The sequence below is a fragment of the Pleurodeles waltl genome, chromosome 1_1 (genome assembly GCF_031143425.1).
Source record: "Pleurodeles waltl isolate 20211129_DDA chromosome 1_1, aPleWal1.hap1.20221129, whole genome shotgun sequence".
Classification (NCBI taxonomy): domain Eukaryota; kingdom Metazoa; phylum Chordata; class Amphibia; order Caudata; family Salamandridae; genus Pleurodeles; species Pleurodeles waltl.
This window is the reverse complement of record NC_090436.1, coordinates 758,386,699-758,458,787: the sequence shown is the minus strand read 5'-3', so window position 1 is coordinate 758,458,787 and position 72,089 is coordinate 758,386,699.

Below are 72,089 nucleotides of genomic sequence, written 5' to 3'. Positions count from 1 at the left end.
AGGCAACAGCCAGGGGAAAGAGACAGCAGTGGCACTGTAACTGAAGGCAATGTATAGCACTTAGCAGCAGTGTCAGGGGAGCTTTAAAAGATGATATTTGCTTTAATGGAAGCCTATGTGATTTTCTAGGCATAGCCCAGGTAGATGTACACCTCAGTAATTTCAGTAAAAGGCATGCCGCAGAGTATGCAGTCTCTGAAGTCTTTTGATTGATCCCTGAGTGACTCCAAATTACAGAACATTGCAGCAATCTAATTTTGATATACTCAAGGCCTGGATAATTGCTTTTGTTTTTGTCGACTCTGGCAACAGGCAAAAGATTTTACTCAGCATCTTGAGCAATCAAAAACATTTTCCTGCCACTGCAGTGACTTGACCATCAAATGACATCTGATCATCATGCCAAATACCAAGGATCTTAACTTTAGGTTTAGGGGCAGGAGCTTGACCCGACTCCTGAGGCCACCATGAAGTGAACCAAATATTTGCTTGATTGCCCAAGGTCAGAACCTCAGTCTTCCCAGTGTTGAGCATGAGACAGTGCAAGTCCATCCACCTAGCAACCTCTGCAAAACATAAGCACAGGCAGAGGCCATTTGGGCCAAATTCTGTGACAGAATGATGGTAAGCTGTGTTTCATCAGCATGTGGAATGATGTTGAATCCATAGTGATTGATGATATCTGCCAGTGGTCACATGCACACATTAAACCGAGTTGGGCTCAAAGAAAAGCCCTGCAACACTCCTTTATTCAATGGGAACACTTCTGAATGATGGGGTTTTTGTAACACTTGAAAGATACGTCCCTGCAAAAATGAAGCAATCCAGCTCAACACTTCGTGGCCCACACCACAGTTCCAGAGATTCTCAATCAGGATGCTATGGGACACAGTATTGAATGAGGCACTAAGAGCCAATACAGCAGCCCCGCAGAATTGCTGTGTCCAAAATCTGACGGACAGCCTCTGTTGCCAGTAAGAATGCTGATTCAGTACTGTATTGGGGCCAAAAGCCAGATTGAGTCCTGTGCAGCAGATTATACCTCTCTAAGAAACTCGAGAGCTCTTTGTTAACAAATTTCCCAATTATCTTGGAGAATCTCATCAATAGTGAAAAGGGACAGTAATTTTCAGGTTTGGTGGGGTCCAACAATGTTTTTTTTCAACAATAGAACTACCACGTATGCTTCCAGTGCCAAGGATCATGACCTGACGGTTATATGACGGAACACCGAATCTTAAACTACTACTAACCTTAACAACGAGGTCGGAACACCGACCTCGTCTTTACTACTAATGATTTTACCACGAATGCCTTAACAACGATATTTCGTTGTAAAAGCATTCCTGATAAAATCATTAGCAATAGACACCATTCACCCTACATCCCTCACCCCACCCCCCCAACCCCACCCCAAAACCTAAAACGCCCTGACCCCCCACCCACTCCTCAAAACCAAAAACGCCCACCCCCCCAACCCCACCCTAAAACCTAAAACCCCCTGACCCCCCACCCACTCCCCAAAACCAAAAACGCCCCACCCCCAACCCCACCCCAAAACCTAAAACCCCCTGACCCCCCCACCCACTCCCCAAAACCAAAAACGCCCCACCCCCAACCCCACCCTAAAACCTAAAACCCCCTGACCCCCCACCCACTCCCCAAAACCAAAAACGCCCCACCCCCCCAACCCCACCCTAAAACCTAAAACCCCCTGACCCCCACCCCCTCCCCAAAACCTAAAACCCCCCACTTACCTGATTCGTCATCTTGTCATCTGCGTCGTCCTCCTCAGCCGACTCCCTTGTTTGTACCTTAACCATGCATGTTCGTTGTTCAGGACATGCGTGGTTAAGGCACAAAATAACGAAGTCGTGGTTAAAGAAAGCGTTGTTCCGCTTTCGTTAACCAGGACTTCGTTATAAACAATTCGGCATAAAGGTTGTTTACCTAACCTGACACTAGGGAGAAATTCATCAGTTCACCCAAGACTGGGTTTACCACTTCCCTGCCTATTTTCACAATGGACAGGGATGCTGGGTCCAGCGTTGTTCCTGACTTTACTGAAGAGGCTAACACAGTGATCTCCTAAGACTCAATGGGTCTGAAATTCCTCAGGCCCAGAATATTCTCTGAATTATCAAACCAGGCCCTCATACATTCAGTGTCTCTGGCTTTTGCTGGGAAAGTGCCATATGGCTTTACATCCCCCTCCTGAAGGCATGATCAAGGCTGAAACTGACGCTAATGATGAAAGTGACTTAAAATATCTCACAAGTGGAATTTTGGTCATCCTGCATTTTATCTGTGTGAAAATCATGCCTAGCTTTCTGAATACTACTACGGTAATATTTTTGGGCTGCCAAGTAGTTTTTTTTTACATATGTGATCATATGTCCCACACCAGCAACGTTCAAGGTGCTTTCACTGATTTTTAGCACCAGCAGCTCTTCATTAAACCATTCTATTGAAGGGTCTTGTCACTGGTTGGTTTGAATCTCTAATGAGGCAATATGAACTAATGCTCCCAAGATTCACTTGTTTACTTGTGCATCTGGCAACTCAGTACAGCAGGCCATGATAGGCTAGTTGGTCATTAAAGCATCACATAATTTAGATGGTGTAATTTTAGCCTACCGCCACATGTGCGTCACATGTGCAGGTGCATGATTGTTAAACCCCTTCTCACACAAGACCGTGAAGGGAATTGAATAAATGATCGGGCTACATAAGTAGAATAGGTTGCTCGGCCACTAAGCCAGCTAAGTTTGATAAAATAGGGTCCAGCAAATGCCACAATCTATCAGTAGAGGAAGTAACATGCTGGAAAAACTAAACTCCCTCTAAATCAGCAGCTACACACATAGCTACCACACAGCACGCATCCTCAAAATGCAAATTCATATCCCCAACCACCGTGAAATTAGAAAATCGCAGTACCCATGGGGACAGGATGTCAGCTAATGCTGACACAAATTTGGACACAGGCCCAGGAGGATGATAAATCAAACTTCCTGATATTGATTTGCCTTGCCAGACAGAGAGTTTCAGGTAGGTTGACAGTCTTTTTATAACATTTGGGCCTTTGAGAAATGGTTTGAAACCACTGAATTCTACATTGAGTAGGTGGATTAAAGACAATTCTGTTGACTTATGAGACCCAGGGCAAGGAAGTAGGGAGTCAGATTCAGGGGAGATCAATTACGGCTATATCCGCTTTCTGGACTTCATTTAGTGTGTGTCAATTAAGGAAATTTGCAAATGCAGCCACATGGTTGTCTCCTCATACTGTCGCGTAGGCTCTCATTATCCTAATGAGACTACTGGATTTTCGGGTGGTCAAGATCGTTTGCAGTGTGGGGGACTAAGTCTAACCCACGGCGGAGGACCCTTGTCACCCCAAATCCGGGTTGAGTTCCGGCTAACTAGCAGTGCCTCATCTCTCCCAAAGGGAAGAGATAATTGGGCAGCCGAGCGCATGACATCTTAGTGCTTCCCAGGGAAGTCGTGGTCACTCAGATCCCAACCAGTTCTCTCATACACAGTATGGTCTCATATATAAATAACAAAGGCAGTTTGAGTTTTAAAGATTGGTTTAATAAAACTACTGCATTTTAGATAACAAGGCGTGAGCCGCTATAACCAGAACTATACAACACAGTAGGATTGAAATAGTAACAAGGAGAGTGAAACGTAAGAATAACACTATCATAATACAGCTAGATTACGTTCTCTCTCCTAAGTTCTATTTTGAGCACAGCATGTTAAGCTCTAAGCCTACCTTTTAGGTTTACCCGGGAGGACATCGACCCTCATACCTGAGCAAAGGCCTGTGATCAGGATCAGCATCTGCAACAGGGCAGTCAGCGTCTAGTTGTGGGTTCCTGGTCGGAATCTACCTCTTACGTGTATCAGGACTAGGAAGTGTTTTTATAACTAACACGCCGATGTACTAAGAAACATCCCTACGTAAGAATGTGTACTTTCTACGAACCCTAAAGGCTAAACTTCTACGACGTCTATCGGCAATGTACCAGACTGTATCCTTGACTGAAGCACAGAGCGAGCAGGAATGTATTGTTTGAGAACTTCAGTGCTGAAGTAAGCTAAACAGTGTGATAGAAGAAAATAAAACAAGACAGTGAAACTGGATATTGTAAAATAACAGTGCTAGTCTGAATAAAATGCATCTAGGACAAAGTGCACAGAGGCCTAATACTTTAAGCAAACGCGCAAAGGCTACATTAAAATATGGCTACACTACAATACTTTAATGGAACACTATCAGTTGGAAGTAAGGGGAGGAGTTTCTATGTCTTGCTACTTCTATACTGAAATCAAGTACAGCAGGATGTATATTTGATGGCACAATTTGTGGTGTTTTGGATGAAAACATGAATGATGCAATTATAATCCATGGGTGTATGTTTTTGTTGGGATAATAAATTAAGGCAATTCTACCTTTGGTATACGCTCATTGTGTAAATACTGGGGAGAGACAGACAGACAAGAGGGTAATGCCTTGGTTATTTAATGGTAATCTTTACTGCTCAAAGTCCAGGTGTTCCTCGCCTTCGTATTGTTTCCTTTGCCTCCCAGCCCTGTAGTGAATGGCTTTATTTTGTATTAGAGGTTTTCAGAAACAGGATGTAAGTGGGCATGTCTTCCTTTATATACATGAGGGGAAAGGTGAATTTGGCAATGTTGGAGAAATGGGAAACTAGTAGGCTAACTTTTGGCTTCAGAGTTTTTAGTTATGAAGACTAATGCTCATTGTGTAAATTCTGTGGTGAGGAAGACCTGGACTCGGAGTAATGAAGATTACCCATAAGTAATGTGAGAGATTTTAATAAAAATGAAATCCTTTGAAATAATAACCTATATGAGTGAATTGTAGGCCTAACTAAATGCAGCATTTTAAATTTGCATTGTCCTTTCTAAACTCTGCATGAACCGCACTTGCTTGACTTGCTAATGTTAACCAATTTCAAACTGCTTTTGCTCAGCAGAAATGTTTCTTTTGTGACTTTTTCATGACTTCTCATGATACAAACTTCTTATGCTAACAAAGAAAGTTATATTTTCGTATTCATTATTATCCAATTGACCTGCATTAGAATCTCAAAAATTGCTAAACTAATCTTAAAACTTGCCTCTATAGGAAAAGGCTTCTAGTGTGAAGCTTTGTGAAGTCTCAGACTATTCTCTCTCTCTTGTTTCAGAGACTTACACATTTTCTCCTTATGAGTTCTTTAGTGGCCAGACAGACTCTCAGACGCTGGTTCCTTTTTGCGATTTTATACTTGATACTCTCTGATTCAGATAAATCTCTGTTACTGAGCCTTGACTGCTCTTTACAAGAAAACTCTTTAGGATGTGTTTGATTTAAATGCTTTTACTGATTTATAAATATAGAATAGGGATCAGATTGATGATAAAAGTATTTTGCCCTACTCTGTAACTTATGCTTGATTTGTATAATAAAGAAAACCCTCTGAGAACTAATGATTAATAAAACATTCAAAATGTAACTACACTTCTCATTATTAACTTCTGAGAATAAAATGTGACTAATGTGAAGTATATTGAAGTTACAAAGGTTCTAAATTGTGTTTTCCTAAAGGCAGCTGAGATGTTATAAATTTATAATATTCTGTGTTGCCCCTGTACCCGGGGCAATACTTTAACAAAATGCCTCAATAAATGTGCAAACGTTCTTGTGGCACATTACCACACTCCAGAATCCTACTTTGAGGTGTTTGGTGCAAGAATTACCTTAACTTACCACCATGGTCATGAAATACTGCTAGTCAAAATAGTTTAGTGATCTGGCACTAGTCAGCCCAAAATTATGGCAGAGACCTGTCCAAGTTACCACTTCAAGTACTCACTTTATGTGAGTTTGTTCTTTTGCAAACAACCTCGAAACAATAGCACATTTGTGAGAAAAGTTATCATCTCAGTTATCAGTTACTTTTTTTTTCTCTGTAGCTGCTGGGAAGTTGTGTATTGCTCTTTCTTGTAAGATGCTGACTCTGTAGGTAAAGGGCATAACCGGCTTTCAATGAGGCAACCCGCTGCTACTTGTGGGAGACGTGCTGCATTTCGTCTGTCAGCAGCAAAGATAATTGGCTCCTAGTACTACAATACGTTTAAAATATGTATCGCTTGCTGTACCAATTTCTTTTTAACAAGAAGTAATTTTACTAATTATAGCGCCGTGCTAAAATTTCTAACACCTCGGCCGCATTCCTCAGAAAGGTTTGTCCTATTAATTGTATACATTTAATTTGACAGTGCTGCTATTCATGTTACTGCCACATTTCATATCAATTCTCGCACTTCGGAGTTGTATCACATGACGTATTCTAATTCCAAGTCCAGTATTACTGAGCAGGAAATGAACAGGCTAGAAAGAAGGGTAATGTATGGAAAGGTGGTGGAATTAGATCTTGGAATTTGACTTAATTTGTAGACAACTTTACCATGAATTATTCACTTCAGTTAGAAATAATAATCTCACCCTTCCGCAGCAATTAGGTACTTTAATTCCAAGTCACCAAGTGAACAAATGCATGCCGTCAGAAATATCAGAGCCACAATTAGTGAGCTTTCGAAGTATCTCCATTTGGAAGATGTTCTTATAATTTTAGCCCTTGGTAAGCACATTTAGCTTGCCTGAAAAATCCGTAACACCGAATTCTCTCCATCGAGCAGAACAGTTTAGGAACGAATGATACTTTTCTCACAAGAATTATACATTTGCCAAATACTCCTGCAATGTGTTGATAACAAGTTTGCTTTCTTCTTCCTCAACTGACTGGACTAATTTTAAGGATTGTATGAATTACTTTCTACCTGATAGGTTCTGACCTGGATTTTTCCACGAAGTTTTCAAGTTTTTCTTTATATGCATTCATCCAAACGTCTGCAGCACAAACCGTGTCTGTAAAAAATAAATAAATAATAGCAGAAAACATTTTAGAAAACATCTATGTTGTTTTAAACGTTTTCTTTACACTTCGCCAATCTAATTTTGAATGTACAATTTCCCTGAATAAAGAACGAGGCTCTTGTTAGAAGGGGCTCCTATTATTCTGATATGTGCTTAAACTGCAGTTATTGCACTCATCGAAATGAAGAGTTCTGCATATTTTATCACATCTAAAGAATATGTTTTGCATGAAATCCTCTTCCCTGATAAATTGTCGCAGTTCAAACATGCTCTAATACGTTGGGGAAAAGTGACCAGAGAACACCAGGACATGTGGATTTTGGTGCAATAAGGATTATTGTGTAGGCAAATTTAATATGCAATCATTATTACACCCAATGAATTCCAAACCTATCCTTGTCGGATTTTATCATGTGTGATAAGTATTGCATCGGAAACCCGGCCACTAGTAATAAGGGTCTACCTATGGGTTGTCGCAAAAGCATGCCTTGTGGCATATCTTAATCGCTAATACCAGAAGCAGGCTGGACGCGCTCACAAACATGCCCAATACATAATCAGATTGACAGGAATACTGCAGCTGAGATGAGCACTGTCTCACATACTAGCAAGAGACTCAGGTCCGTGGTGATCTCCTCTCTGCCCTTGCTTTGCTCCTTAACTTCTCAACCAAATGGATTACGCCTAAAGGGAGTCCATCTGAGCTGGTGAATCAAGTATGACGCAAGCTTTAACTATTTTTATAGAAAAAGAAAGCATCTGTAGTAAACCCACTTTTTTAAAGCTCATCAAATTGTTCAGCCTAACAGCTTCAGGAATTAACATCGACGCAGATATACAAATATTTTTTAAGTACACCACAATCTTTCTTGCTTTAGTTAAAGGTAATAATTGTGTCAATCTTTCAAGAGAAGCCAAATGTAAAGATCCCTTAAGGAAAACCAACTGTTTGCTGCTCTCTAGACACCAATGCCATTAGGAATGCAAGTTCAACTAAACCTCTGACTTTTAAGTGTAAGCAACTGTTAACGCGTCCCTTTATGTCAATTTTATACACATTAGGACTCGTTTTAGGCCGATGAATCTTTTGACCCAGTGGTGAGACACCATAGAACGAGATAACCGATCAATATGTCAAGCAATATGTCAATGACATTATCAACATATATCACCACAATATACTTCACCTTGGATAATGACATTTATTAAACTATCGGCGCAACCATGACCTTTCAGCCATGAATAACCACACCTTTATTGAAGTTTTGTGAATTTTATTCCCTATTGATTACAATCTAATAATAAAAGTGTCAATCTCAAAAACCAAGAAGTATATGAGCAAAGTCACAACACGACAGCTATAATAAGACTTCAATAATGCAAAGATTACAAACATAAGAGTGCCATTATAAGATTTTGCATAGGTCAGAGTGCATAGAATATCATATACATTTCAGTTCAGCATAGCACAGTGTCAGTCACGTCTATTTGCGTCAGTCAAAGTGATCACCTAGCCTAACCACTAATTAGCATCAGCATGTTGGGCTTCATGCTAAATAATTTTGAACACAAATTTGGAAAACATCTGACTAAGGTCTCTATTAAAAAATACAGCAGTTGGTACCTAGAAAGGAAAAGCAAACAGACAAATTACGATAGTATTGTCATAATTACCCTCCTCGGTATTAGTCAGCATACAGGATCAGTCTTTGTCTTCAGACATCAGTTAGATCGCCAGCAGTCTATTTCATCTAAAGGACAGGGGACACTTTCCTCATAAGGAGGAGAAGTGTAAAGGGGCAGTCTATGGATGAAGATGATTTTGTCTAAGTCTCAAATCACCAGAGTGACAGAGTTTCTGGATGCAATCAATATCATTCCCTACCTAATTCTCTCGACTGTTCTGTGTCATGAGTTTTTATCACTTTTTCACAATACATTCCCCCAAAATTCTATTGAATAATAGCTATACCCCACTATCTTTAACCTATCAAATTATACATTAGGTAATCCAAATTGTCATCCCACGATAATTTATAACGTTTTGATTGGTCTTCGTAATTGACGTCTTCGTAGGTGGCACATCTGGGGTTACTTCATCCATTGGCACATTCTTCAGGTCAAAAGTTCTCTTTTCCATGGCAAAACATCCTTCAATGTTTCTATATTTGTTGCAAAACGTATAAAACTTATACTAAGGCAGCTAGCATGCGGATGGGAAAAGGCATAACTTGCAACATAAAACAAAGGAAAAGAACACATGCTGGGTCATGGCCTTTTACGAGTCAGCACACTGGAAAACAGAAAAATATGCTTTAATATGAGAGCTACACAGCTAAAATCCCAACTCACGTTAATTTAAGGAATATGGGTTCTAATGCGATCTTCATAGTGTTAACAATTTTCAATTAATCAAAATGCAAGCAATTATTTCTTACAGTTGGCATTAGTTTATGCGCACATTAGTACCTTCACACTTATAATCATGTTAAGAATATATTTAAACAAATAATATTTTATGATCGTTTTGTATGCAGCATTGTTAGGTATAAGCATTTCACATCTAATATATGTAATATTTAGACTACGCTCTCTCACAACCATCTCTTCGGAAACACAGCATCAGCCATCATTTGTTCGAGTACAATTTGAGAGATATTACAACATAAAACAATGAAGATCAATCTCAAAAGCCCCTTTTGAGCACTAAATGCAATTACATCCTTAGATGCCTAGGTACAACTGAAACTGTCAATACACAATTCTAAATTCCTAGACACAGTCCCCTGTGCAGAGTGTGAGAAAGTGTGTTATTGGTTGGGTGGATGGTAGTACATCACAAGGAATAATGTCACTATTCTTGATAGGTCCAGTAAAGGTTTCATTAATTTAACCCTGAGCGTAACCCCTAGTAGCTATGGCACAGAGCAGACAGGCTTAACACTAAACGGTTTCAAGCAGTAGAAGTGCCAAAACAGTTAAAAAGTTGAAATCACAGCACAATAAAAAACCCACTCCAATCTATAAAGATAGGTAATAATGGAATGGACCAACTGACAACAAAACTACAAAAACTAAATAAGGGGAACTGTAGAGAATTGAATTTTTAAAGTTTTAAATAAAAATAGTGACAAAATGCATTAGGCACCAAAGGCCTAATTTACTACTTTTTGGCGCAGGGCAGCACCGCAAGGCTTCTTGCTGTGCTGCCCTGCGCTAAAAAGAAAGGACAGGAATGAGCTGTATTAATGACTCTGTTAGAAATGGGGTTTCTGGTTGGCTAGGGTATGCACCTCAGCCAGGCAGAACTTACCCACTCTAGTCAGGGCAAGGGAGTTACACGTCCAAGATAACCCCTGCTCACCCCCTTGGTAGTTTGGCACGAGCAGTCAGGCTTAACCCGGAGGCAATGTGTAAAGCGTTTGAACAACACACACACACATGTGACACAATATCCCCACCACGAAGGAAACACAACACCAGATTATATGAAAATATACTGTATTGTACACAACGTAATTATTAGACCAACATCACATAACAGTACTATCCTGCTAATTTAGCAGTTGCCAGAACGTTACACATTAGTTACTCTGCAAACTAGCAGTAGTCACACATAACACACAGGTTACTCAGTATTCTGCAACATAAGCAGTAGTCAGGAAACACTTTATCACATTAGAACACTTGTCATAAGAATATCATAAAACGCCCATAGTAGGAACATTAGAAAACCTATGGCAAGTTAGGAAAACATATTAGCAGGTCATGCCCATAACAGGAACATGTGCACATATATGTAAAAGCATCATAGAACAGGCAGGCAATATAACACAATTAACAAAGTCTGTAGCAAGAACTTCAATTATGGTTATACTGGTCCTTTTACAAGTACCTGGCTTGATGAAGAGGCACTTCCAGTGCCTAAAACGAATAATGGGGCCCCCGGTGCTCCTCTGCGCAAAATGGGGGCCTCCCTGATCTCCTGGGGTCAGGGGAGGGCAGCACGCACCTCCTCTATGCCAAAAACGGGCCCCTCTGGGGACCGTAAACAATGGGGGCCCCCCTAGGCCTCCACCGGCCCTCTCGAGGGGGGCCCAGGTCAGGGAAACCTTTGAAGGGGCGAGGGGGGTGCCACGCACCCCCTCCTGGTTGAAAGACGGGCCCCTCCGGGGACCCACAAACTCCTGGGGTCTCCCCGGGCCTCTACTGCTCCTTACACGGGGGAGACTCCCAAATGAAATGCCACTGTCCCGCGAGGGGCCAACAATGGAGCCGGTGGCCAGGGCGAGCCTCCGGTGAGGCTGCCGCCCGGCCCGTAGTGCCAGAAGAGTCCTCCGGGACTCCCGCAAGCGAGGGAGAGGCGTCCTCCTCTCCCTCAAAGTCCCGATGACGTCGTGGCCCAAGGTGGGGCCTGCTGGTGCCCCGGGGGCGCTCCTCGGAGCGATCCCTACCCCGGGGGCACCGCTAGAAGCGCGCTGGCTCCTGATGTAAAAAAGAAGGTTGTCTTCGTGCCCTGGGGGCACCGGTAAACGCGTAACACTCGCGCTTTACCGAATTAACTTCCCCGGGCTGCGGCGGTGATCTTTGGGGCACCTTGACAGCAGCGCGCTTAGGAAAGCGCGAGGGCTCATTTACAAGCCCGGGCTGCGGCGGTGATTTCAGTGCTCCAAATAAAGCGCTCTTCACAGCGCTAAGGCCAAATCTGAGGCCCGGGCTGCGGCGGTGATCCTCTGCAGCAGTTATAAGCAAGAGCGTTTTTCCTAAGCGCTAAGGCAATGCTGTAGAAGATCAGTGCAGGGGTCAGGGGCCACAGCACCCTGCCCCTGGGAACAATAATCAAGGAAAAGGTACAGGGCTGGTGGGCACAGCTACAGGCCAGCACAAGGGGTGCAGTTGGTGGCAGTTCCTCCTAGTGACCAGGCAGGTCACAGGTCAGCACAGCAGCAGCAGTCCAAGGCGGTTTCCTGGTGAGTCCATTCATCAGCGTTCTGTGTCCAGTTTCAAGTTCCAAGAATGTTCAAATTGTGGGGAAAATTCCCCTGTACTTATAGTCTGTTTTTACAGTGTTTTACAATGATAGGGAGAGGAGGTTCCAGCCAGTTACAACTGGTTCTGGGAGTGCCCCCTCTCTCCTTTCAGCACAGGCTCCAAACATCAGTGGGGGGTTAACGACCCTATTGTGTGAGGCCAGGGCACAGCCTTTACAAATGTAGGTGTGCCCCGCCTCTCCCTTCTCTCAGCCCAGGAAGACTATTCAGTATGCAGATGCACCTCGGTGACACCTCCACCCTCCCTGTGTACAGGCTGTCTGAAAAGTATGCACAAAGCCCCAACTGTCACTCTGCCCAGACGTGGATTGGAGTCAAGCTGCAAAACACCAGAGTCATAAGCACAGATAAATGCGCACTTTCTAGAAGTGCCATTTCTGTGATAGTAATAAAAAATACACCCACACCAGTAAGCAGTATTTATTATCACCATCACAACCATACCAAACACACCTACGCTACCCCTCATAAATCACCAGCACAAAATTGCACAGTTCTGTGCACCCCAAACCCTCAGGCATACATAACAGACATGTCTATGTCCCCCAACAGGCACCACCACCCATGCAACCCTAATGGAGGGGACAAGGAGTGCCACAGCACTCCAGGGAGACAGAGGCACATCACAGGACACTGGTGAAGGATCCCTAGACACTGATGAGCAGGCAGGTCCCTCACACAGCCACGGATGCTCACCGTACAGCAGCCCCCACCCAGGAAACCACTGTCACCCCTAACACCCAGTCAAGACCAGCAGGCCAGGGGAGGCATACCCACACCAGTGGACCCAGGGCACAGACAGGTGGAAAACAGAAACAGAGGCCACATTCTCCCACTCCCAACATGCAGGAAGGTGAAGGCCCCAGTACAAGTGGCACGTCAAGACCTGCACAGGGGACACAGGCACAGGGGGCTATGGCAAGGTCAAGTGCCCCAGTGGGTTGGGGGTAGGGCACCGGATGAATGCAGCAGCCCAGGACATCATTGCAGAGACATTGGGGTCCTAACAACATACCCAAGACAGGTTGGCACAGATTGTGTCCACCCTGGAACAAAGTCAGAGGATGCAGCTGGAACAACACCAACAGGCCATGGAGCAGTGGAAAGAACACAATGCCACAATGGCCACCATTGCTGGAGCACTGCTGCAGTTGGCCAACAAACAGTCTGACACTCACACTGGACAAGAGGCCCCCACGCCAGCCATGGACAACCAGCAACAGATGACCCAAGCAGCAGAAACAGCACAGGAAACATCCTCCCATGAATCACAAGGGCCAACAATGTTACCCCAAGAAGCTCTACCGCAGGTGCCCAAATGTAGTCTCAGGCCAAGATATGGCACTGGAAACCCAGCTAAGAACAAGCCCCACTCCAACAATTGACACTGTTACTACTGCAAAGCAATCATCCCACCCATTCACCAACTACACTCAGCTGAGACCAAAATGGAGTACTATACTACAAATAGGACCCACCTATGACATTCAACAGGGCTGCCCCCAAGTCGGTTTTGAGGACACCCAACCCTTACAACTTCCATCACTGTGTATAGCACTATTCACTGTATTCGACCAATAAAACACAATTCTCACCTGTAACACTGTCCCCTGTCTTCAATGTTGAACAAATTGGAGGATGGATGCAACTGGCAGACAACAACTTTAATGTCAATTTGTGCTTGGTGGTGGTAATAAGGGGCATATTTATACTCCGTTTGCGCTGGAATTGCGTTGGTTTTTTTTACGCAATTTAGACGCAAAACTAACTCCATATTTATACTTTGGCGTTAGACGCGTCTAGCGCCAAAGTCCATGGAGTTTGCGTCATTTTTTAGCGTGGACACCTACTTTGCGTTAATTATATGCAAGGTAGGCGTTCCCGTCTAAAAAATCGACTCTGAGGCATGTGCGTCGGATTTATACTCCCGGGCAAAATTCACGCCCGGGAGTGGGCGGGTCAAAAAAAATGACGTACGGCCGCTTTTGCGCCGTTTTTTTTGCGCCTGCAAAAGGCAGGCGTTAAGGGACCTGTGGGCTCTGAAGGAGCCCAGAGGTGCCCTCCCATGCCCCCAGGGACACCCCCTGTCACCCTTGCCCATCGCAGGAGGACACCCAAGGCTGGAGGGACCGATCCCAGGGACATTAAGGTAAGTTCAGGTAAGTATTTTTTTTTTTTTTTGTGGCATAGGGGGGCCTGATTTGTGCCCCCCTACATGCCACTATGCCCAATGACCATGCCCAGGGGACAGAAGTCCCCTGGGCATGGCCATTGGGCAAGGGGGCATGACTCCTGTCTTTGCTAAGACAGGAGTCATTTCTATGGGGTTGGGAGTGAAAAGAAATGGCGCAAATCGGGTTGAGGCGAAAAAATTGCCTCAACCTGACTTGCCCCATTTCTTGACGCCCAAGCCCCATATCCCCCTACGCCGGCGCTGCCTGGTGTACGTCGTTTTTTTAACGCACACCAGACGGCGCCGGCGGCTAACGCCGGCTAACGTCATTCAATAAATACGGCGCCTGCATGGCGCTTCAGAATGGCGTTAGCCGGCGCTAATTTTTTTGACGCAAAACTGCGTTGGCGCAGTTTTGCGTCAAAAAGTATAAATATGGGCCTAAGTGTTTCAAATTAGGTAAGGAGGGAATGCATATATTGTCTGTCAGTACCATGCTAAAGAGGTCCATGTCTCACCTGTCATGACCAATCCCCCCTATATGACATGGCCACTGACAGTATCAGTCACTAACCACAATTACAGGCTTAAGTCCCAGCAGGTTATTGGAAGTAGAGTTGTATCAGTTGGTTCCTGGAATTGACATCTTCCCCTTCCTCATCCTCACCATCACTCTCCTCACCTCTCTGAGGTAACTGATCAGGACCTAGAGCACCCTCCACCTCCAAAAGGGGGATAGAATGTCTCACAACCACGTTGTGCAGCATGCAGCAGGCCACCACTATTCTACACACCTTATCAGGCCCATAGGCCAAGGACCCCCCAGAGATATGTAGACACCGGAATCTAGCCTTCAGGAGACCTATAGTATGCTCTATCACCCTCCTAGTCTGTCCATGGGCCTCATTGTATTTCCTCTCTGCACCCGTCCTGGTATTTCTCACTGGTGTCAGGAGCCAAGGCAAGTTTGGATAGCCAGAATCACCTAGAAAAAGGGTCAATACAGAGTCGTCATTGTAATGTCCCTTAGTCAGATAGGCAGGTTCTCTGCAATGTGTCAGTTAGTGACAGGCAAACTTACTTATGATCCACCCTCTGTCCTCTTGTAGTTGTTCCATCTTCTGTGGCACACTACAGTTACTCAAAACAAATGAATCATGGACTGACCCCGGAAACATGGCATTCACATGGGAAATGTACTGGTCTGCAGTACATACCAATTGGATGTTCATGGAGTGAAAGTTTTTCCTGTTTCTGTACACTTGTTCACTGACTCTTCGGGGGATGATAGCTATGTGGGTGCCATCAATGGCACCTGTGACATGGGGAATGTTTGCAAAGGCATAGAAGTCAGACTTGATGGCAGGGAGGTCAGCACTTTGGGGGAATCGCACATAGGATTGCGGATGTTGTACAAATGCATTCAGAACTCTTGTCAGTACCAGGCTGAACATTGGCGGTGAGAAACCAGCACCCATGCCCACTGTCACTTGAAATGAGCCTGTGGCCAGGAAATGGAGTGCGGAGAGCACCTGCACCTCAGTTGGAATAGCATGCTGATTACGATTTCCGGGAGTCAGTGCAGGATCCAGTAATGCACATAGGTCCTGAAGAGTTGCACAGGTGAGTCTGTAAGTGATAATGATCTGACGCTCCACCATGGTCCCCATATCCACAAGCGGTCTGTACACCGATGGTGCCCTTCCTCGCCACAAGGGTCGGTACCTATGAGGGGTAAAAAAAAGGAGTGATGTGCACACATAAATTGGCTTATTTGATAAATACATGCAGTGCATTGTTCATAGTAGTGGCTGCACAATAACTGCAACCTGACAGATGTACATCACTAAGAGGGAACAGAGTAAATCATGTGTGCTAATATACGCAATGGATAGAGGCCTAGGTGCTTCATATGGCTAGTAGGCCTTGCATTGTGAGTATTATGAATTTTAAGATGCGTAGGTGATGGCAAAATGTATGCCCACTGTAGTTCTGCCCCTTGTTCTGCTTTCTTGCTCTTATCTCATAACCGAGCTTACAGAACCTCTCTGGAATGCACTTTTGAGTTTAAAGAAGAAATTTATTGTTATTATTTCTTCACCGCAAGGTTCTTGAGAGACGAAATTTGTAGATTGGAAGCACACGTTCAAAAGTAGTCGCAGCAATGAAAGCAAAATATATCAAAGTACTTCTCAGTTGCAATGTACATAGCAAATATATGTGATTATATTATAGCATAACTTCAAAGCAAAGCATAAAAGTCTAAATTCATCACTGTATGGGCAAGGCTGTAGGGCCTATATTCAGCTTCATCTTTCTGGGGTCTGCAACTTGATGACTCCAGTCAACTGCGAGAAAGAGATTTTCTACCCAAACGGGAGACAGGCAACTGACGTCTACGTTCCTGTCTGAAGTCAAGCAGATTCAATCCACCCCTGCTGTGGCCCAGAGTCATCCTTAAAAGCAAACTCAGTGTGAGAACCGAAGAACCCTGCAGAGTGGCCAAGTCTCCCGGGCTCACTCGCTCTCAGACTGGATTGCGAGGTAAACACAAAATCTACGTGCTCTTATCAGCTAAGGTCTGGTGTGAAGAAAACAGCTTGGTCCATCTTGTGGAAAAACACAGCTTGGAAAAACACAGCTTATCTGCAATGTCTAACCCCACGTTAAAGCCAATAGGCAGCTAACCTAAATACCAAATGTAATGTCTAATGTCATGTCAAAGCCAATAGGCAGCTAAACTGAATACAGAATGTAATGTCTAATGCCATGTCAAAGCCAATAGGCAGCTAAACTGAATACAGAATGTAATGGCTAATGCCATGTCAAAGCCAATAGGCAGCTAAACTGAATACAGAATGTAATGGCTAACACCATGTCAAAGCCAATAGGCAGCTAAACTGAATACAGAATGTAATGGCTAACTCCATGTTAAAGCCAATAGGCAGCTAAACTGAATACAACATGTAATGTGCTACTGGTGAACATTGAACAACTAATATGCGCAATGGTGAAACACGAAGTCATTGGTCAAACACAATTAATAGCATCACATTCCACCCTATGACTAATGAATTTGTGTTTCATACCTCTTATTTCAAACAAAAACAAAAACATCTAATATCAACAACAAAAATTTATAAGCAAATCAGATTTGAATGATAGAAGCAATCACTGTAAAGCAATGGAAGTGGATTAACATATTGATCTCATAACCTTTCACATCAGACACATCTGCACAGAAAAGACTGAAACTTATATATTCTGAATGAGATAATAGTGTCTCTAAAATAGCAATTTGAAGTAGCATGAGTTCTACTTATGTAAAGGTGCACGGTCCACCTGAAAGGTTTTCTGGAATGTAAGGGAAAGTCAGAGTTCCACACGAAAAAACACAGACAGTTAACTGTTAAGGTTGCTTAGTTCCAGTAGAAGAACGTAATCAAACAAGTTGAACTTGAACTGAAGGCGCCAATTGCGCAAGATGGATCCATGGGGTTTGTACTTTACTCAATCAGGTTCAGGTTGGGGGTTCGGTCCCTTCCCCGACCCCACACGCACACACCCGAAGGGAGACCACACAGCACACTCATGGTCAGTGGCGAAATGTGGTAGGATCTGCAAAAGAAAAAAGTATGACTTTTCTTGCAAATAACATTTGTCATCTGAAATGTGCACTTCCTCTTCCTTTCCCTGTTTTATAATCAGCAGGATGTTTTTGGGGCCCTTTGTTATAATTTCTGCAGGTTCTGGAGGGTCATTTGGGGCTTCAACCCACACCTCAGCACTGAGGTTTTTATCTGCTGCACCACAGCTTCCCTTTCCTTGCACAGTCAGAAGGGCTGGGGCAGACTCCTTCTTTAACGAACCTCCATTCACTGCACTTTTGACAAGTTGGGCCATTCTGTCTCCAATTTGTATGAATGAATCCGATTATTTTCTAGTTATCAGCATAATTTTGATTTCTCCTTGGTAATCTGCAGCAATCATTCCCCCTAAAACCTGATCAATTTGCCATATCTGTCCTGGTAACTTTCCTCTCTCTAATTGATCTTTGACTGTTTGTGGGACAGATTACTCTTGTGCGTGCCGCACAGTTTTTATCAAATCTAGGGGAATGTACATCTCTCTAATCTCTGCCCACCTGTAAGTGGCTTTTTCTCCCAGCTGTCCACATTTCTGGTGCACCCACTTAGCCATCCCCACTAAGTCAGAGTTCTGGGTGGACACTTCAGACTCTGAATTTTTCTCTTTAACATCTGCAAGGAAATTGAACCAGTTATGTACAAGCCATGTGGAAAACCAAACGGCTAAACCATTGGCAGGGAACCAAGAATCAGTGTAAAAATAACACATCTCAAGCAGCTCTTGCTTTAAAGTCTGACACACATTGTACAATGCTGTTCCTTCTCCTGTGCTAGAAAACAACTCTTCAGTCAATGAATCATTGGTCAAACAAACATGCTTTTTATCCCCAGGGGTCACAAATTCAAATGGTGCACTCAATTTCACTGGTGACTCTTTTACCTGTGGTACTCCCTGCACCCTCTCCACATCCTGAAAAGGGGCTTGTGACACCTGATCATGTAGGGCTGCAGTGACTCTAGCCCTGTCTTGCATGTACCAGATCCAGTGTATGATACTAGCTTCCTGTACCTGTCCTAAACTGTGAGAGTTAGGTGAATTCATCACCCACTGCATGCTTGATATTTCAGGTTTCATACTTCAAAGTTCCAAGGGCATTATTTTTTTCCTCTGTTCCTGATTTACATGTAAATCAGTGTTTCCCTCTTGCGCTGCGCAGAAACCTAAAGTCTGAATTATTTCATTTGAAGCACGCAGCTGCTTATATTTTTTCCTAGTTACTTTATACCCAAGTGTTAAGATCCCACTCAGATAAGGGCTATACCGTTTCCAAAAATCAAACAAGCTCATGAAACTCGGTGTCCCTTGCTTAGTGCAAATAGTAAGAAACTCTAAAATCTTTTGTTTTACTTGTGCCAGTAACTGCACATTTTGCGACGGTACTTCTGCCATGTCCGAATAAATTTTTCTTTGCAGAAGAGGTCTGTAAATAACATTCTGAGCTCTGTTCTCAGTGTTATCTGTTAAGGAATGCAGGGTGTTTTGCTCTGTGCTGTGCTCACACGGAGGCTCAGACTGGCTCACAGCTGTCTTAACCCCCTCATTACTGGAATGGGAAAAGCCATATTCTTCTAAAACAGCAGTTTTATAGATTTCAGCATTATCTTGCAATAATGTGTTCTGGCTAATTTGCTCACGTAAATTCTTATTTTCATGTTCTAACTGCCTACATCTCTCCTGCATTTTTCTGTAAGCAGATAAAAGTATCCAAACCCTTCTGTCAAGAACAAAAGGAACATCATTTCTTTCAAAAGGCACATTTTCTAAATATGCTTTATCACAGCACTCACCGGAAGACTCACACAGTCCTGATAAACAAGAAAACATGTTTCTCACAGCACCATAAGGCAGTTTAACTTCACATGCATTTTCAAACATGGTCTGCTGTGCTTCTGTAATTCTCTAAACAACAAAAAACAATTACACTTTTAAATAGTGCAATTCGAAACTCCAATTTCCGACTCTGAAAACTGACGACTAAGCCAAAATGTTCTACTTTCTTGCTCTTATCTAATAACCGAGCTTACAGAACCTCTTTGGAATGCACTTCTGAGTTTAAAGAAGACATTTATTGTTATTATTTCTTCACCGCAAGGTTCTTGAGAGAAGAAATTAGTAGATTAGAAGCACACGTTCAAAAGTAGTCGCAGCAATGAAAGCAAAATATATCAAAGTACTTCTCAGTTGCAATGTACATAGCAAATATATGTGATTATATTGTAGCATAACTTCAAAGCAAAGCATAAAAGTCAAAATTCATCACCGTATGGGCAAGGCTGTAGGGCCTATATTCAGCTTCATCTTTCTGGGGTCTGCAAGTTGATGACTCCGGTCAATTGCGAGAAAGAGATTTTCTACCCAAACGGGAGACAGGCAACTGACGTCTACGTTCCTGTCTGAAGTCAAGCAGATTCAATCTACCCCTGCTGTAGCCCAGAGTCATCCTTAAAAGCAAACTCAGTGTGAGAACTGAAGAACCCTGGAGAGTGGCCAAGTCTCCCGGGCTCACTCGCTCTCAGACTGGATTTCGAGGTAAACACAAAATCTACGTGCTCTTATCAGTTAAGGTCTGGTGTGAAGAAAACAGCTTGGTCCATCTTGTGGAAAAACACAGCTTGGAAAAACACAGCTCATCTGCAATGTCTCAACTGCAATGTCTAACCCCACGTTAAAGCCAATAGGCATCTAACCTAAATACCAAATGTAATGTCTAATGTCATGTCAAAGCCAATAGGCAGCTAAACTGAATAAAGAATGTAATGTCTAATGCCATGTCAAAGCCAATAGGCAGCTAAACTGAATACAGAATGTAATGGCTAATGCCATGTCAAAGCCAATAGGCAGCTAAACTGAATACAGAATGTAATGGCTAACGCCATGTCAAAGCCAATAGACAGCTAAACTGAATATAGAATGTAATGGCTAACACCATGTCAAAGCCAATAGGCACTAAACTGAATACAGAATGTAATGGCTAACTCTGTGTTAAAGACAATAGGCAGCTAAACTGAATACAACATGTAATGTGCTACTGGTGAACACTGAGCAACTAATATGCGCAATGGTGAAACACAAAGTCATTGGTCAAACACAATTAATAGCATCACACCCCTTCATTGTGGAAGTGACCTAATACTGCTAGCGGTTGACGTCACAGCATACGGCGGTGTTGACCGCTGTTTGCACCCTCATTGGCTAACATGGATGCCAATGGGGAATCCTGACGTATCATGATCGCCACAGGCGGTGACGGTGCAAACCGCCGTGGAACGTACGCGTGTTCATCATTGTTTGATCACTTGACTCCCTGATCTCGTGCGGACAGGTACTCCACTCTGTGTACTGCTATCACCTGCCTCTGGCTATGGATGTTCCACGTGGTGCAGGGGAAAGGGCCCCGGCCTTCAACCAGGAAGAACTGGAGAAGCTAGTGGAAGAGGTCCTGCCCCTGTACGACAGACTCTACGGCCGGCCAGAGGTACAGGTGAGTCCGGGTTTGGGGGGCACTGTGTGAGTAATGGATGGAGTGAATTGCACATATGTGTGCTCCCGTGAGCCAGGATGGGCCATGGTGCATGGAATGCTGCGTGCCACTGTCCTGCATGTCTGAGAGTACTGTCAGTCCTATGTTTCACAATCTGCCAGCTATTCCCATCGTGCAGGTGCCTGACCTCTGTGTTCCATTTCTGTGTCACCCAACTAGGTCAGCGCCCACCAGAAGAGGGCACATTGGCATGCCATCACCAAGGAGGTACGGACTCTGGGGGCCTACAACCGGCGGAGCATGCACTGTCGAAAGAGGTGGGAGGACCTGCGGCGCTGGGCGCGAAAGATCAGTGAGGCCCAGCTGGGGAAGTCCTCCCAACGTGGAAGGGGTGCCTATAGGGCACTGTCCCCCCTCATGCAAAGGATCCTGGCGATGGTGTACCCAAACCAGGATGGGCGCTTGAAGGCTGCACAGCAGTCACAAGGGGGTGAGTACTCACAGACCATACTTCAGCCTGGAAGGATGAGTGTGTGTGCGATAGGGCTCATGGTGCTTAGAGCAGGGGTTTTGACTGGTGTCCATCTACTGTATGTTCCCCAAAGGGTGTAGGGGCATCCCTGTCAGGTTTCACCTACCTCAGCTCCAATAGTCTTTCTGGGGATGGGAGTAGGTCAGTATTCCGCTCAGTAGTCAAAGGCTTGGCCATGGGCATAATGTACGTGCTGCCTGTTGGGTGTGTTTGCTGGGTGGGTGTATGTCTGGCCATTGTATATCAGCATTCAGCTATTTACAAGTGTCTCTCCTGTTTTGTCTCCCCATCCCTGTTCTCTTGTAATTGGTTGGTACAGCATCAACATCAGGCGAGGGAGCTGAGGCACCGGCAAGTGGGGAAGCAGCGGCCAACGGGTCCTCTGAGGCAGAGACAACGGATGCCCAGGGGACCAGTGGGTGGGAGGGCGAGGTGTCTTCCACGGGGGAGACTACTACCACAGGAGGTAGTGACTCTGAGAACTCCTCCGATGGAAATCCTCTGGCGGTGGCGCACCCTAGTGGACACACCACTACCGTAAGATCTTCCGCCCCCACCCATACCATCAGCACCCTCCCTTCTGCTCCCCACTGAGTTGCCCGTGCCCGGCCACCCAGAAAGGTGGGCGTCTCCTTCGCCCCAGGCACCTCATCCCCTGCCCCAGTCAGCCCTGCTGCCCTCACAGAGGAGGCTATTGACCTCCTGAGAACCATCTCCGTAGGGCAGACAACCATCGTCAATGCCATCCAGGGTCTGGCATCAGAGGTGCAGCAGACCAATGCATATCTAGATGGCATTCACGGTGCTGTGTCTGCCCTACAGAGATTTTTCTTTTCAGGCTCTTGCCTCCTCTTGGACAGCAGCCAGTTTCCCTGGCCATTCGATCCCCACTCCAACCCCCTCTACCCCTACAAGAAGCACACTTCCAAACACAAGCACCACACCTCCAACCACAAGCATTCACACAGCCAACAGACACCAGCACACACAGCAACATCCACTTCCCAGTGTGCCCGCCTCTTCTGCCTCCCTGTCTGTCCCCTCCACATGCACACCCTCATGCACTGCACCTTCAGTCACTGTTACTGCTCCTCTTCCTGCACTCACCACGATAGCAGACAGTTTAACATGTACCCCATAAACCATACCTGCACTCACCACCTCTACTGTAGTTGACACATACAGCACACTCACCAGACTTGAAGACACCCACCCAATATACATCCACACTAGCTGTCTGTCTTCTCCCACTGTGTCCACCCCCTCACCACCCAAGACACACAAATGCACTAAGACACCCACCCATCAGACATCCACCACACCACAGCATACTGAGCAGTCACCTGCACCCACTACACGCACACATACACCCCATACATCAACCCCCTCTGCCTCCACTCCCATGCCCTCATCCACGCCCACCCCAATTGCTCCCAAGAAACTTTTCCTCTCCTGTGCTGACCTGTTCCAACCCACTGGCCCACCCCGTCTTGTCCCTAAACGTGCTCACCTCCTTGCCCTTTCCGCTCCTTCCACATCACAGCCCACCCGGGTCCAACCTTCCCATTCCTGTGCCCCTTCCCCGGTGAAGAAGAATGCCTGGTCTGAGCCTAGACCATCCAGTTCCACCGAGCCAAACAGCCCCCACCCACTTCAAAGGAGAAGCCCACCCCCTCCAACCTCCTCACACAAGTCAAAGTCCCACCCCCGTCAGAAATCACCCCCCACCTCCCTTCCATGAGGTGCCTGGATCCCCATATGGTGACCCGTTCAGTGGAGTACCCAGAACTTGTGGGAGTCAGGTGTGGCCAATAGTGGCCAAGGACAATTTACATTATTTGGACTGGCCATTGACCCTGTTGGCACTGTTTTGCTCAGTGAGCTACAAATTAAAGTTTCTGTGTGGCCTGTGTTTGGGCTGCACGCAGTTCCACCCTGGTGTTTGTTTTAATTTTTAATGGGTGTGGGGCTATTGTATGTACTATGTTCAAGTTGCTTTTGCCTTCGGTCGGGTACGTACCTCTTGGTGTGGGGTGTCTGACTTGTGCTGCTGGGAAGGGTTGGGGGGCATTGCAGAGTGGGTGGAGTGGGTGGGCATGTAACTGGGCCCTTTCCTCCCTTGTGTCGTAGGTTGCGGTACTTACCATTGTTGTCTTCGTCGGCCTTGGTCGTGTAGGTATATGGCAAGGAGCAGGGATGGCATGATCAGCAGCTCTCTGTCCATGGCTGCCGCTGCACGTTTTGTGGAACTCCAGTGAGTGTTTCCTTCTATTTGTTTCATTTCCGCCTGGCTTTGTGTGGTGGTGGTTCCCGCCCCGGAACTTGCGGCGGGATGGTGGTTCATAATTTGATGGGTGGGTTGGCCCTTTCTGATGGCCTGTGGGCGGAATCTGCCGTCTTCAGCAGGACTCCTTTCCTTGCGGTGGGTGGTGCGCGGGATGCGTGTGTTTTGTTTGGTTAATTATTTGGTGGTCCGGACCGCTCCTCTGTTGGCGGTTTCTACCGCCACCACCGGCGGAGCGAAATGGACCGACATGTTTAAAGTGAGGGCCTTAGTCATGTTTTTATAGTTTGGGTTCCTCCAGCTGGGCAAGGATCCAATATGTTGCTGAACAGGGCTCAACGGGGCCAACTACTCTTTCCACAACATCTTACCAAAACAGATTTGCTTCTGCAGAAAATCTCAGAGTGGAGGGACCTAAACCTTTGTGCCAAACTGCAAAGCACCTTCCTAAACTGGCTTGGCAGGTTTGTCCCAATCCTCTAGGTGTCTTTGGAGCCAAAATGTTTCCAAGTCCCAACTCTTTTATGATGGTAGGAGGAGCACAATTAGACACAGCCAATGGTCTCTGGCCCTCAGGTCAGCAGGTTGGAGGTGAAGATTCCCTCCAGCAGAAGCCACCAGCAGGGTACAGTGCAGGTCCATGTGGAACTGGTCAACTGGGCTCTTACAAAAAGGGTTTACTGCAGCTTGTTGCGTCCCTGTAGCTGAAGAGGAGGTCAGCCAACTAAACTTTGGAGGCCACTTCTTTAACTAGGTACAGGTGGGAGCAGGTTCAGCCTTTCAGGTCTTCTCACATGTCTCAAACAGCAGATGCAGTCCTTTGTCTGTTCCTCCACAGGTCAGTGGTGATCTGTAAGAGGGTGCCCAGGAGTGCCACATTTATGTGTGGTACTAGTTTGTGGTTGGAGATGAGTCTTGGCACCTACCTAACCAATAGGAAAAACAATTTCAGGAGTAACCTTACCTAAATTTGCAGCAATTAATGTGTCCTGCTGGAAACAATCCCACGGTGCCCCTCTCTACCCAAATCCAAAATGGTGAAACTCCTCTCCCCTTGTGCAGAGTTCCTGTGCCCACCCCAAAGGTGTACCATGGAAATGAGCAACCCTTCTTTTGTGTTCACTTGAAAGTCACTTCAAACCAGTTTTTAGGGCAGATCCCCTCCCTCTGAGATTGGTGCCAGCCCAACTGCAAGGACAAAAAAGGGTCCTCTCCAGGTGTGAGATGATGTTTGCCTGTGGCAGGGTAGGTCTCCTTGTAATTAAGTTCCCATATGGTGATCCTGCCAAAGGAACAGGAACGATCCTCCCACATGCAAGGCTTTGTCACCAGATGAAGCTGATGCAAATGGCCTTTCAGAAGGTTTAAGCAGGGACAAGGTAACTTTGAAAATGTACCTTTTCCATTATAGTTATTATACAATTGATCCATAAAATTTAATTTAAAATGCCTATTGCAAAGTCTGTGAATTATATCTCTAGTTGCTTCCTAGATTAAATTAGCACTATTAACTGTAATAATGTAATTCTGTGCTTTCCTATATATAGAGACACCAGCCTTGCTACAATAAAGATAGCTTTTAGGGCTTTCACACAGGAAGGATGCATGTAACATTAAATGTACTGCCTTCTTCTTCCTTTTAAATACTATGCACCCTGCCTTAGGGCTAATAATACCTACATAGGGATGACATATCCAATTTGAAGGGAAGGTTTACACCTATCAAAAGGGTTTATTTTAGCAAGTCAAATTGTAGTTTTAAAACTGACACAGCCAGTCTACAATGTTTGGCCTGCGGTGATATTTGCACTGACACTGTAGTGTGTGAATAATATGGGTGCAGTACTCCTCTAGTGACATTCACCTGACAGGCCCTAGATATACTTTAACCATATGCTAGGGACTTTTATATAAGCTAAATATGCCAATTAAGTGCATTACCAATTTTGGATTTTTTTTTTAGCAGTCAGAACACAAGCACTGGATGCCTACTTCGTTAGCAGAGTACAGGGCAGAGTCAAAACAGCAGCATCAGTTCAAAAAGGTGAGGGCTGATCAGGCAAAAAGAAGAATTTTCCTACATTGAGGAAGAGCCTCCATTCCCTGGGCACAGCCCCATATCCATAAATTTACACACATATATACATTTGTTATACTTATGTAGAGTTGCATATACTTTCATTCTATGGGCACAGCCCCAATTCCACAAACTTAGCCACAGATATAGATTTGTTATGCTTAATTTGAGTCTCATATGCCATATGGTGCGTTCGAATATTCAAGGTGGGTCCAAAATATACAGGTCATTTCACCGTGCACAGGATTAGATTAAAATCGTGAAGGCAATCTACCAATGTGCCCCAGCATTTCAGTGGACTGGCTTAGACACAAATGCAAAGGACACTGTCAAACATATTCTATAATTATGAATTACTGAATTGGATCAGTTTATACTTTACAGTATGCATGTAAACATCTCTAAAATGATGAGACATATTTACAATAGGCTGGAGCAGTGGATCCAATTTCGAATCTCAGCATCGGCTCAACATCCTGTGATTTTGTGCAAATCACTTAGGCCCTCATTACAACCCTGGCAGTTGGTGTAACAGCGGCAGTAATACCACCAACAGGCCAGCGGTAAAAAAAATGGGATCACGACCACGGTGGAAACCACCAACAGAGACAGCCACTTTAACACTCTGACCGCCAGGGAGGTAGCAACAAACACTGCGGCGGTCCCCGCCAACAGCCAGGCGGAAGTCAATGTACCACCCACAGTATTATGACAGGCCAGTCCACCAGTTTTTCCGGGGTGGTACCAATGACATCAAAAGCACGGCAGAAACACTACACAGAAGGGTAAACACCTTCCGACAATCCACACCATTGAGCCCGAACTGCAGTTCCTCCCCATGTTGGTGTACCTACTAATACACCAGGAAGAAGAAAGAAGGCGGCAGCGACGATGACGGTGAGTACTGCACCTAGCACGCAGGGGAAGGGTGGAGGTAAAAGATAGTTACACACACACACGCGGGACGCAACACCCTCCACCCCCCACCCTCACCCACAACACCATAAACATTAACTGTAGGAAAGTTCCATCTTGCCTGGCAGGCTACCCCCATTTTTTACTTGTGTGTCAGTTTGTTTTTGCCTGCCTCACTGGGATCCTGCTAGCCAGGACCCCAACACTCATAGTTGTGGCCTGAATGTGTTCCCTGTGTGGTGCCTAACTGTGTCACTGAGGCTCTGCTAATCAGAACCTCAGTGCTTATGCTCTCTCTGCCTTTAAAATTGTCACTGCAGGCTAGTGACCATTTTCACCAATTCTAATTGACACACTGGAACACCCTTATAATTCCCTAGTATATGGTACCTAGGTACCCAGGGCATTGGGGTTCCAGGAGATCCCTATGGGCTGCAGCATTTCTTTTGCCACCCATAGGGAGCGCAAACAATTCTTACACATTACTGCAACCTGAGTGAAATAATGTCCACGTTATTTCACAGCCATTTTACACTTCACTTAAGTAACTTATAAGTCACCTATATGTCTAAACCTCACTTGGTGAAGGTTAGGTGCAAAGTTACTAAGTGTGAGGGCACCCTGGCACTAGCCAACGTGCCCCAACATAGTTCAGGGCAATTTCCCTGGACTTTGTGAGTGCGGGGACAGCATTACATGCGTGCACTACATATAGGTCAATACCTATATGTAGCTTCACAATGGTAACTCCGAATATGGCCATGTATCATGTCTAAGATCATGGAATTGTCCCCCTATGCCAAATATGGTATTGGGGTGCCAATCCCATGCATCCCTGGGTCTCCAGCATGGACCCCGGGTACTGCCAAACCAGCTCTCTGGGGTTTTTTCTGCAGCTACCGCTGCTGCCAACCCACAAACAGGCTTCTGCCCTCCTGGGGTCTGGGCAGCTCAGTCCCAGGAAGAGAGAAGAAAGGATTTACTCTGAGAGAGGGTGTTACCTTTGGAAATAGGTGTTAAGGGCTGAAAGGAGTGGCCTCTCCTGGTCTCTGGAACTGCTTTGAAGGACACAGATGGTGCCCTCCTTGCATAAACCAGTCTACACCGGTTCAGGGATCCCCCAGCCCCTGCTCTGGCACAAAACTGGACAAAGGAAAAGGGAGTGACCACTCCCCTGACCGTCACCACCCCAGGGGTGGTGGCCAGATCTCCTCCAGTGTGTCCCAGACTTCTGCCATCTTGAATCCAGAGGTGTGAGGGCACAATGGAGACCTCTGAGTGGCCAGTACCAGCAGGTGACGTCAGAGACCCCTCCTGATAGGTGCTTACCTGACTAGGTGGCCAATCCTCCTCTGAGGGCTATTTAGGGTCTCTCCTATGGGCTTCTCTTCAGAAAACGGATGCAAGAGCTCACCAGAGGTCCTCTGCATCTCTCTCTTCGACTTCTGCTAAGGGTCGACTGTTGACTGCTCCAGGACACCTGCAAAAATGCAACAAAGTAGCAAGAAGACTGCCAGCGAAATTGTAGCGCCTAATCCTGCTGGCTTTCTCGACTGTTTCCTGGTGGTGCATGATCTGGGGGCTGTGTGCCTTCACTCTGCACTGGAAGCCAAGAAGAAATCTCCTGTGGGTTGACGGAATCTTCCCCCTGCTAACGCAGGCACCCAACTTCTGCTTCACTGGTCGTCTGGGTCCCCTCTCATTGTGACAAGTGTGGTCCCTGGAACACAGGAGCTGGGTCCAAGTGACCGCGACCGTCCAGTGGTCCGTCTGTCCAAATATGGTGGAGGTAAGTGCTTGCCTCCCCATGCCAGACAGTAATCCTGTGTACTGCGTGAACTGCAGCTGCTAGGGCTTCTGTGCACTTTTGCAAGGAATCCTTAGTGCACAGCACAGCCCAGATCCTCAGCACTCTGTCTTGCAATGCTCAACTCGCTGAGTTGACCACCGGCTTCGTGGGACCCTCTGTTGTAGTGTTGAGATGACCACCATGTTCAGTTTTCTTGAACCTGTGTTCAGGTACTTCTGCAGGTGCTGCCTTCTTCTGCATGGGCTCCCTGTATTGCTGAGCACTCCCTCTGTCTCCTCTTCAAGGGGCGACCTCCTGGTCCTTCCTGGGCCCGGGCAGCACCCATTTTCTTCAACTGTAACCTTTGCAGCTGGCAAGGCTTGTTTGCGGTCTTTCTGCGTGGAAACAACTCTGCATCCTCTAGCACACGTGGGACATCTTCTGTGGAAAGGAGAAGTTCTTGGCATCTTCCGTTGTTGCAGAATCTTCAGCTTCTTCCACCTGGAGGCAGCCATTTTGCACTTTCATCCAGGGTTTAGTGGGCTCCTGCCCCCCCTGGACACTTGCGTGACTCTTGGACTTGGTCCCCTTCCTTTGCAGGTCCTCAGGTCCAGGAATCCATCTTCAGTGCTTTTCAGTCAGTTGTGGTCTTTGCAGAATCTCCTATCACAACTTTAGTGTGTTTCTGAGGAAGTAGGATAACTCTACTTTTCAGGGTCTTGGGGTGGGGTATCTTGGACACCCTTAGTGTTTTCTTACACTCCCAGAAACCCTCTACACACTACACTAGGCCTGGGGTCCCTAAGTGGTTCGCATTCCACTTTCTTAGTATATGGTTTGTGTTGCCCATAGGCCTATTGCATCCTATTGTATTCTACAGTGTTTGCACTAATTATCTAACTGTTAACTTACCTGATTTTGGTTTGTGTGTATATTTTGTGCATTTTACTTACGTACTAAGGGAGTATATCCTCTGTTATATTTTTGGCACATTGTCACTAAAATAAAGTACCTTTATTTTTAGTAACTCTGAGTATTGTGATTCTTATGATATAGTGCTATTTGATATAAGTGGTATAGTAGGAGCTTTGCATGTCTCCTATTTCAGCCTACGCTGCTCTGCTATAGCTACCTCTATCAGCCTAAGCTGCTAGAACACTACAAACCTACTAATAAGGGATAACTAGACCTGGCACAAGGTTTAAGTACCATCAGGTACCCACTATAAGCCGGGCCCGCCTCCTACACTAACACATCCAACAACATGACAGATACACCCCGTCGCCCCCTGGAAGAACGCAAGGACAAAAGGAAATGAGTTAAACCAGTGATATTTTGGAACATTCAGATATAGCAATCGAATAAAAATAAATCAGTATATTCAAATATTTACATTATGTACAGAAGACCGTACACTGTCCCTTGTAAATGTCCGTGGGCCAGTGGGCCCAAAAAGCATAGGCAAAGCCCACACATGACACCTGCCTCAAAATGGAGAGAACACTGCAGGGGCATCAGGTCGAAAAAACCCAGGCACCTCAGGGGAAAGGGGAGGGGGGCACCTCAGCCAGAAGATGGTAATATGCCACTGCTCCTCAAGAGGGCTCCATGCCCACTGCTTGGTCCTGGGGAGTGCAAAGCCACATTCTCTATAGTGGGTGGTTTGCCCACTGCTTGGTCCTGGGGAGTGCAAAGCCACAGTCTCTCAAGTGGGTGGTTTTCCCACTGCTTGGTCCTGGGGAGTGCAAAGCCACATTCTCTCAAGTGGGTACCTTCTTCCACTGTTGCTGGAGGGGGCTTTGAGCCTAGTGTGCTTCATCCTGGCAAGGATAGGGTGAGTGGATGCCATTCTCCACTGGTTCTGGAGGGGGCTTTGTGCCCAGTGTGCTTCATCCTGCCAAGGATAGGGTGAGTGGATGCATCTCTCCACTGGTTATGGAGGGGGCTTTGTGCCCAGTGTGCTTCATCCTGCCAAGGATAGGGTGAGTGGATGCATCTCTCCACTGGTTCTGGAGGGGGCCTTGTGCCCAGTGATGCTGCACCTGGGGTGTGGCAGTTCCCATACCCTCACCTGGGTGTCTGAGCTACGAGATGTGCAGGGAACAGATAGCATGATACTCCATGGAGGCAGAGCCACACTCCATCCTGCGGCGACTTAGGCTGCAAACTGCTGGTAGTACCAGTGCTGGTGGTGGTGCCTCATGTGGTGTGTGCAGGGTCCAGGACGTCACCTGCAGCCTCGGACAGCTGCCCACTGGGGGTGCGGCTGTTGTCTGATGTAGTGGCAATGGCTGGGCACGTGGAGGTGCAGACGGCGGTGCAGGTGGTGGTGGCTGCAGTGGTGGCTGTGGCGGTGGCTGCAGCAGAGATGCTGACGGTGCTACCCGTAGTGCAGGTGTCTGTAATAGTGAAAGGAGACACCAGACCGTCTCCGGCAGCCTCGGACGGCTGATCACTGTGCAGGATGTTGGCGACTGACGTTGTGGCAGCGTCAGTGCAGAGGGTTAGGCAGATGGCGGTACAGGTGGAGGTGGAGGTGCAGGTGGCGGTCGGTGCTGGGGTGCTGACCATGGAACAGGTTGCTGGCCCCTCTTGGGAAATGGAGGTCACCAGCACATTACCAGGAGGCTTCATGCCCTGAGGTGACTTGCCCTTGCTTTTGTGTCCCTTCCCCACCTTGGTAGTCGCTGCTGGGACCTTGGCACTGTCCTCTTTGTGTTTGGATGAGGCCTTGCTGGGTGGGTGGTGCAACTTTTCCCTGCTGCATGCCAGCCCCTTCTTCACCTTGGCAGGTGGTGGAATTGGGTGGTCCTTACCATTTGTAGGTGGCACACTGTCAGCCCTGACGGGTGCCCCCTTTGATCCTCCTGGACTTGCAGGGACCACAGCGGACACCGATTTGGTGGCTGAGGTGCTACGGTGGGATCTAGACATCCTGGCCCTAGGGTAAGGATGGGGGGGAGGTGTAGGGAAGAGGTCAATGTTAGGTAGGAATAGTTTTTTGGACACACTGGGACGGGAAGATGGAGGGGGTGTGGGAGTGGAGGAAGAGGTAGTGGTTGTAGGAGGTGTACGTCTGCTGTGTTTGGGTGAAGGTGCATGGACTGGAGGCTGTTGTGAGGTGGATGGCTGTTGAATGGGTGTGTGCCTGTGTTTGTGTACTTTGGGAGTAGGGGTCACAGACACACTGGGAGAGGACACAGGGGACGTGTGAATGGTTGTGGGGGTGGTGATTGCTTGTGAGTGGTGTGTTGTGATGGGCGTGCTGGTGATGGAGGCAGTGGCTGATGATGTAGTGCATGCAGGTGTGAGTGGAGACGATACTGGGAGGGAGGTGGAGGAAGAGGAGGAGGGGGACACAGTGAAGGAAGTGGATGTTGGTATGTGTGCATGGGTAAGGTGCTTGTGTGAGTGCCTGTGTGATGATGTGTGGTGCTTATGTTTCCCTGAGCCACTTTTGTGTGTTGGTGTGTGTGCATGATGGTCTGAATGTGTGCTTGGGATAGGGTGAGGTAGAGGGGATTGAGTCTGGGTAGTGGAAGTTGGAGGGGGGAGGCTAGACACACACAGGGACAATGGCTGCCATCAATGCTGAGGCCAGAGCCTGAAATGCTCTCTGTTGGGCCGCCAAGCCAGAATGAATGCCCTCCAGGTATGCATTTGTTTGTTGCAAATGCCTCTCGACACCCTGGATGGTGTTTAGAATGGTTGACTGCCCAACAGTGAGGGATCTCAGGAGGTCAATAGCCTCCTCACTGAGGGCAGCAGGGCTGACTCGGGCCCGGCCTGAGGTTCCTGGGGCAAAGGAGATGCCCACCCTCCTGGGTGAGCAGGCACGGGAAACACACTGAGGGGCTGATGGGAAGGCGGTGCTGGTAGGGGGGGGTGTCGGCTGTACCAGTTGTTTGGGTGGGCACAGAGGTGTCCACCACTGCCAGGGCGCTTCCATGGGAGGAGGAGTCGCTGTCTGTAGTGTCCCCTCTTGTCCCCGTCGTGAAGCTCCCCTTGCCCTCCATCCCACTGGTGGCTTCACCCTCCGTGGATTCACCCTCATGGGCCACGTGGAATGCAGCTCCCTCCGTCGCCGGTGCCTCTGCACTTCCACCAGATGATGCTAATGCACACAAGGACAGGGTGACAAAACAAGAAGGGGGATAGACAGAGGACACACATGGTCAATGCCAGCAACACCACTACCATTGGCGTATGCAATACACACTGAGCTGCCCGATGCACTAGGCCATGCCCAACCACTCACTAAGGTAGTCACCAGCCCCGGGGGTACAATGCCTAACGCCAGCCCCTGCACACCTGACACTCACAGGAACCTGCACACTAGTGGTTGTCCATTTGTACCATTGGGGTAGGGGTGCTTCAGAGTCTGCAAACAAGGGACCCACCCTGGCATGATCGCCCTAGCCTAGGGGCACCCACAGCCAACATCCCCCAGCCATCTAGTTCCTAAAGCGTGCAAAGTCAGCTTTCTAAAACTGTACTCACCCCTTTGTGGCTGCTGTGATGCCCTCAAGCATCCATTCCACTCCGGATAGGCCACAGCCAGGGTGCGGAACATCAGGGGGGTCATGGTGCGACAGGCACCCCTTCCACGTTGGGAGGCCAGCCCCAGCTGGGCCTCAGCCGTATTGTTGCTCCAGCAGCGCAGGTCCTCCCATATTTTTCGGCAGTGGGTGCTCTGCCTGTGATAGACCCCCAGGGTCCGCAACTCCTTGGCTATGGCACGCCACATCCCCTTCTTCTGGTGGGCGCTGACCTAGAGGGTAAAGTCAGCTGAAGATGTAATTACTCACCTGTCCAGACCATCATACTCATTGCCCACCAGTTCCCACTCATGCCCTGACGCACATACAGTGACCACCTCTCAAGCAGCAGTCAGGGCAGGACGCCTTAGCACCCATCCATCCACACCACTCCAAACAGGCAATTGCCGATGCATCATGCTCACAGTATACTCACATGTTTGTCTGGAGGACCGTAGAGTAGCGTGTACTGGGGGAGGACCCCATCCACCAGTTTCTCCAACTCCTCTGCAGTGAAGACAAGGGCCCTTTCCCCTACACATGAGCCATTGTCGCTTCTAGACTCAGGTCACAGTAGCACTTGCAGTGTAGCTCTTCTCCTGTTGATAGACAGGTATCAAATGAGTGAATGGGTAGAAAATGGCAGTGACGTCCGTGGCGGTGCGTACTATCACTGCCGGCGTACATCGCCATTGGCTCCTGGAACCCATAGGTCCCAATGATAACCAATGCAGAGTTGCGTGGCGGTCTTTGACCGCCTATCACGACACTGCACAACGCCAGCGCAGTTACCTCATTTCCCCTTGTCCCTCCTCACAGGTCAGGCACCCGCCATTTCAGGGGGGCACATGGCATGGCACCTAACTGCATCACAACACATATTGCCACATATACTGACTCTCGATTTCACACAATGCTTCTGTAACATTAATTCAGACACAGTTGTGCTATCTATGTGGTAAATGACCTTCTGATCACCGTTCTCCTCCATAGGGTACAAACGCAGAGGCAGCATATGAGATGGCGGCATCCTCTGGTGTACAGACCCCTGGTGGACCTGGCGACAATGGAGGACAGACACATTATAATCACATACAGACTTTATCATGCCACAATCCGAGAACTGTGTACCCAATTGGAGCCAGACCTGATGTCAGCTACCCGCCAGCCCACAGGAATCCCCCCTCTAGTGCAGGTCCTGTCAGTGCTCCATCTCCTGTCAAACTACAGTGGCCATGGCATCAGGTATGTCTCAGCCAATGTTCTCAAGGGTGTTGCCTACCCTGCTGAAACATATGCGCAGTTACATCGTGTTCCCCCAGGTGGAGGATTTGGCCACAGTGAAAGCTGACTTTTATGCCCTGGGACATATCCCCAACATCATTGGTGCCATTGATGGTACACATGTGGCATTTGTCCCCCCCTCGCAGAAATTAACAGGTGTACAGGAAAAGAAAAAGCTATCATTCAATGAATGTGCAAATTGTGTGTTTGGTGGACCAGTACATCTCCCATGTGAATGCCAAATATCCTGGCTCTGTGCATGATGGCTATATCTTGCGAAATAGCAGAATCCTTTATGTGATGGGCCAACTCCAGAGGCACCGGTTATGGCTAATAGGTGAGCCCAAGATCCCCACACACTATTAGTAGGTGACTGGGTATGGGGTTGTCCTTAAGGGTTAATATGTGTATCACAATTGTCCTTCGATATTTGCAGGTGACTCTGATTACCCCAACCTGTCATGGCTACTGACCCCAGTGAGGAATCCTAGGACAAGGGCAGAGGAATGTTACAATGAGGCACATGGGCGAACTAGGAGGATTATTGAGAGGACATTTGGCCTCCTGAAACCCAGATTCTGGTGCCTCCATTTGACAGGTGGCTCCCTGTACTACTCACCCAAGAAGGTGTGCCAGATCATCGTGGCATGCTGTATGTTGCACAACCTGACATTGAGACTCCAGGTGCCTTTTCTGCTGGAGGATGAGCTTGGTGATGGTCTTGTGGCAGCAGTGGAGCCTGTGGACAGTGAGGAAGAAGAGGCAGAGGAAGAAGATGTTAACAACAGATCTGTGTACCCCATTCTGGCTATGTGTACTGCTGCTAACAACTGTCATACATTGGTATGAGTAAATGAACATATACCTTGGAATGGTTTGCTAATGTTGTAGTAATACATTTCAAATCATCAGACTGACTCCAGATTGGTATTTGTTTCAAGGGTGTTTATTTAAGGTGCTAATAAGTATAGGGGTATGTGCAAGGGGCTGGGGTGATGGTGGAGGAAGGTCCATGGTAGAGTCCGGTCTCATGGCATCACAGGTGCATTGTTCAAGGGGGCATAGGAAGGGGAGCAATGGCAGTTCAAGGTGGACAGGGTAACAGAGTGGGACAGAAACGTGACAATCAGCAGAGTCTAATTTCCTAGCAATGTTCTCTGTCTTCCACCAGGATCGCAGGGACCGATTGTGGGGTGGTTCTCCTTCTGCAGGGGGTGGAGTGCCGGTGACCTGTTGGTCCTGTGGCGGGCCTCCTGTCCACTAGCGCCAGTGGAGGTGGAAGGCTGTTCATCGGTTTGGGTAGTGTCAGGGGCCCTTTGTTTTGCCACTGCCTCCCTCATGGTCTTGTACATATCATCCAGCACCCCTGCTATGGTGACCAGGATGGTGTAGATTTTTGTGAGGTCATCCCTGATCCCCATGTACTGTCCCTCCTGGAGCCGCTGGGTCTCCTGAAACGTGGCCAGTACCGTGCCCATGGTCTCCTGGGAATGGTGGTATGCTCCCATGATGTTTGAGAGTGCCTCGTGGAGGGTCGGTTCCCTGGGCCTGTCCTCCCCCTGTCACACAGCAGTCCTCCCAGCTTCCCTGTTGTCCTGTGCCTCTGTCCCCTGAACCATTTGCCCACTGACCCCAGGTCCCTGATCATCCTGGTTTAGTAGGGTTGCCTGGCGTCCCAGTAGTGGTGGACACACTGCCGATTGACATGTCCTGGGGACAGTAGCATTGGCCAGCTGGCTGGGTGCTGTGCTGGTGTTTCCTGAGGGGGGAGGCTTTGTGCTGGTATGGGACTGTGGCAGGGTAACTGACTGTCCAGAGGTCCCAGATGGGCCAGGCTGGTCATCCTGATTCAGGCGTGCAGAGCTGCTGTCATCACTGTGGGCCTCTTCTGTGCGGGGACTGGATGTAGCTGGCACCTCCTGTCCGGTGATGTTGGGTAGGGGTCCTGTTGGGATGCAAATGCATTGTTATTGTATCCGTGTGTGCCATCTTGTGCAATGGGTGTGTTTCCCTTATAGTATTGTGCTTTCCCTGTTGCCTTAGCCTTGTGTGCTTGCTGATTGTGAGGGCTGGGTGGGTCTCTCTACTGGGCATGCTGTGGTGATGGGGGTCAATGCAGGTCTGTGATGGGGGTCCATGCATTGGTATTGTATGCAGGGCTTGGTAATGGGATGTGTGGGTTGTGATGGTGGGGTGGATGTGAGGTGATGGAGTGATGGGAGTGAGGGTACGGGTGGGGGTATGTGATAGCATTCAGGTAGGGTGGGGGGGATATAGTAGTAAAGATTTGCATTACCAGAGTGCAGTTTTCCTGCTACTCCTGCCAGGCCCTCAGGATGCATGATCGCCACAACTTGCTCCTCCCATGTTGTTAGTTGTGGGGGAGGAGGTGGGGGTCTACCGCCAGTCCTCTGTACTGCTATCTGGTGTCTTGATACCACGGAACGCACCTTCCCCCGTAGGTCGTTCCACCTCTTCCTGAAGTCATCCCTGGATCTTGGATGCTGTCCCACGGTGTTGACCCTGTCCACGACTCTCCGCCATAGCTCCATCTTTCTTGCAATGGACGTCTGCTGCACCTGTGGTCCGAATAGCTGTGGTTCCTCCACCATGACCATTAGCTCCTCCTCAGAAAACCTGGGGTGTCTTTGAGGTGCCATGATGTGGTGTGAGTGATATGTGTGTGGTGATGTGTCGGGTGATGTGTTGGGATGTATAATGTGATGTGCTTGGATGGTGTATGAGTGATGGTGTTCTGTGCCTCTGAGTGATTGTGTACTCTTTGCTTGTCTCTCTGTGCTTGGTCTCTTTTTTTTGGTTGTAAGGGGTTGTGGGTATTGTGGGTGGGTGTTTTATAGTGGTGTGGGTGTGGTGTGTGTATGTGTGTCAGGTGTGTGTAGTTTGAATTGTCCAATGTGGTGGAGTTTTGTTAGTGTGTGTGTATTTTGAGCGAGGCGGTGGGTACCGCCAATGGTTTTCCGCAGTTGAAAGACCGCTGCGTTGATTCGTGGGTCGTGATACTGTGGGCGTATTCCTGTTGGCGTGACGGTCTGGGTTTTGCTATCGGCAGTTTATCACTGACCTATGGTCTGGTGGACTTGTGTGGGTGTCTGTATTGTGGCAGCATTCTCTGTGTGGGTCATAATACCCGCAGCGGATTACCGGCGCGGTCACGGCATGTTGGCGGCCGTCAGCCTGGCAGTAGGTGCTATTTACCACCAGGGTTGTAATTAGGGCCTTAATCTCCCTGCACCCATGGACAGTGCCTTGATACCCTGTCTGAAGATTAGCTGTGCTATACAAATCTGATTATTTATTTATTTACATGAAACTGAAAAAAAGCCTACTTGTCCAATGGAAAATGCTTCGCATTACTACTTACTTATACCACTGGTATATTTTATCTGTGCTTAGTGACTATAGGGGGACGTGCCATTGATCTAAGCGTGTATCTAGCTAAAGTCAATTCAAAACAATATAGACATAGCCCTCTTGACATAGATTAGTAACATTTCCTTTGACATTATGGGGGTCATTACAACCCTGGCGGACGGTGTTAAAGCGGCGGTAAGACCCCCAACAGGCTGGCGGTCTTTTTTTTTAGTATTATGACCATGGCTTCGCGTTCCGCCCGCCAGGGCGGAGACGACCACTGGGCTGGAGACCTGGGTCTCCAGTCCGGCAGCCGTCACAATACCGCCGCCGGTATTTTGACCCGGCTTACCGCCGTGGATTTCCAGCGGTAGGAACCGCCATGAAATCCATGACGGTAAGCACTATCAGTGCCAGGGAATTCCTTCCCTGGCACTGATAGGCGTCTCCTCCACCTCCCACCCCCACACCGACTCCCTCCCCTACACTCCCCACCACCCCTGCCACCCCCCAAAGGTGGCAGGACCCACCTCCCCATCCCGACCCCCGACATTACCTTCCACATACCATCCCTACACACACGCAGGCACCACCAACACACATACACGCACACACACCGACATACATGCCCACCCACATTCAAACATACACGCACACATCCATACAGACATACCTACAGACATACACGCACTCATTCCCATAACACACAACACCCCCGCAAGCATACACGCACTCACACACCCCCTCTACATGAACAGACGCACACCCCCATGCGCCCACACAACACACAACACCCCCCACCCCCCTCCCCTAACGGACGATCGGCTTACCTGTTCCGTCGATCCTCCGGGAGGGGACGGGAGCCATGGGGGTAGCTCCGCCGACACCACACCGCCAACAGAACACCGCCGCGCCGAATCACAGGACGTGATTCGCTGGGCGGTGTTCTGTTGGCGTGGCGGTGGAGGTGCAGCAACCTCCACTTCTTCGCCTCCTGCCAGTATGGCTGTTGGCGGCTCTCCGTCAGAAAAACGACAGAGGGTAACCAACAGTCATAATACGCCGAGTGGCAAACCGCCACTACTGTTGGTCATCTGCACAGCGGTCCCTCGTGGTCTTGTTAAAAGACCGCCGAGGTTGTAATGACCCCCCTATGCCTGTAAGGTGCCATAGCCATAGAGTTACATAATGCTCAGAATCTAGCTTTCAGGGTTATCCTATATATATATAAACGAGCCTTATCTATTATTACACATATAGTTCACCTCTAGGGAAGTGACTGAGGCAGCTAGGAAATACAGTTTCACCCTGCTCAGAGCTTTGGGTGCCAAACTGAACATCATCAGCAGGGGCTTAACAATCAGTTACTGTTTTCAGCCTTAGACCTTTCCTCATTGGAGGATTATGACTTCCAAAACCTAGACTATGCTAGAAATTAAAAACTTTAACAGGAATGATCGGCTTATTGTAACTGTCTTCATCTCTGTTGTAGTTGGCCTGAGTTCACACCTATGTCACAGTCAACTATCAAATGATATTTTTCAACGGTACTTTACATTTTCTCTGTGTGTGGGTTTAATTAGTTCTATGTTACATTCAACTGTCAAATTATGTTTTTCAATGATGCTTTACTTTTTATGTGTATGTTTGCTTTAATACTTTAAAAACTCATATCATCAGTTCCCGTTATTTTGATTGCTTTGGTGTTTTGTTACTTATGAAATAGTTACGTAGAGTCCTTAATTGTTTTGGGAACGTTATTGTGTTTGTTAGAACTGGCAGCCTTAGGGTGCTTGCCTCCCTCCACTTTTTGATACAGCTTTTTCTGATTCTAGTTTTAGGATTCTGTACACTTTACCTCTAACTTAACTGCTAACCAGTGCTAAAGTGCATATTATCTCTCCCTTAAAACATGGTGAAACCCATTTGACATATTTAATTTATTTGGATGTCCCTAGTAAAGTGAAATGCATGTGCCCAGGGCCTGTCAATTAAATGCTACTAGTGGGCCTTCAGCACTGATTATGCCAACCACATAAGTAGCCCCTTAACCATGTCTTAGGCCTGCCAATTCAAGATCTGTGTGCGCAATTTCACTGCCACTTTGACTTGGCATTTAAAAGTACTTGCCAACCCTCAAATTCCCCTTTTTCTACATAGAAGTCATCCCTAAGGTAGGCCATGGGTAACTCATAAGGCAGGGTGTTGTGTAGATAAAAGGCAGGATATATAAATATGTGTTTTATATCTCCTGGTAGTGGATTCATTTTCCACTGCTGTGAGGCCTGCTCATTTCATTGGCTAACATTAGGGCTGCCCTCATATACTGTTTGAGTGGTAGATTATGTTTAGAATGGAGCAGACAGGTCATATTTACTATGGCCAGAATGGTAATACAAAATCCTGCTGACTGGTGAGATTGAATTTTAAATTACTATTTTAGAAATACCACTTTTAGAAAGTGAACATTTCTCTGCCCTTAGGATGCTCAGTCCCACCTGCACACATCTGCATACTGAAAGGGTCTTCCTGAGCTAGAAGGATGGAGGGCCTGACACTTACATTTCAAAGGACAGTGGCCTGTCCTCATAAAATGGACTGCCAAACCCCCTACTGGGACCCTGGCAAACTGGGTTGTACTGAAAGGGGACCTTGTGCACTTCAATACCACTCTCTGTGGTCTCCCCCATTTAAAAGGCACTTTTGGGTATATAAACTGGGTCCCAGACCCTACCAACTTATACACTTCCTGGGACAGACACCCTACACCAGATCCTGCAACCTGCCAACAGAAGCTGCCTGGCTGCTCAAAGGACTCACCTGGACTGCTTTGCTATAAAATAATGCTGACTTGCTGTTGCCCTGCTGCCTTGCGGGCCTCTGGCTCTGCTGAGAAGTGCTCTCGAAGGGCTTGGATTGAGCTTGCCTCCTGTTCCTGAAGCCTCAGGGCCAAAAAGACTTAATCTCAGCAAAGAAACTCCTTGTGTGGCGAAGATCAAGGCACAGCCTGCCAGAATCGATGTACAGCCTGCTTAGCGGTAAAAGAATCACTGAATCGCCGAACCGGAATAACGCAGCCTGGCTCCCCAAGTGGAAACTGATGCAGTACCAATGTTTTAACCAGAACTTTGATGCACAGCCCACTGGATCGACACATTGCCGAGCCGGAACGACCCAGCCCAACTTCCTGCAGGAGGAATTGACGCAGGGCATGCCGTGTGACAGAAACTCAGACACATTGGCCACCGGATGAACGCAGCACCTGTGACTTCGTCCTGCACACCCAGGATAACCATGCATCATCCCTGGGCATCAAAAGACCCCACATCGCAAAGAGGATTGAAGCCTGCACACCGTAATTTGAAGCAAACCCCTTGCCACGAATTGACGCAACCTTTTTCCACCCATTTTCTCCTCTGCGGTCTTCGTGCATCTATTTTTGACACAAACCAGGTACTTTATGATTGCAAGAGACAATTGTTGCTTTTAAAGAGTAAAGACTCTTCCTATCTTTACAAAAGTGATATTTCAACTTGTGATTAACAAATCTTTATAGTTTTGACCTTAATTTCTTCAGATAAATATCTCATATTTTTCTAAAACTATGTGGTGTTTTCACTTTGTTATTGCATGATTTATTGCACAATACTTTACACATTGCCTTCTAAAGTAAGCCTGACTGCTCAGTGCCAAGCTATCAGAGGATGGGCATAGGTTAATTTGGATTGTGTGTGCCTTACCCTGACTAGGATTGTGGTCCCTGCTTGGATAAGGGTGTATACTCCTGCCATCTAGAGACCCCATTTCTAACACTGGTGATCAGCGATGAGGATAGGACTTGTATTTGAGCAGTAAAATACAATAGCTATGTCTACACTGCCTACCCACAGTTAAAGGTCAACGTGAATTTTCTCTTTTTCTGTAATTTTGTTTTTCAGCTTGACATTTTAACTTAATCCTCAAACAACATTTCTCTGGCTGGGTCCCAAGTAGGAGCTAGAGAGTTCGACCTAGCCAAGCTGGAGACATACATTGTCAGCCAGCTGAAAGGGTTCTGCAAGGGGATGTGAGTACCTACCCAGGGTGCCTCCAGGAAGGAGGAGTACCAAAGGGCGCTGAGGGCCTGGGCAGCAGCCCGTTCACAAAAGAATGTTGAGGTGGAGGAGCAAGAGGATGGCCCCTCAGAGGATTTGCCACCAGCAGTGGGGGATGTTACCCCTGGAATTATGCCCCCTGGTAAACCAAGGAGCAGTGTCTCTATCCATGGCCTGACCGCAGAGGAAAGGAGGGAGGAGAGAGAATTTCAATTGCAAATGGAAAGGTTAAACATGGAGGCAGAGGAAAGGAAAGCTCAGAGAGGGGCAGAGGAGAGGAGAGCTGAGGTTGCAGCTGAGAGAGACTTGGCTGAAAAGAAACTTCTTCTGGCTCATGAACTGAGTCTCAAAGAGCTAGACCTCAAGTCTAGGCAGTCTGAGTCCAGCAGTGATGGTGGCAGGATACATGCAGGACTTACTGGAGACTAGAAGGTTGGTATACCCAAAAATGTTGTGTCAAGTTATGTGGTGGGAGATGACATTGATAAGTGTTGGCTGCTTATGAAGTTGCACTAAGGGCTCATTTGGTTCCTGAAGAGCAATGGGGGGGGCAGGCTTGTGGGGATTTGGACCAGTTGTTGGGAGAGACACACTCCTCACATTAGACCCAAAGGATCAGAACACATACTCACACATGAAAACCACTTTACTTACTTAAGTTTGGCTGACCCCTGAGAAGTACCGTCAGAGGTTCAGGGACAGCACCAAGCTCTCCACACAAACATAGGTAGATGTTTTTTATTTTTCCAGTAAGGCAATGAATGGACAGGTGCAAGGCAGTAAAGTGGATGACTATGTGGCATTGTATAATTTGATCCTAAGAGCATATGCTCAGTGTTTGCTATACAGAGTTGTCCGAGCACCTAGTTGACAGTAAGCTGACTGACCCTAGGAAACTTGCTGAGGAGGCGGAACTCTGGGTTAGCACCAGAGTGTCCAAAAAGGTATCTGGGTGGACACCCAAAAAGGTGGTCAGGGCTACCACCAGAAGAAAGAGGTGGGAGAAAAACCTAAAAATAAGGAGTTCTCAAAAGACTCCCAAAACAATTCCCAGGGGGTCGTGGTAACCAGTCCCAACTTGATCCTGAGAAGAGGTAAGGGTTCTTTGATAAAAAGAAAGGGAAGTTTGTACCCAGATGCTTAGAGTGCACCAAGGTTGGGTAAAACAAGGATGACTCCAAGTGTCCAATGTGGGCACAACCCCCCACTGGAAGGCAGACACCTGGGTTGGCTAGGGTAGTGCTTGGGGAGGAGGTTGTCCCAGATAGTTTTGGGGAACAGATAGAGGTAACACTAGTGTCCTTGGGAGATGAGAAAATTGTGCCAAAAGCCCACATGCATGCCAATACTTCCAAGTATAAGTAGTGGTTCAACATTAATGGGCAAACGGTGGAGGCTCTGCGTGCCACAGAAGCCAGCATGACTACTGTCAGGGGTCAGCTGGTGTCAGTAGAGCAGGTCATCCCCAATACATTCCACCAGGTCATAGACGCTGACAATCGTGAGGCTCTCATTTCCTTTAAGTGGGTTTCTGGTACTCAAAAAGTAGCTGTGAGTTCCTGCCATGCCTGTAGATCTTCTGTTAGGCAATGACCTTGAGCATACTGCCTGGAAAGAGGTAGAGCTCAGGTCTCACCTGGAGATGTTGGGTTTGCCTGAGTGGTTCTGCATGACCACACAGTCCATGGCTGCCTGGGAAGAGATTCAAGGGCGTCTGGAGCCTGGAACAATGGCCCAGACAGCTGCAAAGAGGAAAGGCAAAGGGAGTGGAAAACAGGTCCTAGACATTCCCGCAGTGGTTGACAGGGTCCCAGAGGAGGAGGCCCCTGAACCAATTGGGGAGGACATCGCCGCCTGGGTAACCTGCCTGAGCTTGCTGGATGGCAAGTTGAAGATGAGCCAACCAGGGAGGAATTCTGCAAAGCGCAGAAAGAGTGCCCACTCTTGAGGGTTTGAGGCAACAGGCCTCAGCCCAGGCAGCAGGTGAAGCCGCTGGCGATCACCATATCTGTTGGGAGAATGATCTCCTTTACAGTGAGCCCAAGGTTCTGTAAGCTGGGGCAGCATGTGTGCTGGTAGTGCCCCAGTGCTACTGGGCCTTCCTACTGGGGTTGGCTCATGACATGCCCGTGGCGGGACATTTGGGGCAAGACAAGACCTTCCCTAGGCTTGTCACCCTCTTTTATTGTCCCCGAATGTGGGTAGCCTCAGATGCTTTCTGTAGGTCCTGCCCAACCTGCCAGGCTAGTGGGAAGACAGGGAAAAGGCTAAAAGCCACCCTGATCCCACTCCCCATCGTTGGCACCCCCTTTGAAAGGGTGGGTATCAACCTCATGTGTCCCTTGGACCCCAAAACTGCCCTAGGCAACAGGTTAATCCTGGTTTTGGTGGACCATGACATCCGCTATCCAGAGGCAATCCCTCTAAGGACAGTGACTGCACCGGTGGTGACCAGAGCTCTAATGGGGACATTTACACATGTAGGATTGTGGTGTTTTCACTGTGTTATTGCATAATTTATTGCACAAATACTTTACACATTGCCTTCTAAAGTAAGCCTGACTGCTCAGTGCCAAGCTACCAGAGGGTGGGTACAGCATAAATTGGATTGTGTATGACTTACATTGATTAGGATTGTGGTCCCTAATTGGATAAGGGTGTATACTCCTGACAACCTGAGACCCCGTTTCTAAAAAAAATGTTTTCTTGATTTTAAAATTGTTGGTACTGCTAGAACTTAACTGGTGAATCATGGGCTTATTGTGCCACAGCTATAAGGGGTTGAGAAGATTCACTAAGACTTGCATTGCGATGCAACTAGGGAGTATTCATTTAGCAGTTAATGTTACCCCTTCCCAAATTAATTTACCACTTTCTGACACTGGATAACCAGTTAAAGCACTAAGCCTGATAGCATACCTGCTTTTTCTTATTTACAATATAATAAATTAAATATTTCTCTTTTTGGTCTCATATCATACTGATTACCACCAGATCTTCACACACAATTCTACTGCACAAAACAGGTAAAGCTCCTCAAATAAGTCAAGATAGTAACCGAGATCACTGATCAAACTAGGCAGAATAATGTTGAACTAAAATGTGGTCCAACAGACGAAGTACAATTATGCAAGATGTGTAAATGATGATCGACTGAGTTGCATTAGTTACAGAAAGAGCTCGGATAACTCAAGGCTTGCAAGAGATGACATGCAAATCACAAAGAAACTAACGCTTGCTCTTCTAGAAAACTCCCTTGTCATTGTGACATCGTAGTTTCAACTGAAAGCTTTAAGACAATGAATTTTGCGGAAACAGTATCGACATAAATGCACTGCACGAAACACTGCAGTGAAGTGCCTTCTTCTGAACGCACTGAAAACTCAAAACTAGCAAAAAAGAAATGCTCATTATCCATGCTGTAATTTGACTTAGACTAGGAATCTCTTCTAACAATGACAGAAGATACATATTATATAAAAGGCACTCAAGACTACAACTTTCGACTGTTTACTGATTGTGTGCTGTTGACTGGTATTTCCTTTAACAACCATCCCCTGTATTTTAAGCAATACAAAACCTTTGGATCCTTTACAATGTACAGAATCGAACCCAATTCCTATTTTAAAAATGCTATGAGAAATGAGAATCAACACAACTTACATATAAAGGAATAATCCTTCCTAGAGATACAGAGAAAACATTTAAAATAAACATGGACACAATTTAAATAATCTGGGTCGAACGTTATACTTTCTTCAAAGTATATGTGCAACAGAAGCAACTCATTGACCTCTCCACTGGAAATCCTTAGAAGCAATATGTGAGGCCACTTAGGTGCAAATCCATGTTCTTTACGAAGAAATGTAAAATACTTTACAAAGTCGGTGGGTCTGGTCTCCCAAAGCCAAAGAGATATAACTTAACATTTACCTTTTGTCAGTCTAGACAGTGATTTAGTCCAGTCTCGAACTCGAACCCAAAATGGGTTAAAATACAACCCTGGTTCGCAAATAATGAACCATTTCAATAATTTAATTAAAGATCAACACTTTAAGTACATGAAATGTGCCAAAAAATGATTTCAAGGCATAAAGGTTCTCCAACTTTTACTTCATGAAGTACTGCACTGTACCAGCAAAACCATAATTCAGCAAGACAAAGGCCATCATTATGACTTTGGCGGTCTTCTCAGAAGACTACTGAGGCAAATATTGGGCAGAAATCCTCCAGTAGTCATGCTGGCAGTCGGAGGTGCAGGGGTGGTTCCCTGCCGGCCGAACTCCTCACCCGACAAGGTAAGTCAATCGTCTGACGGGAGCCTCTGCCAACCCTCTACACTCATAATGTGGCGGTCTTCACCTCCGGCCCATCGGCTGTGAAACTCCCACTGTGGCCATATCAGTCAGAAGACTGCCAGGGTCATAATGAGGGCCAAGTTCTTCAACTTGCAAACATGAATGGGTGAAATATGTTCACTCTCCATCACCTCGGATACAACATTACCATCACCTAATTTAATAGAAATCTAGCTACCTAAATGAAGCTATGGAACTTACATAGATTTACCACACCAAACCTCACAACTGATAGCACCCTTAAGCCATTGCTTTAAAGCCATGTGGAAAAGTCACAGACTTCTCAGCTTGAAAAACGTACACATTCTTGAACAAACAAAAATTTACTTGGGAGAGGATCCTAACTGTGTCATTAGATTTGCAGATTGGTACTTTTAATTTTGTCAACTAGAGAAGTTGAGTTTTATCGTATGGACTGTGCAAAAGAAAAGTCTTCAGAAGGCACCTTTTACCCAATAAATGTTCAAACCGGGATTGTTGCATTGACTATGCTATGTTTTCAGATTGATGGATAGACAATTCCAATATAATGAGCTTAAAAATTGCAACAGGCATAACAATGAAATGCAATCTGTTTAATGACTCCCAGATTAAGTAGTGGATTTCACGTGGGCTTTACATGCCAAATTATGGTGAAAAATAGTTCTGAGAAGCTGGAAATAAAGAGGCAATCCCATGAACAAGGAAACACTTGTTAAAATTGAAAGAGGTGCATGGAATTTATGATACCAATTGTTGGAAATGGCTCTTTCGGTAGGGTCACCCCCAAACTTGTTGCCTTCCGCCTTCTTTCTCTGACCTTATTTTTGTTGGCTTTTGGACTCGGGCACTTTACCACTGCTAACCAGTGCTAAAGAGCATGTGCTCTCTGCCTAAAACGTGTTACCATTGCCTTATCCAAAATTGGCATATTTAATTTACTTATAAGTCCCTAGTAAAGTGCACTACTTATGCCCATATCCTGTTAATTAAATACTAAAAAGGAGCCGACTGCACTGATTGGGCCACCCACTACAGTAACCCTTAAAACATGTCTCATGTCTGCCACTGCAAAGCCTGTGTGTGCAGTTTCAAACTGCCATTTCGACCTGGCAAATGCACCCACTCCCCAGACCCAAATCTTACTTTTTATTACATCTAAGTACACCTAAGATAGGCCCTAGCTAGCCCAAGAGAAATGGTGCAGTGTATAAAATGTTTGGCCTGGACTTTTACATTCAACATGTCCTGGTAGAGAAAAAACTATTAAATATGTTTTTCACTCTTGCAAGTCCTTTCTCTCCAATAGGTTAACATTGGGATTACCTTGACACAGCCTTTAAGTGTAATTTCCAACTGGGAAAAGATAGAAATTCGGAGTTTGGTGTCTCTGGAGTCACAATTTAAAATCCCAAATTATGGTGAAGTATGATTTTAAATTGTAAGTCTGAAAAGGCCACTTTTAGAAAGTTGGCATGTTCTTACTTTAACCAGCCTATGCCTGTCTCTGAATACATGCCTGAGGTGGGTGACAGTTGGGCTTTGTGCATTCCCCTTAGACAGTCAGACAAAAAGTGAGCTGAGGTGTGACATTTACATCCTGATGGCCCATCACCAGGTTTATGAGCCTTCCTGGGCTAGATGGGAGGAAAAAGCGGACACTTACTCCGGGATAGGGCTTGCCTGTACTCACACAAAGAACTGCATAATCCCCTGTAGAGTGTCTGAAGCCAAGGAAGGAATGGCAGGGACCTTGTGCACTTCGAATGCCTCTCTTTGAAGTCTCCCCTACTTCAAAGGAACAATTGATTATAAGTACTGGACACTAAACCCCACCAAATCAGAACACTTATGGATCTGAGGACATTCTACGAGGAAGAAGGACTTTTGTGCTGCTGAAGTGCTTTGCTGTGTTGGCCTATTTTCTTCTGCTTGTTATGTTATGTTATGTTTTGTTATGTTATGTTATGTTATGTTATCTGAACTTATAAAGCGCTCGTCTACAGAAGGTCTCATGGCGCTGAAGCTACAGAAACAGAACTTCAGCTATACACTCTGTCAAGTTTAATCACAGGCCACTCTGAAGAGTCAAGTCTTCAGGAGTTTCATGAATTTGAAATGGCAGGAAGCAAACCTGATATCAGGAGGAAGGGTGTTCCAAATACAGGGGGCAAGTGTCGAAAAAGTGGACCCACCCAGTGTCTTCCTTTTGAAGGAAGGAATGGATAAGAGATTCAGATGGGTGAATCTTAAATTATGGCCAGATATATATTCATAGATGCAAGCACAGATGAAGGCTGGGTTGAGACTCTGTAAACATATAAAGACAGTGTGGCAGGCTTTATATATGGAGCATTGCAGGACACTTGCCTTGCAACAGGGTAGTGATATGCTACCTCCGAGGTAGTTGGTACAAAAGCCTAGCAGCATGATTTTGTATTAGTTGGAGTCTACCAACTTGCCTGTTGGGAACACTCAAGTAGAGGGAATTAGCATAGTCGACTCTGAAGATGACCGATGCAATAATGACCTGTGTAAGAGCTTTGAAGGAGAGAAGTCTTTCAATCTTTCTGAATTTAAGAAGTTGGAAAAGCATGTTGAAACCGTAGCCCCTAAATGAGGTTTCATTGACAACTTAGAGTCAATCAATGTCCCCTAACTTTTGACGAATTCTTGGGCTGGGGTAAAATTTCCATTGAAGACTGCCAGAAGGCAGCATTCCACATGTCAGGTTGTTTTCTAATGATGATAGTCCCAGTCTTGTTTGAATTCAATTTAAGTTGAGTACAGTTCATCCAATCATGGATAAATAGAATTGTGCCCTGAAAGGATGACATTGATTCCAGTGACTTATCAATGGAAAAGATTAATTGCATGTCATCAGCATAGTTGTACACTTTGACTTGCATTTAATTCAGGGCATGCACTAGAGGAAGAATGTATAGTTTAAATATACAGTGAGAAAAAGTTGATCACTGAGGTACTACAGAGGTTAATTTAACTGTGGGAGACCGGAAAGAGGGGAGTCTCACTAATTGTGAGTGATCCTTCAAGAATGAGATGAATCAATCCAGCACGGTGCGTTGGAAGCCTGCAGCTCTAACACGGTCCACCAAGACCTTGTGGTTGACCTTGTCAAAAGCCACCTAAAGATCAAGAAGCACCAGTGCCTGGGTAGTCCCTTTATCAGCAGCCCACCATAAATCATCTAACAATGAAAGGATGACCTACTCCTTGGAATGAGCTGGTTGGAATCGATCTTCATGAGGATCGAGAAAATTAGTTTCCTCTATGAATGAACAGATGCAGCCTGCTATGTGTGCCTCCAGCGTTTTAGCCAAGTAAGGGAGGAGTGATATGAGACAATAGTTTTTTAGTATGGAAGGTTCATCCTCAGCTTTCTTTAGCAGAGGTACAACTGTAGCATCTTTAAAGGTACTAGGAAGCATGCCTCAACTCAAAGACTGATTTAGGAGAGCTAGTGCTATGTCAGGGAAATGGGTAAACATCGTTCTTAACACCTTTGGAGGACAAGGATCATCTGGTGATCCTGAATTGATTTTGATTAATAAACCCACCAGGCACATCTTGCTGATTGCAGGCAACCCTGATAATGTCACAGAGTTAAGTTATCCACAGTTGTGTCCAGGTCAGAGGGCCTGGAAGGAATACTGGCCTTTATGTTTGCAATATTATTGATAAAAAATACATTAAGGGCCTTGCATAGGCTCTGGGTAAGTGTAATTTTAGCAGTCACTCTGTTTGAATTAGACAGTTCAGTCACAATTCAGATTGTCTTAGATTTGTTAGTGGAGTAGATAATACTGTTCGAAAAGAAAGTCGATTTGGCCAGGATGATGAGTTTCTGATAGTGTTTTAGTTGTACCAAGAATATCTCTTTATCACTACTGACGTATTTTTTTTACCACTTTCATTCAGCGTGACACAGTTTTAATTTCTCTGCTTTTTAGTCATCAGAAAACCACTTTGACATGCTGTGGCACCTAGGTGGTTTGATTTTGCAGAGCGTGGCAAACAAGTCATTTGCTTGTGTCAGCCAGTATGCAATCTCACCCTCAAAAATTTCCACACTGGAACTTGTGTTTGGCAAAGAGATTTCTAGAGCATTGCCAAAGTCCTGTATATTAATTCTGGCCCAATTTCTAGAGAAGGAGTTGAGGCCGCGAAGGGGTGTAGGAAAGGTCACATCTGAAAGCACAAATTTAATAAGAGAATGGTCCCACCAGGCACAGGGCAGTACCTCCATATCGGAGTCTAGTAGATGAGAGGACCACACCTGGTCTAAACTGTGACTTTTAATATTGGTCGGTAATAGCACATGCTTTGTGAGGTTCAAGCTACTCAGCAATTCCATAAACTCAGCAACGTGTGACTTCGTTTCCCCAATAATTAAAATCCTCCAGAAACAAAATTGGTGCATGATCAATAACTAAAGGGAAAAATGGCCCGCTAAAGTTTACAGAAAACAAGGCATATGGTCCAGAGGGCTGTAGACCAGAGTGCAGACCAAAGAGTAAATTGTGGAGTCAAGTTTTATGACAAGACTGTCTATCAGTGGGATGTCAAATGACTCAAGAGAGGGAAACTTAAGATGTTTCATAATGCTTGCAGCTACTTCACCACCAGATCTGCCAAAGCAGCGATTACATTCTAAAATAGAATAGGCTTCTGGTAGAGCAGCAAGGATGTCATGAGAGGATTCAGCATTTTAGCAATGCTTCAGTAAGAAACAGACTATTCAGCTTCTCAGAGTCCAGCAGATGGAAAATTTCCAAATGATGTTTTACCATAGACCGGGTCTTCGAATAAAAGCCCCTCAGTTGGTCATAGGAAGGAATTCTTCTATGGTGACGACTAATCTGGGAGGTGTTGCAAACCTCCGAAATATTGGAGTCAAAGGAGACTGTGGATCAATTATTGTTCAGTAACCCCAGATTAGTAATAACTAATATGATAGCCTGAAGAGTGAAGCTGTCTCAGCTGACTCAAAGTATTAGTTAAAATTTGGGCATACAAACTGACTCCTGGCCCCTGTATTCCATGGATGGCCGCAGGCGGACTTGCCTTTGGCACGTCTTCAGTATTCCGGTGGTGCGCCCACTGCGTGTGTCTGTGTTACCGCTGACATTTAAAGGGCTTGGATCTCTAACAGACTCCTCCCCCTGCGGCCTGATTTGTCCCCCCAACACACCGGAACAAATTATATCATGAACCTTGAGCTAGTTTGACATGACAGCAAACACCATAAGCAGTAATTTTAAAATACAGGTAAAGTGCCAAAGTGCAAGTTGTGGGAAATAAAAGAGCAGAGCATTGCCGTAACAAAATATGTTTCTAATGCAGGCGCTTCCATGCTACTACTGAGATTTATGGGGCTTGGAGCTCTAACAGACTTCTCTCCTTGCTGCCTGATTTCTCCCCCCCCCCCCAAACCACCAGAACAAACTATGGCGCAAGCCTTGAACTAGTTTGATATGACAGAAAACAACATAAACAGCAATTTTAAAATACAGGTAAAGTGCAACTGTACAAGTTGTGAGCAATAAAAGAGCAGAGCGTTGCTGTAACAAAAGTTGTTTCTAAAGCTGGTGTGTCAGCACTATCCCTGATGTATAAAGGCTTGGAGCGCTAAAAGACTCCACCGCCTGCTGCCTGAGTGGTCCCCCCCCTCAACCACCAGAACGAACTAGGGGTGAACTTTGACCTACTTTTTGCCAGCAAACAGCAGAAGTGGTGATTTTAAAATACAGGTAAAGTGCAAAAGTGCAAATCGTGAGCAATAAAAGAGCAGAGCGTTGCCACTGCAAAGGTTGTCTCTAAAGTGGGCATGTCTGTGCTACAGCTGACATTTAAGGGGCTTGGAGCTGTAATAGACTCCTCCCTCTGCTGCCTGATTGGTTACCCCAAATCACCAGATCAAATTATGGTGCTAGCTTGCTTCTTTCTGGGAATGAGAAGGACTGGACTTGCCTCTCTACATCCTCTAAAGAATGTAAGTGGCTCGAAGGGCTTCTTGACTGGCCTCCTGTTCTAAAGTCTCAGGGCCATCAAAGACTCCTACAACCCTGCTCACCTGCTGGACTCTGCCAACTGTGAGTCCTGCCCTGCCAAGAGGTGCCAATCCAGTCCTGGACCTTGAAAGGTAACTCTTTAGCTGTTTTCCTGCAACAATTGCTGCATCTATGGCATTGCTCCGATCAGACATGCCGCAGCCTCCCTTGACACAGCGCATCGCTGTTGAGGTCAAGGACTTTAAAATGCTAACTACGCAGATCAGGATCGATGCATCATCACCATCGCCGGCACATCGCCTTCGAATTGCCGGCTGCACGGCTCTATGATGATACTTCACCTTCATCACAAGGGGGTGAGGTTTCACTTCTTGGACACCACATCGCCAGCTGGCCGGCTAAATGATGACGCATACCTGGACTGCGCATATCAGAACTGACACATTGCCTTCACATTGCCTCCTCAAGATCGATACAACCTTCCATCCAAGGTACTTTTCAGTGGGTCCTGTAGCTGGCTTGCCCTGCATTGTGGTTAGCCTGAACTTTGGATTCACTCTGGTCTAGCATGACCTCAAGGAACCTTTTATTGCTATTGATTTCTAAGTATGCTATTGCAGTTTATTCTTTAAAAATTCACATCTCTAGTTCTAAATGAGCAAAAGCCCTCCTGTCGCGTTGATGCTCCCTACACTCTGAAAGTCAAAAATAAATTTCTGTCACTAAGGCTGGAAGTGATCCCTACATTGGACTTTTTACCCAAATGGCAGGAATAGATTACCAGGGGGACAGAGTATGCCGTTTGTGTCATTAGTCAACTGAATTGTTGTTAAATATTTTATGCATTTGTCCCCGATTAGATCACCCATGGAGGATCCCGTTAAGGAAAAAGTTAAAGTCACTGGGGAATTAGATCATGCAGATCAGCAGTAATAGAAGCATTTAATCCTCAGAACTAAACAAACGTCCAGTTGGTGTAATTTCTTGATATTGTTAAAAAGAACCATGCTACTCAGCCCAAGGATAAGAACATTAGCTAAGTGTGGGCATTTGAAGAGCTTAACGAAGGGTTGGGTCAATAAGGAGTGGCAGGTCCAAGTTACCCCTTCTCCCACCTTTCTATATCAGGGTCAGTAAGATAAGACTCAACCCTGAAGGGCCCATAGACACGACTGGTGTCTAGAGGCTATGAGTGAGTCGATCCCGTCTCTCTGTTCTTGGGCCCTTAGTAAAATTTTAAGTCGATAGGCACACTTGCATTTTACTCATTGTACTAGCACTCCAGCACATTATGAACCCATTTGACCAGCTTGCTAACTTATGATAGTTTCTAAGATTTGCACACATCACTTTTGATTATTTATCAAATGTCTTAAGTCAGTGTGTTTATAAATTGATCTTCTTGGTAGTACGTCCAGGTGTGTTAGCACTGTGTGTCTCTAACTCAACTTTACTAGTTTGGTTGCTATGGAGCAGTAAGTCCACTTTAGCTCTTGACCCTCTTCTCTGTTTGAGGGTCAGCCAGTTAAGGATAACTCCCTGAAGGGTCCGTAGACATGACAGGCTGCTAGGGGCTATGAGGACTACCCAGCCCTCACCCTGTATCATGGCTGTCGGTGCCCTTAGTAAAGTTTTAATTTTGGGTAGATAGGTATTATTTGCACATGACCCAAAGCACTAGTACTCCAGTACCTTATGTGTTCATTTGATCAGTCCATTAATTATGACATACATCCTTCAAGGGTGGTGTGTGGCCCTTCAGGACTATTTACCCAATGTCTTTGGTCAAAGTGTTTGTTTATAAACTTTGTGTGTTTATATTGATTTTATTAGTGATGTGTTTAGGTGTGTTAAGAAACGTTGATGGTTTTAATTGGCTAATTAACATTCCAGGGCTCCCTCCAGGTAGCATAGCATAGGGAGGTATCTTAGCCCTATAATAGTGATAGGTGCCTACATGCCTGGGCTCGCAACAATGAAGGTAACATGGATATGGAGTGTTGGTCTTTTACTAATTGCCATATGTAAAATTGTCAAATGCAGCATGTTTATGTATATTATGTAAAGTTTATGGCTTTAATTGACTAATAAACTAAATCTTGACTGACTGACATATTTCAAGTTCCACTTATTGGATTTTTGTAACTTTGGTCTTGTTTCACTGATAAAAATATTCTTTATTTTTCTAAACTAGTGTGGAGTCTTTTGTGGTACTGTGTTACTGTAAATTAGGTGTTGCAGACATACTTTACACATTGCATCTTAAGTTAAGCCTGACTACTCTGTGCCAAGCTACCAGAGATTGAGCACAGGTTAATTTAGGCTGTGTATCTAATGTACTTTGTCCATGATTGTGGTCCCTATTTGGACAGTGTGCATATCTCTGCTAACTAGAAACCTAGTGACATATTTAAGAGCCCCTAGTGCCATTCTAACGCCACATTAGCATCATTTTCTTCTGTTAATGTGGCGTTAGAAGGCCAAAAACCTGTGTGATGTTTACAAAGTGGCACAATGCATGCATTGCACCACTTTATAACCCTTTGTGCTACATTATGCCTGCACCAGGTATAATGTATGCAAAGGGGGCATTCTCCCATTAGGGGGGCCAAGCCATGAATAGGCTGGTGGAGAACAAGTGCAAGGGACCACAAGGACAGCACTGCACTGCCCATGCCTGCTGTGCAGACAGTGTCATTTCAAGGTTGCTGGTGCACCCTGAGTGTGACAACATTTGCCACAGGCTCAGTAATGAGCCGAGAAGAATGCTGCTGCACCTTTCCAACTGGGCTGATGGGCGGGAACCTTGGTTCCTGATCGTCAGCCCAGTGAGAAAGTTGTAATAGGGCCAGTGGGAAGACCACCACCTCAATGGCGGTCTCCTCACCATGGGTCTGGCGGTTGGGATTTCCTACTGCCAAACTTGCAATCAGGCCCTTAGGTGGTATTCATGTGCTTACATTGGTGATGTAATGTTCATGCTGATGGATCTTACTCTGTAAGCAATTGCGTTATTAATTGTATGAGAGGCCTGCTCAACTAAAATATCCAGAGGGAGGGTGTCCCCAGGTTGAGATCAATTCATTAGAGTGGAAGGGGCACGCATGCCCTCCTGGCTAAATTAAACAACAAGTATTGCATCTTTCCTCAGATGCTTGGTCCTCCCCTAGGGAAATCTAGACAGTAGCAGCGCAGCTTAGCACATTCTATTGCTTGATTTCGGTATGATTACATTGGCCTACTTTAAAATGTGCATAGCTCAGGCCTGATGGGCTGATTTCAAAGATTTTGGGCTCATTCTGCTCCTGAGTGCTAGCTCTATCCACCTGCATCAGTTTCAGTAGGCCTCCTGGCCTCATAAAGCATGAACTTTGCAGGGAAGTGGTTTCATCACCTTTCTTCTCTGCATGGCTCCTGATCTTTCATGTCTCTTGCTGGGGCACAGAAGTACAGGTATTCCCCCAACTGGTCCTCAGAGGATGTCAGAGGGCCACCATCACTGCCACTTGAGAAATCCTCTATTGCTGAGGCCAGCTGGGCATCAGGGAGTGTGTCCTGTCAGCTGCCCAGGATGTTGCAGTCTTTGCAGTTCAGGGTGTTTGTTAGAAATGAGGTTTTTGGTTGGCAGTCAGGTTACCTCCTGTCCAAGCAAAAGCCCTCACTCTAGTCAGGGTAAGTCACACACTATCCAAGATTATCCTGTGCCCACCCTCTGGTAGCTTGGCACGAGCAGTCAGGCTTAACTTAGAAGGCAATGTGTAAAGTATTTGTGCAATAAATCATACAATACCACCATATAGCACCACAAAACTACACCACACAGTGTTTAGAAAAATATATAATATTTATCAGGATAATTGTAGGTCAAAAAGAATAAAGTTGCAATGGAAAATTGTAGAAATATCACAGGGAAGTGATATAAAGTGTCTTAAGTCTTTAGAATGCAATACAGTGTCTTTCTAGCACAAAGTACCTGGTTTCTGGTGGAAAATCTCCTCAGAGGGCCACAGGAGAAGAGATGCGTGGAAAAAGGGGTGTGTGCGTCGATTTCTCCTCAGCACACACAGACTTGCGTCGGTCTTTTCCACGCGGGGAAGTCGGGCGTCGTTTTCCGGCGCGCAGACAGTCTCTTTTTGTGGATCGCGGGGATTACCAGATGTCCCGGGTCTGTGCGTGGATTCTCCTGCTTGTTTCCCGGCTGCGCGTCGTTCTGCGGGGCTGCGCGTCGAAGTTTCGATCTCACGGTAGGCGTCGCGTCGATTTCTCCTTGGAAGTCGGGCGGCGTTGTCCTTGCGAGGCCGTGCGTCGAAAGTTTGGTCTCACGGCAGGCGTCACGTCGATTTCTCCTTGGAAGTCGGGCGGCGTTGTCCTTGCGAGGCCGTGCGTCAAAGTTTCGCACTCACGGTGGGCGTCGCGTCGATTTCTCCTGGAAAGTCGAGCGGCTTTGTCCTTGCGAGGTTGTGCGTCGAAGTCTCGATCGTCCCGAGGGCGTCGCGTCGATCAGCGTCGGTGTGCGGCGTTTCTCTCGCCGCGAAACAAGCTGTGCGTCGAAATTTTCGGCGCACGGAGCGTCCAAGTGAAAGGAAGAAGTCTTTTTGGTCCTGAGACTTCAAGGAACAGGAGGCAAGCTCTATCCAAGCCCTTGGAGAGCACTTTCACAGCCAGACAAGAGTTCAGCAAGGCAGCAGGGCAACAGCAAGACAGCAGTCCTTTGTAGAAAGCAGACAGGTGAGTCCTTTGAGCAGCCAGGCAGTTCTTCTTGGCAGGATGTAGTTTCTGGTTCCGGTTTCTTCTCCAGCAAGTGTCTGATGAGGTAGGGCAGAGGCCCTGTTTTATACCCAAATGTGCCTTTGAAGTGGGGGAGACTTCAAAGAGAGGCTAAGAAGTGCACCAGGTCCCCTTTCAGTTCAATCCTGTCTGCCAGGGTCCCAGTAGGGGGTGTGGCAGTCCTTTGTGTGAGGGCAGGCCCTCCACCCTCCCAGCCCAGGAAGACCCATTCAAAATGCAGATGTATGCAAGTGAGGCTGAGTACCCTGTGTTTGGGGTGTGTCTGAGTGAATGCACAAGGAGCTGTCAACTAAACCTAGCCAGACGTGGATTGTAAGGCACAGAAGGATTTAAGTGCAAAGAAATGCTCACTTTCTAAAAGTGGCATTTCTAGAATAGTAATATTAAATCCGACTTCACCAGTCAGTAGGATTTTGTATTACCATTCTGGCCATACTAAATATGACCTCCCTGCTCCTTTCAGATCAGCAGCTGCCACTTCAACAGTGTATGAGGGCAGCCCCAATGTTAGCCTATGAAGGGAGCAGGTCTCCCAGTAGTGCAAAAACGAATTTAGGAGTTTTACACTACCAGGACATATAACTACACAGGTACATGTCCTGCCTTTTACCTACACAGCACCCTGCTCTAGGGGATACCCAGGGCACACATTAAGGGTGACTTATATGCAGAAAAAGGGGAGTTCTAGGCTTGGCAAGTACTTTTAAATGCCAAGTCGAGGTGGCAGTGAAACTGCACACCCAGGCCTAGCAATGGTAGGCCTGAGACAAGGAAAAGGGGCTACTTAAGTGGGTGGCACAATCCGTGCTGCAGGTCCACTAGTAGCATTTAATCTATATGCCCTAGGCACCTGGAGTGCACATGACTGGGGACTTATAAGTAGATTAAATAGTTCAATCAGGTATGATCCAAAGTTACCATGTTTACAGAGAGAGAGCATATACACTTTATCACTGGTTAGCAGTGGTAAAGTGCGCAGAGTCTAAAAACCAGCAAAACAGTATCCAAAACGAGGAGGGAGGCAGGCAAAAAGTTAGGGGTGACTACCCTAAGGCTGTCAGGTCTAACAGTGTTGTTCTTTTTCATATTCTAAAAATTACACTTTTAAGTCCAGTCCAGTGCGTTCACTGGGGACACTCCTTTGTCTAACCCTAAAACGGGATCTAGTCAGTTTTCTCTTTTTCCCTGGGTTTGGCTCCAGCCTGGCTAGTCATACAAAAGGCTTTTGCTGGGTCTCTTTGTGTGTGCTGAGTAAAGTCTCTTTGAAGTGTAATTAGGGCATTACACAACTCCTCTCCAACAATTCGCTTACAAAGAGCCAATACCCATGACAAAAGGCCCCTTCGTGCACTGTTTGGCTCCAATACACATTTCCCAGTGGGAGAGCCATGCCCAGCCCAGGCAGCTGGGAACTCTAGGAAACTATCGGCAGGAAAATGCCAACTTTCTAAAAGTGGCATTTCTGAAATAATAATATAAAACCCAACTTGACCATTAAAGGGGATTTTACATTATAATTATAATTCAATGAATGAAAAAAAAAAAAATTCTATCCGCACCCAAACCAAATTTTGCATTTATAAAGAAAACAATATGGACAAATTATCAAATGATTCACTATGGCAGCATCCAGCCTTGTAACTGTGAAAAACATTTTTGAGAATATTTCACTGAGAGGACATGTTTAACAGTAGTCCTAGACTTAAATATCTACATATTGCTTTTGTAGACAATAAGGCCTACTAATGGATGACTTATTATTATTTATAAGGAATGTTTAGGCCTGTCAAAAGTGGCATTTTGATTGGTCAAATTTGCAGTTCAAAATTGCCACAGGCCAGTTACAACTGTGGAACTCCCAGGCTGCACATGACTGTAGTCTCTTATGTGCAGCCTGCACCCATATGCACGTGTGTGAAACGTGTTCACCTATAACCGGCCCAGTGACCCTTACCTAGCTTGGTCACGGGGGCATTATCCTAAGAGAAGGGCACTTGCAGTAACCATGTGCAGTTCAATTTACCATGAAATTACTGAAAGGGAGACTCCGGTAGGGAGACTCATCCACTGCCGAGTCTCAAAAACTGGGTGATTCGAGGCAAGCATATACTGATATACTAAGGGGCATATTTATACTCCGTTTGCGCCGAAATTGCGTCGTTTTTTTTTACGCAATTTCGCCGCAAAACTAACTCCATATTTATACTTTGGCGTTAGACGCGTCTAGCGCCAAAGTCCATGGAGTTAGCGTCATTTTTTAGCGTGGACACCTACTTTGCGTTAATTATATGCAAGGTAGGCGTTCCCGTCTAAAAAATAGACTCCGAGGCATGTGCGTCGGATTTATACTCCCGGGCAAAAATCACGCACGGGAGTGGGCGGGTCAAAAAAAATGACGTACGGCAGATTTTGCGCCGTTTTTTAGCGCCTGCAAAAGGCAGGCGTTAAGGGACCTGTGGGCTCTGAAGGAGCCCAGAGGTGCCCTCCCATGCCCCCAGGGACACCCCCTGTCACCCTTGCTCACCCCAGGAGGACACCCAAGGCTGGAGGGACCCATCCCAGGGACATTAAGGTAAGTTCAGGTAAGTATTTTTATTTTATTTTTTTGTGGCATAGGGGGGCCTGATTTGTGCCCCCCTACATGCCACTATGCCCAATGACCATGCCCAGGGGACAGAAGTCCCCTGGGCATGGCCATTGGGCAAGGGGGCATGACTCCTGTCTTTGCTAAGACAGGAGTCATTTCTATGGGGGTTGGGAGTGAAAAAAAATGGCGCAAATCGGGTTGAGGCGAAAAAATTGCCTCAACCTGACTTGCCCCATTTCTTGACGCCCAAGCCCCATATCCCCCTACGCCGGCGCTGCCTGGTGTACGTCGTTTTTTTTAACGCACACCAGACGGCGCCGGCGGCTAACGCCAGCTAACGTCATTCAATAAATACGGCGCCTGCATGGCGCTTCAGAATGGCGTTAGCCGGCGCTAATTTTTTTGACGCAAAACTGCGTTGGCGCAGTTTTGCGTCAAAAAGTATAAATATGGGCCTAAATGAGCGAAGCTTTTGCAATGCCTTTAATTAAGGATTCCGAAGGAAATGCCCAGGGTTACCTCTATATAAGCAGGTATTGTGTTGAACGATCATCACAGTCTCCTGTTTGCTGATGTATCCTGAAACAGACAATGCAACTTTGCATGTGTAAGTATAGCGTTAGTTGATTGTGGGATATTGTGGTCTTAAACACCATGTTGAGCCTTCCCAATGGGTAAGTTTACTTCGGTAGGCCAGTGGAGCATCTCCTTTCACCGGTATATATGGAACTCCTCACTCAGCACATAGTCCAAGGGGTTATACAAGTTCTACGATAACAAGTGTGTCCTTTTCCCCAAGTCAGCTGTACCCGTTTTATTGTTCCTAAAAAGATGAATGGCGGATTTTTGCCCTTAAATATTTTAACCTGGGATCTACAGTATTCTCATATTCTGCAGCAGGGTCACTAACCCACTAAGCTTTCTTATTGACTTCTTGTTTAAATTTTCCAGCAGGTGTAGCGCCCACCAATGTCATGCACAACCAAGACTTTATGAAATGTTTTAAAAAAATGTTCCTGAATAACATATCTTGACCAGTGCACAGTAAACATGTATTTTCATCGACAGAGGCATTTACCAAATGACAATTATGTAAACTCATATGTTAAAAAGGTGTGTATTCTATATTTTTTGCATTTGACACAAACTGGGGGATATCCATTTTAAAAATTCAAAAAGCAGTTCTACTGTAGTAACTGAGATGAATTTCACATAAAGCACATGGAGAAAATGCATTTCTGGTTTGCATCTCTCCAAGCCTCCAACCAATGAAGCACACCAAGCCTGCTACAGTTACTTCCCTTGTCCTGCACGTTCCTAGGTGACCATAAATATAACAGTTCATTTGAAATTTGTATCTTGCCTCTCAACAAGGAGTGGGCAATCTTAGATACATTTTTCACCGTACACCACATGTATCTCTTGTGTCACCCGTGAATTTCAATCCTGCTCTATGTGAATGGTTTCTGCATGGAAATTGTACAAATGAATAAGCACCAGTGCACAAAACGCTTGTGAGGTGCCAATGCAAAGGAACAAAACACCCATCTGGTTTCTCTACGCCATGCTGTTAAAGTTGCTTGTGGAGTGCATGGCATACATCCGGTTTCACTGTACATGGGAGACAATTCTGCTTGGATCAAATCCCCTGCCAGAAAAATCTATTCAGATGGTGTAAGTTTAAGGAAAACAGGTAACACGCGGACTATGTGTGAATGCGTTTGTTTAATTAAACAATCAACAGACATGGTCGTTGACCACACAGTAGCAATGCAAATGCTACAGCAGCTATAGTCAACTGAACTCTGGACCTCTTCAGTCAAGACTCCAAGAGCCACTGGATAATGCCAGTCAGCAGCTGGCACAGTGTGTCCCCTGAATATCGAATCAATAATATCAATGAGACAGAATATCTAGCACAGAATATCAAAAATAAAAAATGTTGACAGGCAAGTCTAGATTTTTTATACCTAACTCCATATATATGTACCTACAGGGTATGCCACTTAAGAATATTAAATCCATACTTTCTTTTATTCACTTACCTTTCAATGTTGTGTTCCTCAATATACTGTCCTTAATATTCTTATGCTACAATATTGCTGGTGTAGATATTCAGTAGTAAAATCAGCAGGCGCAATAATCGAGAGACGGTGGCAGCATTGTCTGGTATCATTCAGCTAGCCAGGATACACAATGTGTGACACTTTGGATATGTTGTGCTCACTCTCATAAGTTCATGCTTACATATGGATATGAGACAGCAGGCCAACTTCACAAACTTACTAGCATATTAGCTACAGGCAATATTCATTGCAGCATTGTGACAAATTAAACTAAGACTATTTATTGAGATCAAAATGCACAACTAATCCTTTACACCACAATTTCCAAAATGAATTTCTTATAACAATAATGGACACAAAAGACATTTTAAAATATTTTTAGCATTGCTTCTTACCTCTGTCTTTTTCAGCAAGGGGATAGAAAAACGTACAAGCACTTTGTGAATCAGGTTGATGGCATTAGTTGTCATGCAAATCACATATTCGAGGTAAGGAAGGAAAAGAAGTCCACAGTGAGTTTCTGTCAGGCCAGAACTCGCCGGTGCTTGTGTCGCAAGATACCTATAGTCTGTGTCAGGACGATGCTCTCTGCATGCTGTCACTTTTCTACAGACTTCGAGACAGATTTACTGAGAAGCCAGGCAACTCAACAAGACAACCTGCTGTGCTAGGTTGTGGGACAGGGAAATAAAAAGAATGCTCCATATCTACCAAGATATGACACATTCCTGTACTCTCACTGCGCTGGCGCACTGAGTGCGACCTAGCGCCAGTGCAGGCACCCTTGCGCTCTGGTGCAAGGGTGCCTGTGTTACAGACAGGATTGTTCTTGTGCGAGAAGGGGAACCTTCCAGCACAAAAACAATCCTCAGAGGCATTGTCCTCTTTCTAAGGGTGCTGCAGAACAAAGCACACATCGAAAAAGGAAATAATTAGGACATTTTTCTCCTTGCTACACCTCTGTTCGGAAGTGTAATGCTATTTCTATTTGACCACCAACTCCATCTTGACCACTGACTCCATTTTGTGCTCAGCTTCAGGTGCCATCACATCGGTGGCACAGGCATTTTTCCACAAAGCTTGTTTTCTACACTGAGCATGTTTTCGCTGTTTTCACCAGAGCAGGGAACATATGGTGGGGGTTGCGAAGGTGATAAGAGTGTACCATGGTGAGAATGTCTTCAGCAGAGAAAGATGCAGCTCTGTCTCAGGAATGCTCACTGGGGCCTGACCAGTTCTTTTGCTTGTTTTTGACACACACCAAGTACAGCCAGCATTTGAGGTCAATACCTGAAGGGAGTGGTCAATTGCTAGAATCTTCCTCTTGAGTTAATTTAAGGTAAATACAGTGGAGAAAACGGAACACTGACACAGAAGAGCTCATTTTGGGAGTGGACGCACTGCCCAATCAGATCCCACTGAGGAAGTTCTCCTGATGTTGGCAAGGATGATGATGGATTGGACCCCCATGGTGATGCATTTTTATTCTTAATTATCCAGGTTGGCTGTGTACATCTATATTTATATAAATATATATGTCTTGTTTCACACTCCCGTACAGATCCTGCTCTCATGAGGGATGGAGTGTACACCAGATGAGCAAACTACTGCATGTATTAATAGCCCCAAACCTCCATAAAACACTCAACAAGCATTATACCAAATCTCAAGAATTTTAATCACCTTCCATCATGTGCTTCGGCTGAGCAGCGGCCTTGTTCAGGCAATCACTGTGTTGTACAAAGAAGAATTTAAATCAACTCTATGGTATATATGAAGTAGATGCTAATGATCCTCAGACTATGTTAAAATATCTCGGATTAAACTACGATTACTGGTATCTGAGTGGTTTTAAATGGCCATCTACCTTTCTACTGTGTATGCCACGTGATAGTATAGATACATTCCATGAGATGGTTATCAAAGAACGTAAACAACTTAGGATGGTCGAGAAGAATAAAGTAAAATACAACATAACTCTGGAGCAACAACAGATATTGGAATCCCTAGAAAATGATGATGACATTATTATTCACCCTCCCGATAAAGGTGGGAATGGTGTAATTTTGAACCGGGACCAATATATTGCTGAAGCCAACCGACAATTGAGTGACCTAACAGCATATACTCCAATGAACGGAGAAACATACAATATGAGTCTAACAGCTCTATGGGATAGATTAAGTGATTGGCAAGACAAAGGTATCCTTGAGTGGGAAGAATACAGTTATCTCAAGAAGGAATACCCGAAGATACCAGTGTTATATTTTCTACTGGAGTTTCACAAAGACAATAAAAATACTCCTGGGAGACCCTTTGGGTCATCAAGAGAAAGTGCCTTTGAAAATGTATCTAGATATGTGGACAATATCCTCCATGATTTTGTTGTCACCCTTCCATCTTATGTAAGAGACATCAAGGATTTTCTAAGGAGGATTACAGGGATTGGATGGGAAGATGATCTGCTTCTGGCAACCCTAAATGTCAAGTCCTTGTATACGGTTATTGACCATGATTCGGGAATAAGGGCATGTTATTATTTTCCACGAGCAAGACCAGTTCAGTTGTTAGAACATACAAGTATGATTATCTGAATGATTAGAATCTGCCTTGAGAACAACATATTTCTGCTTAATGGTAATTTATATTGACAGATCCTTGGGACTGTGATGAGTACATGCCTTGCCAATTTATTTCTGGGATGGTGGGAGGAGCAAGTTTTCAGCAATGAGGAGCTGCAGGGGTACTGTCAAAAGGTAGTCCTGTGGCCATATTTTATCGATGATATTCTTATCATCTGGAAAGGCTCTGAGAAGGATATGACAGAATTTGTAACGATTTTGAATAATAATGAGAATAATCAGAATTTTACTCTTACCGTGACTAAGACAGATAGAATTTCTTGATGTGGTAGTGGTAATTAAGCAGGACAAGATGGAGACCCGCCTGTTTAGAAAATCTACAGCAGGAAATAGTCTATTGCATGCCCTGTGTGGATATCCAACTAGTTGTACTGGAATATACTTTATGGTGAACTTCTTAGAGTCAAGAGAAACTGCAGCACTGAGTCTGCATTTCAGAATGAAAACAAATAATGATACAAAGATTCAAAAACAGAGATTATCCCAATTGGACTGACCTAATGAATCCTTTTTACTGTTTGATACCCCATAGAGTTGATTTAAATTCTTCTTTGTACAACACAGTGATTGTGTGAACAAGGCCGCTGCTCGACCGAAATGTGTCATGGAAGGTAATTAAAATTCTTGTGATCTGGTTTAATGACTGAGCGAGTGTTTTATGGAGGTTTGGGACTATTTATGTGTGTGTGAATATATATATATATATATATATATATATATATATATATATATATATATATATATATATTATTTTTTTCACTGTATATATTATTGTTGATGTGTTGCACTTTTTCTGTCTGTCATTGTTTAACTGCTGTGAGTATTTCGGCATTTAGACGTGTTTACTGCATTCAAGTTAAATGCTTATTTTTATGCATTTGTGTGCTTTTATTTGATATCTGGGAAGTGCTTTAATAAATTCATTGCTCAAACTAAGAGTGCTTCATTCCTTGTCATCGTTCCCTCTTGGTTTAAAGTAAAACAGAACAGGATGTCATACCTTTTTGATGTTCCAGGTTTGCTAGTCCTCCTAAATCTGGGAATGTGCTACAAATACCCGCACTTCACCCATGGAATGACTTTCCAATGCAGAGTAGCACAAGGCAGTGACTTGTGTTGCCTTGCGTTACTCTGGATTTACTAAGCCATGTATAGTTGTGTAGGGTGGCTTTACGTGACTTAGTATATCTCACACAAGCCCTTGCGTTGTCTTGCACTATCTTGTGTGACACATAGGTTCTGTAAATCTGCACCTTCATTTTTATGAGAATGTCATTTTGTTTGTGTGGGAGTTTGACTCTAGAATGTCTGTGGTTTCAATCTTGCGCACTTATACAATTGCTTCCTGAGCAGATATGCTTTCCCACTTGCAGACTCTTTACATCAATTTTCTGTGTGGGGCTAGATGTCTTTAGTCAATTTTCTGCATGGGGATAGATGTCTAGCATGCCTGAGAGGATCAGTCATGGATTAATAGATGGCAGAAGTAGACAACGTGTTAGATTGTAAACCTTATTTAGGGTTCAAAGCTTCCAGATTTCTAATTGCATGAAATGTCTCATTGAACATAGCATACCGTGTTTACAACTAGAAGTCAATTTTTTTCAGAAGGAGGTATGTGTAAAATAGTGACTGTTCTGGCTAGTTATCAAGTGAAGGCAAGATGGAGGCAGCTATTATGCTATTATTTATTTATAAGTCAAAATATAGGGTGGTATATATATATATATATATATATATATAAATATATATACTTTCCTACATGGGCTTTTAATCAGCTCTCTTCATCTATTAGTCTGCAGGGTCATTCACATTTTGCTTCTGCCCACTACAGTATGCAGCATTTGGCACAGGGTCAGTCTACTTCACTCAGTGGCTGTGTCTGACAGTTTCTCCTCTTGCACAATCTGCACCCACTTCAATGACAATGACAATGTGTGTCTACTGGGGCAATGTGTGTTTTTACATTAAAAAAGTACATTATTGCATGAGAAAAATGTTTGTCTTACAATGTGTTCTGTTATGCTAAAACCATTCACAAGAAAAGAGGTATTGGCAAAGCCAAAAGGTCAGCAGCCAACACCAGATCGATTGGCTTTGCCATTGCTTCAGATCGTTAGTGGACTTGCAGTGAAATGAAGCTGCTCACTAAACGACCTCTCCTAATTACCAAAACCGACAAACGATTATTTGCGAATCACAGTTGGCGTAATGGGGCGTAAGTAGTCAAGTATATGCAATAACTCGATTCAAGAATTGGATTTTATTAGAAAATGCTGAAATAAAGCAGAGATGACGAGTATCACTTTAAAGTCACCTGTCATTCAGCCCTCTACCTCATCCGTCCAAATTAATCAAAATAGTTTTAAGGAAGGAAAACCTTAACTTTACGGGCTTCCTGCTGTATCACCCCTCTCTCCTTTTTGCGCCACCCTTCCTCTGTTTAATTTTTAAATACTATGATATGTCGGTTTGTCCAGTACAAACATCATTAATATAAAATCCCTTTAAATTCACCCAAAATTTTCTTTTTACTATAGGTTAGAAATCTCATTTGTACCGGCAGCAGATTGTCCACTATCTGCTCTCCTATCACACTTGTTCAGGTGGACTGCCGATCCGTGTTATTTTTCATTAAATTGCACTTTTCCCACGACAGTACCGTGCATCTCAAGAAAGGCTGCAGTTCCATTTTAGAGCACCAGCAACTCCTTTCAGTCACCCAATGATATTACTCATGGCAGATACATTCCACGTGGAATTTCAAACGCTCCGACTCAAATGCCAATTAAAATTGTAATGGTATAGTGGCATTTGTGAAGGACTTACAGTTACCTTTAACTAGCCACTCCAAGTCAACCTTCCTCTACAGCGACAACGATTAAATAACAAAAACAATCAAAAGAGCATGTTCATTTTTAATGTCCCCAGCAACACCAGCCATTTCAGAGCATGTCAGTGTTCGTGAGTTGGATCCGCAGATATAGGGGCTCATTATGAACACGGCGGGAATCGCCGTGATCATGCTGGCAGTCTTTTCATAGACCACCAGCCCCCTTGAAGCCGTCGTCAGTGCCAATTGCATGGGCAGTGCAGGGCGCCCTCATGGGTCCCCGGACCACCCCTTCCACCAGCCTTTCCCTGGCAGGTGAACCCACTAGGGAAAGGCTGGGGGAAACAGGGATCATTATCCAGAGGGTGGCGTTGATTGCAGCGCTGCCCTGTTGGATAATGATATCCGCCATCGTCAGGCTGCCTGTCGGCGGTAGCCTGGCGGTGGCGGGCCGCCACAGACGGCCCTCCCTGTGTACATAATATGGCGGTTCAGACCGCCATGCCGGTGATGGTATTTACCGCCGCCGCCGGCACGGTGGTCTGAACCACTGGGTTCATAATGCGCCCCATAGTGTGTTAGGCGCTGCTGGACTAAGAAACCAGCTTTTTCAAGTTTAAAATGCTTTATTGAAAAATTAACCAGCAGCCAAGTTTAGCAACAGTAATCAAATTAAATTCATATATATATGTGTTTATGTGCGTATATATATATATATATATATATATATATATATATGTATATGTATATATGTTACCTAGTAGTGGTTGTCACTAAGCAGTTATAGTTAGGACCTAGTTTCTGTCAAAAAAAGCGTTTTTTGCTTGCCTATATCTTTAGTGCCAGTTGACGAAACTTCCCGAAATTTTCCAAACAATTCAACGTTCAAGTAAGCTACTGCTTGGAAAGTTTCGGGGTGACCTGTCAAGTGAGGACCGAAAAAAAGGGAGGCTCCAAAAACACCTTTTCACCATTAATTTTTCCATAGGGAGTTTGAACAGTGATAGTGCCCGAACCACTGGACTGAATTACACCAAATTTAGCAGAAAGCTAGAATCTAGTGCAGAAAGCAACATTTGTGATTTGGTGTGTATCGTTCAGTGGTTTTCTTGTAATGAAGTGGAAAACAAATTGTTCTCTATAGGGACACAGATCCATTGTGACTCGTACGTGGAGCGTCGCAATTCCACGTGCCAATAGCAGCAGTGTGATTGGCTGGCCACAACCTCTGCAGAAAATTGTGGCCACAATTTTATGAACCGGGGCATGGTCCCGGGGAATGCAATTAGAAGCTGAAAACAATAGAAGGGATCAGGGTAGAGGTACTCTGACCCCATGTTGCTTATTAATGGGTGTCTCAGGGACTCCTTATTAGTTTGAAAAGGTAAAAAACTAATTTTTTCATTTTTTGGTCATGATTGTAGAGTCACCGCTCTGTCGTGGTGCTCAGAGCAGCCAAACATGTAACGTTGCGACAGAGTAGTAAACCCTGCCGATAAAAAATACAAAAAAATATTCATACACTCACTCATAAACTAATACACACACTGTCAGACCCACTCACACACTCACTGACAGACCCAACAAGACACTTGTACACCAAATCACAATTCCACTCAGTCACTCATAAACCCACTCACAGACCCACTCACACATTCATGCCCCCACTCACAGACACATGACAATCATACACCCACTCAATATCCACTCAGGCACTCAGACATCCACTCAAAGACCCATTCAGACACTCAGATACCCATTCACAGACCCACTCATACTCTCTCACACCCACTCACTGACTCACACAGACATTCATGCACCCACTGACAGATGTACTGACACTCATACACCCCCTCAAAGAGAGATTCAGACCCTTAGGCACCCACTCACAGACCCACTCACACACTCACACACCCACTCACAAACCCACACAGACACTCATGTACCCACTGACAAACACATTGACCCTCATACACCTACTCAGAGACACGCTAACAGTCATACACTCAGTCAAAAACCCATTAAGACACTCAGACACCCAATCAGAGATCTTCTCATATTCTCATACACCCACTCACAGACCCACACAGACACTCATGAATGTACTCATAGATCCACTCACACTAATACACACACTCAAAGACCCATTCAGACACTCAGACACCCAATTACAGACCCACTCAGACACTTATAAACCCTTCAGAGACACACTCTGTCACTCCTACTCCCACTCACTGACCCACTGAGATATACAGGTACCCATTAACCGAGCCACTGACACTCATACACTCAAAGACACACTCAGACATTCACATATCCACAGAGACCCACTCACAAACTTATGCACCCACTTACAGACCCACTCAGACAGTGAAGCACCCACTCACAGATACACTGACAATGATACACCCACTCAAGTACCCATGCAGACTCTCTGAAACCCACTTACAGACACACTGATATATCTACTCACAGGTGCACACAGACACAGGTACACCCACTCAAACACCCACTGACACGCTCATGCACCTATTCACAGACCTAGTCACAGACTCATGCACCCACTGATAGATACATTGACAGTCAAACATCCACTGAAAGAGCCACTCAGAAACTCACACATCCACTCAGACATCCAATAACACAATGATGCACCTACTTACAGACCCACTGATGCTCATACACCCACTGAAAGAAGTCAGACTGTTATACATCCACTCCCAGACTCACTGACACTCATTTCTCCACTCACTGACGTATGCAGACACTGGAACTTCCACTCAAAGACCCACCCACACACTCATACACCCACTCACCACACACTGACACTCATACACTCACTCAAAGACCCATTGAGACACTCACCCACTCAGACACCCACTTACATACCCATACACTCACTCACAGACCCACCCACACAGTTACATACCAAACTGACAGACCCACTGGTACTTATGCATCTACTCACAGACACACTCATATATATACACACCCAGTCAGACACCCACTCACACACTTATGCACCCACTCACAAACACACTCAAACTCTTACCACCCACTGATAGACCTACTTAGACACTTACAAACCCATTCACACACCCATGGACACACTCATGTGCCCACTCACAGACTCACTCAGACACTCACACACCCACTCTCAGTCACTCACAATCATGCACCCATTCACACATCAATTCATACCCTCACATACCCATGCACAGATCCACTTACGCATTCTTGCACCTATTTACATACCTCATTAGTCTTACACTGAGGTATTCAGAAATGTATTGCTACACGGAGAGAGTGAAACAAAGACATATGTATAATATGTTGGGTGCTGTGCATTGCATTAGTGCTTTTGGTTTGCGAATCCGCAATGGAGTCATGAATCTGAATTTTTTGTTTAAAAAAATCAGATTTTATTTCAAATTTAAATAGTGTTTGGAATATAGGGGGCTCCTACAAGAGCCTCTGTGTTTATTGTGTGTAAATGATTAGTACACGTAAGAGCGGATGCAGAGTTTCAAGTTGCTAAGAAAAACTCTGTTGCCTTCATCTGTGAAGTAAACATCATCTCTTCTATATAGCAGTCCATGTCAAAGTATAGGTTATTATCGGAGATGGAGCCCATGTTATGGCCTCTGAGGAATGTTGAAACAGTTTTATTAATATGTTTCCTGGCTTTGTCTATCTGTGGACAGAATCCATTTGACCACTTCCATTTCTGACTCTGGCATATGTTAGAGAACATAAAGTCTGTGTAAGGGTAAAGTTGAATTAAGTAAACAAAGGTATCTTCAGTCCTACCCCTGTCAGTGTGTCTAGGACATTACCATCACAGTGCACAATAATGAGGTGAGGTGGTTTGCAATATATAATGCTTTCAACCAATGGAAGCAATTGCTACCACTTTAACCCTCTCTAGCCAACCCAAGTAAGATCCACATTAGGCAAACCCAGGTCCCTGTCAATGTCACTCTTTCAAGCATTATCACAAGCCCAAAAACATAGCTATAACCTACTGCCCACACTCTAACCATTTTTAAGGGAAAGATCAGTAGACACAGGAGAAGGTTTCAGATGAATGAGGGAGTTTTTTAAAATGTGAGGTGGTTAAATGGAGGGAGCAGTGGATGTAAAAAAAAACACAATTGTGATTAGATATTTTAAATACATTGGTAGATAAAAATAGGCTGTGATTAAAAATATGAAGACAGTCAATCAGTGATTGGTTCTGATTGTTTCATAAATAAGTAATCCCATTTTGGATATGCTAACATTCCGTAATAGTCAACCACACCTACTACAGCACACATTAAAGCTAGTCTTCTGCTAAACAAAATACTTGACACTGACACTTAGGGGCATATTTATACTCCGTTTGCGCCAAATTTAAACGTCGTTTTTTTCGACGCAAATTCGGCGCAAAACTAGCGCCATATTTATACTTTGGCGTTAGACGCGTCTAGCGCCAAAGTATGAGTAAAGAGCGTCATTTTTTTGCGTGAACGCCTTCCTTGCGTTAATGAGATGCAAGGTAGGCGTTCCCATCCAAAAAAATGACTGCGCCGCAAATGCGTCGTATTTATACTCCTGGGCAAAAATCAC